The following is a 72,089-nucleotide window of genomic DNA, read 5'->3' on the forward strand; positions in this document are numbered from 1 at the left end:
CTTCCAACTGCCTTATTCCTGAGTCATTACTATTTCGCTTGCATTAAATGCTGCCACTTACGGAATTACCGATATTTACGTACGTATGTCACTATGGTAGTAAGGTTGTTTGAAATTGCTACCGAATACGAAACACTGTACTCACTCAAGTCTAGTGCGACAGTGATTATATATTCAAATATACCTCACGACGATTGGAATAACACTTGGAAATGACACAGCGTCGAAATCAATTGATCATGTGACATAAATGACAGTTGTTGTATAACAGCCAGGATGGAAAATACTCAAATAACGAAGCAGTTTTAAATGTGCTTGAGTCAATGACCAATCTAATGAAAACTGACACAGTTTTCATATTATTGACATGATTGTTGAAAATATGTTTTCCATTAATGTTCATGAGAGAATGACAAAGATTCTGCGAGCGGATGCTGAGTTAAATGAGCATACATCACCATTAATGCTGTTTAATTGCAGGTGGATCTGCAGATCAGATAACGATAATAACAAAGATCAAAATTTTTCAGATATTTGTACTGGAAGAATATAATTTTATGTGTATTCGATGTCACATGCCTATATTTTAAATTTTTCCTACCGTTTCACTGACTGGCGTTGAAATTATGGAACAGCTGGTATACTTTGATTTACTGCCATCTATCTGCATTCGCAATCTCGTGTATGGTACTTGCAAATTAGTGGAAGGGTGATTCAGCGATGATGCAGAAATTGGGAAGCAATGTGCTGTGTCATTGACTAGCGTTGAAATTACGGAGAAACTGGTAAAATTGATAAAATTGATCGCGCTGTCAACTGTGGTGCGTATTACAGTACAGCGTCCCATATCAATGGTGTCTTTGCCATCCCGTCCGTCCACTAGCACGCTGTCGATTCCCACACAATGATTGAGCGACACCACTAGGTTGTGATGGAGGAAGCCTTGACGGAACTCTAGATATCTGACTTGTCACTGTTAGGCATGGGGTTAAATGTGGACGTCATCAACTTCAGATAGTTGCTTGGAAGCGTTCCTCAATGATGCACACTTGTCCTATTTCCATATGCTGTGACGCCCTCCGCATCTTTTTTTAATTTTTTTCACCAATAAAATAACAGTAATTAATTGATCAAACTGTGGGAATCGACAGCCTACTAGTGGACGGACGGGATGGGAAAGACACCATTGATATGGGACGCTGTACTGTAATACGCACCACAGTGGACAGCGCGATCAATTTTAGCAATTTTACCAGTTTCTCTGTAATTTCAACGCCAGTCAATGACACAGCACATTGCTTCCCAATTTCTGCATCATCGCTGAATCACCCCTCCACTAATTTGCAAGTACCATACACGAGATTGCGAATGCAGATAGATGGCAGTAAATCAAAGTATACCAGTTGTTCCATAATTTCAACGCCAGTCAGTGACACGGTAGAGTGCTTCCTAATTCCTGCATCATCGGTAAATCACCCCCCCCCCCTCCACTACCTTGAAAGTACCATATAATAGATTGCGAATGCAGATAGATGAGTGTGCAGTATGATCTTTCGTCCACATACATCAAAGTGTACTAGTTGTTCCGGAATTTGCGCGCAAGCCAATGACAGCAGAATGCTTACCAATTTCTGTAACATCGCTAAATAACCCTTCCACTGCTTTGCATGTATCATATACTAGGACGTCAGATACATGACCATGTAGTACGTCCATCCGGTCATATACATCAAAGTATATCAGTTGTTCCGCAATTTCAAAGCCAGACAGTGACAAAGAACGATGCTTCCCAATTTCTGTATCATCGCTAAATCACCCCTCCACTACTTTGCAGGTACCATATAGTAGATTGCGAATGCAGATAGATGACTATTCAGTACGTCCATTCGGCCATATACGCCAAAGTATACCATACAGCGTCCTATATCCATGACATTAGATTATGCACATATTGCCACACATCGATCATAGTGCAAAATTTACGATTACGACTCGCCGTCTTTCCCTGCATGGATGGGCTTCCCGGAGCATTCTCACACTCGTAGTATAAAGCCGGAGACTGACAGTTCCCTCCAACATTCTCCTTGATCAATCCTCTACGCAACATCAATCTTACCCACGGTACCCAACCAGTTGCACAAGATCTCTCCAGACGCGTGCATGTTGAGGTGGGTAGCACCTCTTATCGGTGTATAGTAGACATGAGATTGCTTCAGTGATATAACAGAGGCTTAAGGTGTGCCTTATACATGATGGAGCTCCAGACGGATGGTGTTTGAAGCATTTCAGTTAATCAACCATGCTATCACTTCTGAAGCATTTTCCCCTGTCTGGAGCTAGTACCAGGATGCTACCGGAGTCGACTACACAGTTCTACACCTAAAAGTGCTATATTGTTAAAGCCATATGATGTTCGATCTATTAGTCGTGCGGAATGCAACGCCCGTAATACTCTAATGCAGGATATATTTGCCCATCATCAGACATACAACCACCCCATAACAGTCCTACCCCAATCGATTTCAAAATGATAAAAGTACTTCCTTCTACACTATTCTGGTGTCCTAGGAAGGCGCCGTCAGTGCATATCCGCCGCTCGAGCTGCTTATAAATCAACTAGAATGAAGTCAGGAGACTACTTTCTTGTCTCTTAGCAAACTAATGGTTTTTATACGTCCTTCTAAGTCGGAAACGTACGTACCCTCAGTCATACTTCCAGTGTCAGTCGTACTTATCATTAGTAGTAATAATATTGGTTTTGACAGAAGCGGCTATGTCTCACTAGGAAATAGAGCGAGAAAAACCGAGATGAATATTTTCGATAGCTGATACGCTGAGGTACCACCCACGCTCCGCTGCACGAAAATGCACACGAAGAAGCAGGAACTTCTTACGAGGGAATAAGCAACACGATCAGCAGCCAAAGGAGATGTAACAGTCTTATTGCTGTTTACAGTAGCATCACCACAGCTCTGGTAGCATTCCTCTTGCATAAAGAAGTCCTGGTCTGCTATTAGGTACTTTTGCTCGTGTGTATGATAATACAGCAATTTAGTCCTAACACCACGTCTCTCGAGTACACCCTCCAGATTCTCCTAAAGGTGATACTTGTGGCATCGGTCCACTCTCCTACAGAACACTCTATGGAATGGCTTAAGTCTGATAATCCTTAATACTTAAGGAATAACAATATTTATGAGAACCAAGCATAATTCGGTAATATCTATATTCGACTGCACTTGTGAGAACACAGTTCTGTTTTAAGATACATATGTTTTGCCTGCTTTAATACGGCGCCTCTGGGTAGCGAAGCTCGTCTGGTAAGCAGAAAGGACACATATTTATGGGAAAAAATATCGGAGTAGCAGCGGTTATCAACTCCGTGCACAAGTCAGCTCCCTATAGTGGATTTCTACATGGTAAAGTTGAAGTGAAGCAGTGAAGCATTTCCCATTAATTGCGGTAACTGTATTGACTTTGATTACATGGTCGAAAATACGTCTGTGGCGAGCTCTGTCGTCAAACAGCGGTACAGCTTCAGCTATATGCTTACAGGTAATACACTTACTAAACTCGTCTCTGTACCACACCAGCATCTCGTCAGTTGAACATCTTTCTTCCAAAAAAAAATAAAAATATTAGGCTACCTCCCACTCCACCCTTTTTCCCACCAGCTTGCAGATGGTAGGTAGAGTTTGAGTAGGTCTGCCACTAATTTCGAGTGGTATTGTGAAATTTTTTCCCGGCAGGACAGCACCAGTTCTATGACATCGTCAATTTTTGAGCCGTATTGCGATTTTAGGCACTCCTAGTGTAGCGCTATGCATATAGTTGTGTTATGAGGTCCGATCTTTATGATTAATTACGTGATCTTTACTTCAATTCTCCAACAAAAATAAATAAAGTACGCTAACCTAACCTACCTATCCTGCATCTGGACAGTTTCCATGTTTTGGGGGGTGCACTTGGGCTTTCCGTCCAGAAGGACCAGGATTCGAGTCCCAGAAAGGGCACCACCATTTTTGATTTACCAGCAATTCCCGAGTGAGCGGCGGGGGGGGGGGGGGAGGGGGGAGGACGTCAGCACATCCCTGGGACAAAGAAATTCCCGTCAAAATTAGAAATTCCAACCAGAACTGGACGGGGGAGGAGGCGTGAGGTGTGGGAGGGGGCGGGAACCCCCGTGCACACTGAGGGAAACACATGACGTCATCGGTGGGTGGGAGTGGGGGTACAGGTGGCCGTGGGTGGGGGTAATTTGTTGTTCAATTTTTTAATTTTCATCTCAATTTGACGTCAAAACAGTCCTCATGTCTCCATCTGCCTATTACTAGCAATGGCGAATTCTCTGAGTTGGAGGTATACTTCAGAAGCGCCTGTGGACTTGGGGAGATACTAGGTGGATTCCATCATGGTGAGACAGAGATTTCTACATTAGATACTGGAATGTAAGATGCATCCAGGAGCAGATATAGTCACAGATCACTATTTAATAATGATGAACGGTAGGTTGAAGTTCAAGAGAATCGGCCGGCCGGAGTGGCCGAGCGATTCTAGGCGCTACAATCTGGAACCGCGCGACCGCTACGGTCGCAGGTTCGAATCCTATCTCGGGCATGGATGTGTGTGATGTCCTTAGGTTAGTTAGGTTTAAGTAGTTCTAAGTTCTAGGGGACTGACGACCACAGCAGTTAAGTCCCATAGTGCTCAGAGCCATTTGAACCATTTTTTAAGAGAATTGCCAGGAAGTACAAACGTGAATAGAGGTAGGGTACTGAAGTAATGAAGAATGATGATGTGCGATTAAAGTTCTCTTAGGCTGCAGGTACTGCATAATGAGTAACGCAACAGGTACTTCATTTGAAGAGGATGGGATGTCTCTAAAAGGGGCAATCACAAAAGTACAAAAAAGCACAATAAAATACAAAAAAACAGCTGTTTAAATGGTACTGGGGTAGCGTCTCTGATTCATAATCAAAAAGTTTTCGGTCCCGGGTTCGAACCCCGCTGCTGCTTAAATTTTGATTAGTAATCATCCTCATTCTGCCAGTGGCCTTGTCAAAGAGGGCGTAGGAGCCCACAGAGGTTCAGGGCACTCTCTTGCCCTAGAGGTGGGAAACTACCTCTGAAGGCGGAAAAATCAACAAAGATCAACGGCATGAGGATGCAGAAGGCAATGGATACCACTGCATTAAAGATACGTAACGTATATCCACATCACATGTGGCCTGTAATTGAAATAGTGTCATGATGATCTCTCCTTTAGCAAAAGATTCCGGAATAGTCCCCCATTCGGACCTCTGGGAGGAGACTGCCAAGGGAGAGGTTACCATGAGAAAAAGACTGAATAATCAACGAAATAATAACATTCTACGAGTCGGGGCGTGGAATGTCAGAAGCTTGAACGTGGTAGGGAAACTAGAAAATCTGAAAAGGGAAATGTAAAGGCTCAATCTACATGTAGTACTGGTCAGTGAAGTGAAGTGGAAAGAACACGAGGATTTCTAGTCTGATGAGTGTAGTACAGCAGCAGAAAATGGTGTAAAGGAGTAGGATTCGTTATGAATAGGAAGGTAGGGCAAAGAGTGTGTTACCGTAAACAGTTCAGTGATAGGATTATTCTTATTAGAATCGACAGCAAACCTACACCGACAACGATAGTTCAGGTATACACACAAGATGGAGATGAAGAGATAGAGAAAGTGTATGAGGATATTGAAAGGGTAATGCAGTATGTAAAGGGGGACGAAAATCTAATAGTCATGGGCGACTGGAATGCAGTTGTAGGGGAAGGAGTAGAAGAAAAGGTTACAGGAGAATATGGGCTTGGGACAAGGAATGAAAGAGGAGAAAGACTAATTGAGTTCTGTAACAAGTTTCAGCTAGTCATAGCGAATACCCTGTTCAAGAATCACAGGAGGAGGAGGTGTACTTGGAAAAGGCCGGGAGATACGGGAAGATTTCAATTAGATTACATCATGGTCAGACAGAGATTCCGAAATCAGATAGTGGATTGTAAGGCGTACCCAGGAGCAGATATAGACTCAGATCACAATATAGTAGTGATGAAGAGTAGGCTGAAGTTCAAGACATTAGTCAGGAAGAATCAATACGCAAAGAAGTGGGATACGGAAGTACTAAGAAATGACGAGATACGCTTGAGGCTATAGATACAGCAATAAGGAATAGCTCAGTAGGCAGTACAGTTGAAGCGGACTGGACATCTCTAAAAAGGGCCATCGCAGAAGTTGGGAAGGAAAACATAGGTACAAAGAAGGTAACTTCGAAGAAACCATGGGTAAGAGAAGAAATACTTTAGTAGATCGATGAAAGGAGGAAGTACAAAAATGTTTATGGAGACTCAGGAATACAGAAATACAAGTCGGTGAGGAATGAAATAAATAAGAAATGCAGGGAATCTAAAACGAAATGTCTGCATGAAAAATGCGAAGAAATAGAAAATGAAATGATTATCGGTAGGACTGACTCAGCATACAGGAAAGTCAAAACAACCTTCGGTGACACTAAAAGCAAGGCTGATAACATTAAGAGTGCAACGGGAATTCCACTGTTAAAAGCAGACGAGAGAGCGGATAGGTGGAAAGAATACACTGAAAGCCTCTGTGAGGGGTAAGATTTGTCTGATGTGATAGAAGAAGAGACAGGAGTCGATATTTAGAAGAGATAGGGGACTCGGTATTAGAATTTAAAAGAGCTTTGGATGACTTACGGTCAAATAAGGCAGAAGGGATAGATAACATTCCATCAGAATTTCTAAAATCGCTGGGGGAAGTGTCAAAAAACGACTATTTACGTTAGTGTGTAGAATGTATGAGTCTGGCGACACACCATCTGACTTTCGGGAAAACATCATCCACACAATTCCGAAGACGGCAAGAGCTGACAAGTACGAGAATTATCGCACAATCAGCTTAACAGCTCATGCATCCAAGTTGCTGACAAGAATAATAACGGAAGAATGGAAAAGAAAATTGATGACGCGCTAGATGACGATCAGGTTGGTTAGAAAAGGTAAAGGCACGAGAGAGGCAATTCTGACATTGCGGTTGATAATGGAAGCAAGACTAAAGAAAAATCAAGACACGTTCAAAGGTTTGTCGAACTGGAAAAAGCGTTCGACAATGTAAAATGGTGCAAGATGTTCGAAATTCCGAGAAAAATAGGGGTAAGCTATAGGGAGATACGGGTCATATAAAATATGTATAACAGCCAAGAGGGAATAATAAGAGTGGACGATCAAGAACGAAGTGCTCGGATTAAAAAGGGTGTAAGACAAGGATGTAGTCTTTCGCCCGTAGCATTCAATCTGTACATCGGGAAGCAATGATGGAAATAAAAGAAAGGTTCAGGAGTGGAATTAAAATTCAAGGTGAAAGGACATCAATGATACAACTCGCTGATGACATTGCTATCCGGAGTGAAAGTGAAGAAGAATTACATGATCTGCTGAATGGAATGAACAGTCCAATGAGTACAGAGTATGGACTGAGAGTAAAAATGGAAAAGGACGAAGGTAATGAGAAGTAGTAGAAATGAGAATTGCGAGAAACCTAATATCAGGATCGATGGTCACGAAGTAGATGAAGTTAAGGAATTCTGCTACCAAATGGTTCAAATGGCTCTGAGCACCATGGGACTCACCTGCTGTGGTCATCAGTCCCCTAGAACTTAGAACTACTTAAACCTAACTAACCTAAGGACATCACACACATCCATGCCCGAGGCAGGATTCGAACCTGCGACCGTAGCGGTCGCGCGGTTCCAGGCTGTAGCGCCTAGAACCGCTCGGCCACTCCGGCCGGCAATTCTGCTACCTAGGCAGTAAAATAACGAGTGACGGACGAAGCAAGAAGGACATCAAAAGCAGACTAAAAGTGGCAAAAAGGGCATTCCTGGACATGAGAAGTCTACTAATATGAAAAATCGGCCTTAATTTAAGGAAGAAATTTCTGAGAATGTACATCTGAAGTACAGCATTGTATGGTAGTGAAACATGGACTGTGGGAAAACCGAAACAGAATCAAATCGAAGCATTTGAGATGTGGTGCCACAGACTAATGTTGAAAATTAGGTGGACTGGTAAGGTAAGGAATGAGGAGGTTCTGTGGAGAATCGGAGAGGAAAGCAATATGTGGAAAACGCTTATAAGGAGGAGGGACAGGATGGTAGACATGAGGGAATGATTTCCATGGTACTAGAGGGAGCTGTAGAAGGCAAAAACTGTAGAGGAAGACAGAGATTGGAATACGTCCAGCAAGTAATAGAGGACGTAGGTTGCAAGTGATACTCTGACATGAAGAGGTTAGCACGGGAGAGGAATTCGAGCCGGCCGAAGTGGCCGAGCGGTTCTAGGCGCTACAGTCTGAAACCGCGCAACCGCTACGGTCGCAGGTTCGAATCCTGCCTCGGGCATGGATGTGCGTGATGTCCTTAGGTTAGTTAGGCTTAAGTAGTGGGACTGATGACCTCAGACGTTAAGTCCCATAGTGCTGAGAGCCATTTGAAGCCAAGAGGGATTCGTTGCGGACCGCATCAAACCAGTCAGAAGACTGATGACCGAAAAACAAGGCCCTTCGGAATGAAAGAAATGGGAAATGCAGAGAAGTTAACTGGCTGAGGGAATAAGATGAGGAAATCGAAAAACAAATGGTGGCTGGAGGAATATATTCAGCAGATAGAAAGTCAGAACAACCTTCGATGAAATCAAAAGCAATGCTGTGACATGAAGAGTGCTAGAGGAGTTCCACTGTTCAACGTAGAGGAAAGGGGGAATAGGAGGAGAGAATACACAAAACATGTCTACGAGGGGGAGGATTTGACTCATGACGTGGTAGAAGTAGAAATGAAAGTCATAGTTTGGCAGACCTTTGGAAGACTTGCGATAAAATAAGACAGAAAGGACATGTAAGATTCCTTCGGAATTTCTCAATCTGTTGAGGAAAGTGACATTCAAACAACTATTCAATTTTGTGTGTGAGATCTATGAGACTGGAGGCAAACCATCACATTTCCGGAAAAATATCATCATCCATTCCCGAAGATATGTGCGGAAACTACAGGATAATCAGGCTATGCATCAAAAGTTGCTAACAAAAATAATATACAGAGGAATGGAAAAGAAAACTGAAGATCTGTTGGATGATGATCGGTTAACGATTAATTTGGAAGGGTAAGGGCACCAGAGACGCACTTGTGGGGTTGCGCCTTGCAATGGAAGCAAAGAAAATCCGATAAACACACATAGGATTTGTCGACATCGAAAAAACGTTCGACAATGTGAAATGGAGTAAGAGAAGGAAGTGGTGTGAGAGACGTAGTCTTCCCCCACCACCCCTGCACCCCCCCCCCCCCCAATCACAACCTCCGCCAACTTTTCGATCTGCACATCGAAACAGCAGTAACTGAAATAAAAAGATAGGCTCAGGAGTGGAATTAAAATTCACTGTGAAGGAATATCAATGACATGTTTCGCTGATGACGCTGCTATCCCTAATGAAAGTGAGGAAGAACTGGGAGATCTGTTGAATGTAACAAATAATCTAATGAGTACAGAATATGGACTGAGAGTAAATCAAAGATAAATGAAGGTAATGAGAAGTAGAAGAAATAAATTATTGAGGACTTACCATCAAAACTTAGGACCGCGAAATTGACGAAAAGAAGGAATCCTGCTACCTTGGAAGAAAAATAACTTACAACGGGCGAACCACATCAAACGAACACAAAAAGCAGCCTAGCAAAGGCGGAATTCGGACTGTGGGAAAACCGAAATAGGAGAGGAACGAAGCTGCCATCCTCGGATCTGCAAAGGATGGGGCCGAAACTGATGGGATACATCAACTAACATAACAGCACACGTAATTACATCCAAAAATTTGCAATACATGGACTAATAACCTACCTATGTTTACATCATTACATAATCTCCTCCCTCAATACAGTAAGTGCCGCTGTACAATGAATATTCAATATGGTAGCGTAAGCTACTGTAGAAGTTGGCACGTCAGTTTTAAATTAACAGCTATGTACAGGCATATTATTGCACCGATTACAAGTGCTCACATTCAGCACCATTTTGCAACTGACAGACCCCTGCGTAAAAATTCTTAATGAAACGTAAGTACGTCACATGGCGCACTGGTAGTACAAATCGATACCATCATCTCACATTATATCAACGCATGGATCTACTATTTCATACGACAAGCTATAAGCACTCAAAAGCTCTCTATGTATAGCTAGTGTTATCATATGTAGACTGATTTTAGTACATCCAGGAATAGTTCGAAATCTACAGGCACAGATATGGTGTGAACACCAAGAAAAAATTTAAGATATGTGTACCAACAATGGAGCTATTTAATGTTTGTGCTTTTCTTATCAATTACGATGTTTACACGAGCTTATCCAAGACAACACGTAACTCGAGGTCTAGGTTTAGGTGGAATCTCGTCACCTGAGGCCTGTGTGTAATCTGATCACGTGATCTCTAGGTGAACAGTCTTCCAGCGTTTAATATGACCAACGTACAATTATTACACATTGTGGGATTGATATAATTATGTGTTTTGTATCCTAGGGTTTTCTGTCCCATCTTTTGCAATTCCGAAAATGGCAACAGAGAATTGCCAAAAGAGGTCATCCATGTGAATAAGTGATTTTAGTGATCTTGGCAACTGAAAATTTATTCAATGTTCACAATACTACAAATCGCCCCCGAGCTGACGATGTCAGAAGTGTATAATGCTTTCTTTGTCTTATAATAGCGCAAAAAATTTTAGCAAGAAGATTTGCTGGGATATCTTCGAATTCCACGTCCTCGTTATATCCAGATTTACAGCTACATGTATAGGTCATCTTACGATGTGTGGCGACGGGTACTTTGAAGAGCACTGTACCCTCCACGCTGTCCTGTATTGTTGTCGAATGGTGCACAGGGACAACCACTGTCAGAATCTCTTTCATTTTAACTTCGGTATCTTTTCGTGAGCTTCATGTACGTGTAAGGAATACGTTGACTGAGTTTTCTAGAAACCGAAATGGTTCCCTCCTTGCGGCGTGTTCACTTTCACTCACTGCTGTCGTTATCTGGATTTCGTTGTTGACCGTTTGAAAACTCTGAAAAACCGAAGTTCCTGCTGCACTATAGAGTTGATTGTAGTGAACAACGTGTTGCAAGCGCTCTGTTCAAGTCTCCACTGCACAGTGCCGCTGATTATGATAAGCAACGTTTTGTAACTGTCCTTTAAATTTTGTATACTACGGACAAGAACCGGAGAGCCTCAGCATTGGATGTTAGTGAATATGCCAAAAGACGACATTCATTCAGAAGAACACAGGAGGTAACAGCACCTGCCAATACAGAAAACTATTACGTTAAGATGTATGTGTATTCATGTTAAATATTTCTAATTTGCCTGTTGAGGAGGATCTATTTCGAAACATATTGCAATATGAAATAATTTAAACAAGTTAACTACAAACTGGAAAACCTGTTTATAAATCTGTAGTAATCTATAGAAGGCAAACCACGACACTAATATCATGCACTGAGGGGGATTCTGCGTAAAAAAAGAATAAGAACACTGTGTAAGTGCGTATTTCAGTAAGTTCGTGGGATGATTCGTAACTCGATGTGCATATATAACGGCAAAATTTCCTCGCCCTCTTAAAAGAAAAAAGGCGCTGTTTGTGACATGTAGCTAATCAGTTGATCTTGCAGACCTTGCCTGCCGCGTGAAGCCTTATCTGACATTACGTGTTTGCCTTATGCGGACGTCACGGATAACGCAGCAGTCACGCACCGGCGACATGACCTGGTGCAAGGCGCTGCGGCGCGCGTCCTGTGTTGGGAGTGGCTGGCTGGAAGCTTCTGCGCCACCTCGGCAACCCCCGCCGTGTGGGCGTGTCTGCAGCGCCAGCGCCGATCCTCAGGGGACGTCCTTCGAGCCGCGCGGCGATGGAAACTTCCACCGACCCGCGGTGTCGCCGGCGCGGTGGCCAGCTGGTGGAGCTCACGCCTGAGCGCAGCTCCGCTGTGTGTAAATCTCCCGCGTTTCATTCCGAGCGAATCTAACAGTCTCTGAAATTGCATCCTAGTTCGAGAATCGTGTCCTGGCAGTCCAAGTATATGTACGTGCAACGCGTACAGCAAGTCCAGAGTTTAGTAAAAAGAATTTGGTTAATATTTCACCTGTTTACTTCTTGTTCACCCAGCAGATTATAAGCACTCTTACAATACTTTAGATTCACTTGTCTTAACCAAAGCAGAAATTACATCTGTCTGAGGGCGTTACTGTTGAAACGTCCCCTTAGAAAAATTTATGAATGATTGTGCTGATAAACCCCTTACGTTATTTGATTTTCAAGCAGCTGAGCAAAACTTAAAGTACTCAGACATTTCTCTCTTTACTTATCCTGATCATCACTAAACTGACACACAATATTTTTAGCGCAACGCAGTCCGACTTTAAATAATCCCTACAAAAGAATGGCCCTGACTAACAATAACCTACACCTTTCATGAATCACCTACCTCACAAAAATCTTCATTACTCGAACTACTGCAATACAGCGAGCGCCAATACTGCCAGCTAAATTAAAGATACTAACTACTGCAGGCAATAACTACTGATTGGCATAGATAGCAAATGAAAGATTTTGATAAAGAACAAACAATGTATTTACCTTAATAGTATTCAAAAGAATCAGTTGATGACATCCAGTCTTACAAATTTACTGTCTCTGATGGACAGACGTTCAGATCATCCGCTCTCAAAACTCCGCCGTCTCTCTCCCCACATCCACCACTGCTGGCGGCTCACCTCCAACTGCGCAACGCTACGCACTGTTCACATCCAACTGCCCAACACTACAATAGCGACTATTCCAACAATGAGTCCAACCAGCCACAGACTGCACACAGCACAGTCAGTGATTTTCGTACAGACCGCTAAGTGGCGTTACCAACATAAAAACCTAAACAGCCTACTTACACTGTGTTACTCTAAGATGAACACCTTATGGTCATCTCTTTGCCAATATAATTTCTTCAGTACTGGCAAACTGAATGCACATCGTTAAAACAGAGTTCTCCTTTCAGAATGAAATTTTCACTCTGCAGCGGAGTGTGCGCTGATACGAAACTTACTGGCAGATTAAAACTGTGTCCCGGACCGACACTCGAACCCGGCACATTTTGTGGGCAACTTCTTGGGTAGCACTAACGGTAGAGCACTTGCCCGCGAAAGGCAAAGGTCCCGAGTCGCGGTCCGGTACACAGTTTTAATCTTCCAGGAAGTTTCGTATCAGCGCACACTCCGCTGCTGAGTGGAAACATCACCCACGCTGTGGCAAAGCCATGTCTCTGCAATATCCTTTCTTCCAGGAGTGCTACTTCTGCAAGTTTGGCAGGAGAGCTGTTGTGAAGTTTGGAAAGTAGGAGACAAGGTACTGGCAGAAGTAAGGCTGTGAGGAAGGCTCGTGAGTCGTGCTTGAGTAGCTCGGATGATAGAGCGCTTGCCCACGAAAGACAAAGGTCTCGAGTTCGAGCCGCGGTCCGGCACACAGTTTTAATCTGTCAGGAAGTTTTAGGGTTCTGCTTTGTCGTACTGTTTCTCAGGCTGGTGGAAGGAGACTTATCGAGCAGTTGTACCCGCATGCTGGATGCTGGTAATGTTTCATAATAATATGTGTATATTGTACATTCATATCCAGTAAAAAGTGACTAAATGGAAACCACAATGGAAGCTGCTGCATGGATATTAATTAAAACAATTTCCACATTGTCGCAAGCCAGCATCCAGCGTTGCACTGTGAAATAGTTACGTAACCTCCTATGCACCATCCGAAGATCAGACAGAAAAGGTTAGAAAACCGGTTTACTAAATAAAAAAGTATTTCAAAAATGTGACTGGTCAAAGTTTTCTGTATTTCTGTTGAATAAACAGTCACGAGTTCTTAAACATCAGCAATGAATAAGGTAAATACAGGGTGTGCCAGGAAGAAATGTACAGGCTTTGAAGGGAGGTGGTATCAGTGATTCTCCACAAAAACGTTATATGTCCTGTTCTTGACAGCCTCCAAGGAAACTAATGATAACGGTGGGAAACAGAACAAATGCACGCGATAGTAAATGATGTTTTGTTTAATTGCGTACATTTCCTCACAGAAGGTGCTTAAAACGTCCAGCGTCAACTGCAATGCATTATGCACCTCTTGTAGACAGCCGCTGTGTTGCTGACCTGATCTCATTCGTACGGTCCTTTACTTGAACACATGCATGTAAAACACGAGCGAGAAGTTCCTCCTTTGTGTCCACTCTGCGCTTGTAGACTTTGCTCTTAAGCCAACCCCACAAACAGTAATCTAATGGAGTAAGATCGGGTGACCTCGGTGGCCAAGAAATGACTCCGTGGCAACACATTGAACGCCCAGAATGCGATTCAGTGAGGTACTGTATCACTGGCCGTACGGAATGGTCAGGAGCTTCGTCGTGCTGCAAGTACATGCGGTGCCGTATGTTGCCAAAGGAATATCCTCCAAGTATTCTGGCAACACATTTTGAAGGAAATCAAGATACCGAACTGACGCTCGTGATTTTCAAACAGATATATGTTGTATATGGTTCAACTGAAGTTTTTGTTCAGAATCACCAATACTATGACCCCTCAAAGCATGTACCTTTCCTCCACATTTGATTAATGTGGTTTAATGACACCGGAGAAAAAAATTTCTTCATGTTAGTTCATTTAATACGTGAAACACATAAAGTACAGCATACAGATGTTACTCACTTAAATTTAAAAAATGGTTCAAATGGCTCTGAGCACTATGGGACTTAGGATCTGTGGTCATCAGTCCCCTAGAACTTATAACTACTTAAACCTAACTAACCTAAGGACATCACACACAACCATGCCCGAGGCAGGATTCGAACCTGCGACCGTAGCAGTCGCGCGGTTCCGGACTGCGCGCCTAGAACCGCTAGACCACCGCGGCCGGCTACTTAAATTTAAACGTAATGCACATGACTACATAACGAAGTATTACTTACGTTATCGTCAAGTAAATCATTTAACTTTTTTTTTTTTTTTTTTTTTTTTGCGTTCGCACCACAAAAGTGTGTCACGGTATTTATCAACAGTCAACCGTTAAGTCCAATTCCTACCTATAACTTGCAAGCACTGTATCACATGCGCGTGTATCTACAAGTTACTTTTCCACTATTATTATCGTGAACTGACATCGAAGCTCTTTATAACGCTACGACGACTCTCACATGTAAGAGCTACTATCAGCTGAGCCATGATTATCCTAGTCCAAGTAAACACTTTCTGTTGGATGATGCTGACACGTCATGATGTTTGGTTTGTGGGACGCTCAACTGCGCCGTCATCAGTGCCCGTACAAAGCCGCAAATTTTTTCCATGTTTCAATTTTTACACAGTCCAATCGAGCCACTGTCATGAATGATGATGATGAAATGTTGAGGACAACACAAACACCCGTCCCCGGGCAGAGAAATTGCTGACACGTGCAGAGACTTTCCACGCCAAGGCTGGCCTGAAGAGTATCAGTGAGACTGCCGAGGATAGAAGGCATTTTGTGGAATTACGTTTCTCTTACAGAGAGCTCGTATTTAGAGTATGGTTGTACAAGTACGTTGACTGGAAACTCGACTATCGGTCTTCAACTAATACTGTGAATAAAGACAAAACATTACTTAATTGATTGTGTGCTCGTCTAAAATATTGGTTATGAAGCACATCTATTTATAAATCGTCCATTCTGACAAGTTATCGCAACTTTCACACCTTTTGATGGAACAATGCAGAATTGGTCGTAGTTTATCACATATCAGCATCCACAAGGGTTAGACAGTTCGTTCGATTCACAGGCGCTAGAACCCTGCATGTGTTACGTCACTGAAAAGCCTTTGTATGTGTTCAGAATGTAATATTTATTGCTCGCTACGTGCGAAGCCAGAATAAGTGTGCTATCTCAGACGCTGTTGGTGCGTAAGTTTTATGTTGCCGAAGTTCTTGATCTGCGATGTGAAAAAAATGAAACACGCTGCTCCCGCATCTGACAGTAGGTAATGTAAGTGCCTCTGATAAATGGAATTATTGTGAAGAATCGCACTCGTATAAATAAATGGTGATTATTGGTTTCAGTTAACCTTATTCTTCTAGTTAGAGGTCCTGACATTATTGATCGTTAGTGAGCATATTATGTGAAGTGATCTTTTTTGTTGAACGGGTGATGTTTGGCGGCTAGACTGTTGTGCGCATTAGGGCCTGCAACTTCAGTGCACTATTAATCACAGCCTAATTGAATAAATAAATAACAGTGCTAACCGTTAGCTTGTTAGACTGTATCATGCATTGGACGTCACGTGCATCCTTCGCCAACTACGCAGCAGAAGGTAGAAAAGGAAAACTTTTCAAACAAAAAAAATTAAAATTAAAATATAGTATTGCTACATACAAAAACATTCCAAATAACATTACACTGCGAAGAACTGGAATCGGCTGTTGTTAGCAACGGACCCAGGTAATGTGTCACATGACATACACCTGCTTGGGGTACGTAGTTGACGGTTGATCTTGGTACTTAGAGTGGCGCGGCACGCGGTCAGCTGTTCTGGTGTGCTGGTGTGGAGTTCTGGCCTCGCAGCACGACGATCTGTGACATATCAGCCCTACGTGCAACCTACATAACCTGCCTCCAGGAGAAAGCGCATGAAAACGGCTCAGCAACGTTGTCGCACTGGCGTATCCTCACTAGAGTTGTAAAACTACTGTAGGCTGTCGCAGACTACGATAAGTAAGCGTAGACTACTGTAGTTTACCTAGTAGGTTTTAGTCAGTTGAGATCGTACCTGCATTACCTGTACGTTGGAAGTGTTACATATCAATCGTAAGTTACAGCATAATGACCGCTTTCTTTACTTATGCGACAGTGTCTTAATAGATTCCCCTAAAAACCGGAACTGATGCACCATACAGAGACAGAGTGAGGGTATATACAGAGCCAGGTAACCTAGGGAACATTATTGTACTAAATAGTTATCTCCCCGTCTGCTACTTAAGAAGAAACAGAATTCGTCAATGTTTAATTCACATTTTATTCGAAAATTGTTGATTTCTAATGTGAAACAGAGAGATGTTGTAGTAAAAATAAAGAAATCAATACAGATTTATCATATAGTGCTGGAAAACGCAAAAAAAAAATAAAATTTAAAAGAACGCAAAACATCATTTCAATAATTCGTCGAACTTATATAAAGCATGTTCCTGTTATTCATAAACAACTTCCGTATTTATCAATAATAAAAGGTAACTCTTCCCTTTGATCGTGATGAAGAACATTCTATTGAATACAAAATAACAACACATATATATTGTGCATATAAGCCATACTTGCATCAAAAGTAATTACTTTTAAAATGCACTTTCTATTCTGCAACGATATAAAGCTCATACAGGGTGTTTCAAAAATGACCGGTATATTTGAAACGGCAATAAAAGCGAAACGAGCAGCGATAGAAATACACCGTTTCTTGCAATATGCTTGGGACAACAGTACATTTTCAGGCGGACAAACTTTCGAAATTACAGTAGTTACAATTTTCAACAACAGACGGCGCTGCAAGTGATGTGAAAGATATAGAAGACAACGCAGTCTGTGGGTGCGCCATTCTGTACGTCGTCTTTCTGCTGTAAGCGTGTGCTGTTCACAACGTGCAAGTGTGCTGTAGACAACATGGTTTATTCCTTAGAACAGAGGATTTTTCCGGTGTTGGAATTCCACCGCCTAGAACACAGTGTTGTTGCAACAAGACGAAGTTTTCAACGGGGGTTTAATGTAATCAAAGGACCGAAAAGCGATACAATAAAGGATCTGTTTGAAAAATTTCAACGGACTGGGAACGTGACGGATGAACGTGCTGGAAAGGTAGGGCGACCGCGTACGGCAACCACAGAGGGCAACGTGCAGCTAGTGCAGCAGGTGATCCAACAGCGGCCTCGGGTTTCCGTTCGCCGTGTTGCAGCTGCGGTCCAAATGACGCCAACGTCCACGTATCGTCTCATACGCCAGAGTTTACGCCTCTATCCATACAAAATTCAAACGCGGCAACCCCTCAGCGCCGCTACCATTGCTGCACGTGAGACATTCGCTAACGATATAGTGCACAGGATTGATGACGGCGATATGCATGTGGGCAGCATTTGGTTTACTGACGAAGCTTATTTTTACCTGGACGGCTTCGTCAATAAACAAAACTGGCGCATATGGGAAACCGAAAAGCCCCATGTTGCAGTCCCATTGTCCCTGCATCCTCAAAAAGTACTGGTCTGGGCCGCCATTTCTTCCAAAGGAATCATTGGCCCATTTTTCAGATCCGAAACGATTACTGCATCACGCTATCTGGACATTCTTCGTGAATTTGTGGCGGTACAAACTGCCTTAGACGACACTGCGAACACCTCGTGGTTTATGCAAGATGGTGCCCGGCCACATCGCACGGCCGACGTCTTTAATTTCCTGAATGAATATTTCGATGATCGTGTGATTGCTTTGGGCTATCCGAAACATACAGGAGGCGGCGTGGATTGGCCTCCCTATTCGCCAGACATGAACCCCTGTGACTACTTTCTGTGGGGACACTTGAAAGACCAGGTGTACCACCAGAATCCAGAAACAATTGAACAGCTGAAGCAGTACATCTCATGTGCATGTGAAGCCATTCCGCCAGACACGTTGTCAAAGGTTTCGGGTAATTTCATTCAGAGACTACGCCATATTATTGCTACGCATGGTGGATATGTGGAAAATATCGTACTATAGAGTTTCCCAGACCGCAGCGCCATCTGTTGTTGAAAATTGTAACTACTGTAATTTAGAAAGTTTGTCTGCCTGAAAATGTACTGTTGTCCCAAGCATATTGCAACAAACGGTGTATTTCTATCGCTGCTCGTTTAGTTTTTATTGCCGTTTCAAATATACCGGTCATTTTTGAAACACCCTGTAATAGACTCACACTGAATGCTGTGCGATAATTATTTGGAAAAAATTAGAGAGAAGTCGTCGGTTCCCATTGTATGTCTTACACTTTCATTTGCGTTTCTTGGCCTACCAACACAACCGTTAATCCAGCCATTCACTACTTCATATATGCATCATACCAAAGCTTCAGAATCGTAGTCTTGGTAGAGCGCAACTCCAAGCCTGACAACTCTGAAACCTCTTTCCACTTGTCACTGGCAGCAACAGTGTGCTGCAGTTTCATCAATCGCAATAGTTATATGATTATTTTTTTAAAAAAGTTGCATGATTCACTTCTCCCTAGGACGGAGATTCCAGGCCACTTAGTGCTCAGTTGCTCTAAATTCAGTGTGGTCCGCAGATAGTGGTCTAGTGTTTGGCGTTGCTACATCTGGACCCTAGGTTCCCAGGTTCCTTTCCCAGCCCAGTCGGAGACATTCTTCGCTCAGACACTCGATGCTGTGTCGTCATCATGATCGACACCCAAGTCGTCGAAGTGACATCAAAAAGAAATACTTGTACTAGGTGGCTGAACTACAGCAGGTGCGGCCTGCCAGCCAATATGTCACACAGTTATTGCATTTTCATTTCAGGATAATTAGGCATCTTATCTCTGAAGAAGACTTATATCTATTAGAAATAACGCGGCTTGTATCTCTGTGGCCACTACGTCAACGGTGAGATAATTATCTACACCACTGCAGACCCATCCGCAACAAAGTCGACGTGCTGACTCTTTTTTTAGATTAGATTAGATTTTCTTTCATTCCAATTGATCCGTAGTGAGGAGGTCCTCCAGGATGTAGAACATGTCAGAAAAACAATAATATATGACAAATATTTACAACTCAAACAAATAAGCTAATGTACCATTCCACAGGTCCCAAGTGGAATGATCGTCATTTTTTTAATGTACACTATTTGAAAGAAGCATTTTACAAACACTAATGCACTGAATTAAAAATATTTTTTTTATTTATAAGGTAGTAAACATGTAATAGAACTACTTTAATACTTATTTACAATGAACACATTACTGCACTGAAAATGTGCAGAAGTTATACACACACGCAGACACACACACACACACATACACACACACAAATCAGTTGGTTCTACTGACAAATTCATCAATGGAGTAGAAGGAGTTAACCACCAATAAATCCTTTAGGCTTCTCTTAAACTGAATTTCATTGGTTGTTAAGCTTTTTATGGCTGCTGGCAACTTATTGAAAATGTGTGTTCCTGAATAACGCACTCCTTTTTGTACAAGAGTAAGTGACTTTATATATTTGTAAAGATTATTCTTATTTCTGGTATTGATTCCATTAACTGAGCTGTTGGTTTGAAAATGTAATATATTTTTAACGACAAATTTCAGTAAGGAATAAATATATTGGGAAGCAGTAGTCAGTATCCCTAGTTCTCTAAACAGTCTTCTGCAGGATGTTCTTGAGTTCACACCACATATAACTCTTACTGCACGTTTTTGTGCATGGATAACTTTAGCTTGGCTAAATGAATTACCCCAAAAAATAATCCCATATGACATTATGGAATGAAAGTAAGCATAGTAAGCCAACTTTTTCATTTTTGTATCCCCTATGTCTGACACAATTCGCATTGCAAATAGAGATTTGTTAAGACGCTTCAGCATTTCTGTGGTGTGCTCCTCCCAGTTGAATTTATTATCAAGCTATAATCCCAAGAATTTAATACTGTCCACTTCTTCTATCTGCTTGTCATTGTATGTTAGGCATATACTCGTGGGACACCCCTTACAAGTTCTGAACTGCATGTAGTGTGTTTTTTCTAAGTTTAGTGGCAAACAATTGGCTAGGAACCAGTGATTAATGTCCACAAACTTTTATTAGCCGATCATTCCAAGACTACACTTGATTTGCTCTTTATTGCAATGTTTGTATCATCGGCAAACAAAACAAACTTTGCGTATGGTAATGTTACACAGGAGATGTTTTCTGCAGAAAACATGCTGTAAGGAACACAGCACATCATATGATCGTCGGGACCGTTATCACTCACGATGTAATTGTAGTAAAAGGCAAAGCGGTAAACAGTTCCAAGTACCTGAGACTGGCTGCAGGGGATTCAGTTGTCTTCTGAAAGATGACGTCGTAAGGTAACTGCTGAAAGTGGCTAATTTGTTTTTGTTGTATTGTAATGTATTGCTACATTTATTGGTACTTTGTCTGTGTGGTAACGTACAGTTGAACTCTTCATTACAGAAACAGTTAAGCTCCTATTTAAGTTTTTAAGTAATCTCGTAATTCTTGGAAAGTGATCAGCAGTGCAAAAGTTAATCAGAAATTCAACATTAAACTGTGTACTGCAACGCTCGTGCCGAGAGTACAGTCTGTTCTGTTAAATTTAAGAAAACTGTCCAGTTAGCAATAGTAAAAACGATCTGACTGTGATAAAAATATTAAATACAAATAACTACCAAAAATGGCATGTCTGAAAAGTATGTCACTGTTGAAACGTTAATTGTATCACATGTAAATTATAAATGGCGTACCTATTTTCACAATGAATAAATGCTGTGCTGCTATCTCAAAACCACAGTGGCTACTGCTGCTATGCTAGTTAAACATTAAAAATACCCAGTCTGAAAAGTATGTCACTGTTGAAATGTTGATTGTATCACAAGTAAATTATAAATGGTCTACCTATTTGCGCAATGAAAAAATGCTGTGCTGCTGCCATCTCCAAACTACTGTGGTACTGTTGCTATGCTAGATAAAAAATAAAAATCCAAACTACTAGCAATTCAATGTACAATGTGTGCTTTAAGCTACAGAGACAGCCACAAAACTTCTATGCTAATAAATTTCATTACTGCCGTGATCATTATCAAATAAAGTTCTGTTACTGAGAAATTCGGGAAAGCAAAATTATATATATGAAACCTGAAATAAAGAGACGAATGCTGATTGATGGAAAAACAATAAAGTAACTGTATAAACAAATCTTTATACACTAAGACAATTTTTTCAACATGAAATATTAAAAATTCATATTACATTAATAGCGAAAAAATCTGGACAAATTCTCTTTACTTTCTTCCAAATACCTATGGTATCCATCTTTGAAGAAAAATCAGTAAATCACAAATTGTTACATTATCATAAAAATCTCCTATTGTAAATCCCTGACCAAATTAATTACTATACTTGGATGTCTCGGCAAATGCGCTGTTACAGTACCTTTTGAAGTCTTCTGAATTAATTTGCAAAATATTTCTTCAGAAATGAAAAATAATATAAGAAAATTACTTCTGGCACACAGCGCATCCTAAACACATCTTACTCCATCACAAGATACAACTAGATTCCTCCTCTCTCTCTCTCTCTCTCTCTCTCTCTCTCTCTCTCCTTCCAAGACTACACTCCATGAGCAAGCTTACGTTCTACTAACAGTCTCTCACTGCAACCTCTTTTGCAGGGATGTTCTCCACTATTATTCAGATGCTATTGAAGCTTTTATTTTCCACATGACATCCAAAATATTATCAGAATTACAATTTTCTGTATAAAAGTATTCTTACATTACACCTCGGCATCTCTGTCCAGAATTTTGCAGGATGATTTCTGTAGATTTCATAAATTAGATTGCACTAGTCATAAAATAGAAAAAAATTCGAGAACATATAATCACATTTACAAGAGAAAACTATAAAAGTAAAGTTACTGGTTTGTACCACATACGTATTTGAAGATGTAATCCACTGATGCAGAAAGCTATTTAAGTAGTTACATATGAAGCGAGTACTTAAAACCTTTGAGTTAACTATTACTCAGTCCTTTGGTAACATATATTACTTCAATTACTCAGTGTTTATACAAGAAAAATCTTGCTGACAGACCAGGTCAATCATCACTGTAGAACGTCGTTTGAAAATCGTTGAATACAAAAGCAAAAGTTCTTGATGACAAACTGTTGAATAATACATGAACTGCAGTATATTTTGATGAAATCAAATGCCATCAAATACTTCCATAAAGGAAAGCCTGCTTCCCATTGGCATTCTTTCATACGAAATAAATAATTGAAGATATTGAGGGCAGACTCAGAAGAAGGAGCCTATGGTTTTGTCCATGTTATCACAACCTCAACTGACAACCACTCAATAACGTTTCACTGTAATGTTGGCAAATAGTACCATCCAAATTTGTCATGTATGTCGTCACTCGAAGCGTACTTTATTCCAAACACACAAAGCAAAAAAAAAGATATATATGGCTCGATAAAAAGGTCATTATCACATATATCACTTCCTATTCACTATATTCCTCAGCCATGGGAAGTTCATTAATGACACAAATATTGACTGCATCTCAGTGTTGCTATTCACAATACCAGGAGTCCAAGTAATATCTGGATATCAGTGCAAAAATGAACATGTGAAATAACCACTATGAGAAATCATCCACAGTTACATTGAGAAAAATTGTGCCATACAAAGTGGCACATATTGAGTTGGATTCAATGGTCATTGTCAGAAAATCCACAAGAAATAAAACCTTGATTCTAGACAAATGTGAGAAAGAAATGTTGTTTTAAGTGTTCGCCTATCGCAAAATATTTTTATAGTAATTCATGAAAAATGATTTGGTAATATAACTTTGCTATAATCATCATACAACTACATGACACATAGAAAATTTGTAGTAATATACAAAATATGTCTTGACACAAAAATACATAAACGTTTACTATAATACAAGAAGTGGAACTGCTTACTAAAATAAGTAATGGAGAATAAATATTGGCCAAATGAGTAAAAAAACTGAATTGCATTAGGGAAGGAAGAAAAGGTTTGCATTATTGTGGTGTTAATCTTCGAGTAAATGTGTGTGTTGTGTCATGTGTAAGAGTAAGGCCTTGCTGATGAGTATAATGCATAAAAAATCATGGGTCTCTATCCATTCAAACTTTGAAAAATGTCATTCTCGTGTTTCTTCATTTAGTTCACCTCAGCCTACCAAAGTCTGTAATCCCTAATAGCATGAGCTGTCATACGAAAGTTCTTTCCACGCATAACTGTAGTTCATTAATCTCTGTAGTCTTTACTCTCATATGTTCAGCATTGCATGTCTTATTTTTTTTATTTTTCTTAAAACTGCAGTAAACTAGTGGAGCTCGTATGTACTAACTTAGTCCTAATTAATTTACCCCGAAGGAAAAGGAATAAGTAAAATTCAGGTCATACATGGCAGAAAAAAAGGTAAAGTATCTCAGCAAATGGTATGTAGTCATAAGCAAGAAGAAAATACATCTCAGCAACCATTAAGGAAGAATTTGACACAAAGAAAGTGGCGGTGGCAAATGCAGCATATGTAAGGTAACACATAATGAAGTGTAGCAAAGTGCATCTTAACTAATGATCCTCATTCATCAGTGCAGCATAGTTCCATAACAGCTCTTCCCTAAGAAAAAAATAAGTGTACACAACATAACTAACATATGTAGGGCCTACATCATTAATAAGGATACAGAAAATTATCATAAAAGTCTGCCATCAGTTAAAACACTATAGCATATAAAATGAATGTAGTATGTGTAGAAAAATGAAAGAAACTTATCAGAGAAAGTAACATGTCAGACACACACACAGATAAATGTAAAGAAAAAATATTCAGCTGCAACTGAAAAAAGCACATTATCAGGAAAAAAATCACTTAGACAACCATACATAACTCAATAAGATTGCAGAGGTGGAATCATATTTGCTTCAAAGAAGGCTTAAATGAATCAAAACATGAATCAAGTTTCAAAATCATCAGACATGTGTACTAAAAACAAAGAAAATTTATACATCACTCACAAATAAAGAAAAATCTCATTCTTCAAAACACTATGCAAATAGCCTCTCCTTCCTCAAAAATCTACCCCTGTTCTTTCTCTACCTCAGATTGATCCACTAAACCAAAATAGCTCCACACACATCTTATAAGCAAAAGAATCACAAGTCCCTACAAAATCCCTAACAGTTAACGTACTTACTCAAAAAGCCCCCAAAATAATCCATGAAATACTCATGAACATCATGACTTCAACCTCATAATATAATCCAAACACAATAATCATTTCAAAATATTCGTATCATCATCATTATGAGCGTCATCATCGTTGTGGGCATCATCATCTCAAAAACCAGTATAATCATTCACTTATCTCTTATGTACTAAATGTTGTTGTTGTTGTTGTGGTCTTCAGTCCTGAGACTGGTTTGATGCAGCTCTCCCTGCTACTCTATCCTGTGCAAGCTTCTTCATCTCCCAGTACCTACTGCAGCCTACATCCTTCTGAATCTGCTTAGTGTATTCATCTCTTGGTCTCCCTCTACGATTTTTTCCCTCCATGCTGCCCTCCAATACTAAATTGGTGATCCCTCGATGTCTCAGAACATGTCCTACCAACCAATCCCTTCTTCTAGTCAAGTTGTGCCACAAACTCCTCTTCTCCCCAATTCTATTCAATGCCTTCTCATTAGTTATGTGATCTACCCATCTAATCTTCAGCATTCTTATGTAGCACCACATTTCGAAAGCTTCTATTCTCTTCTTGTCTAAACTATTTATCGTCCACGTTTCACTTCCATACATGGCTACACTCCATACAAATACTTTCAGAAACGACTTCCTGACATTTAAATCTATACTCGATGTTAACAAATTTCTCTTCTTCAGAAACGCTTTCCTTGCCATTGCCAGCCTACATTTTATATCCTCTCTACTTCGACCATCATCAGTTATTTTGCTCCCCAAATAGCAAAACTCCTTTACTACTTTAAGTGTCTCATTTCCTAATCTAATTCCCTCAACATCACCCGACTTCATTCGACTACATTCCATTATCCTCGTTTTGCTTTTGTTGATGTTCATCTTATACCCTCCTTTCAAGACACTGTCCATTCCGTTCAACTGCTCTTCCAAGTCCTTTGCTGGTTCTGTACTAAATACTGAAAGAAAAATAGTTTTTGTGATCATCTCCAAATAATCGTACATCGTCATCCTAGTTCAATTAATTATGTGAAATTAGACACTTTTACACAATTTCCATTATAATCAACATAAAATGGACTAAAATCCACTGTACATCATCATCAGTGTAATGAAAAGCATGCCTGCAGTAAATCCTTTCTACCTTGTGGTGCACAAAGATGGTGCAAACTACTCATTTCCTTATGTATTTATGTATGGCTCTTATGTGTTAATTCTGTATTAAAGTCCTGTATAGGAAATACTAAATCAATGGCTTATTATAAATGTATGTTAATCTGCAACAGTACAGTTTTATCATGTGAGTGCAATAAATAGTATAATATACACATATTTGGCCTTATTGTTCAAAACATACTTAAAAATGACATATTGCGTAATAAACTTATAGCTAATATATCAACATTGGCACATGAGAGAAAAATATTGAAAAAGACCTAAGAAATTCGCTAATAAAAGTGTGTAACCTAGACAAGTGGTAAACCTTTTAAGCTAAACATGACAAGAAAGAGACACAAAAAAAAAACACCCAATGAAATGCTTTATCTTTGTGATATGGTGTAACCCACTGGATTTCTTTGTGCGTACAGTTTCTGTTTCAACCACACTAGAATGTGCAATACGTACCTATGGTTTTCATTGTCAGGTGGCTACTTGTCTTTTAGTGCATAGTGTGGTGAAAGCAACGTGGAATCATTCGGTAAGGAATTTGTGATGTCCTGAAAAATGTGGATATATCTGACCCATTCAGTGTGTTTGCCGTGGCAATACAGTCTGCATAATTTCCTACTTCTTTCATGATCCGTTCTGCCAGATTTGAAGCTGCATGCTGGCTTGAGATAAAGAATAGGTTTGACTTTTCTACTACGTAACATGCGAATCCAAAGGCCGGAGTCAAACTGGGGGCTGTTATCCGAAATTACTTTTTCTGCATGACCTGCTCCTTTGAGAACGTTTTGGACAAAAGCTGCTGAAACTGTTCTGTCAGGAGCGTTGCGAAGATGTGTAAAATAGACAAATTTTGAAGTGAGCTCAACAGCGACAAAAAAAACCATGTCTTGTAATTGTTAAGTGTCTGCATAAATCGTCCACATACGACCGATATGTTTTTCGATGTTGAAAAAAATGTATGTACCTATTTTTGCACAGTCTGTCCAACTAAATGAAGGCAGTTTGTTTGTTGCCATACGCATTTCGCTTCGTTTATTTGGGAAGCATCATCAGTGGCCTGAAATAAGGACATTTTGACGACATAATTTGTATGGTAGATGAACCAACAGAGAAAATTGATAAACTTCATACAGATATAAACAACATAATTAAAAATATTCAATTTATCACTGAAAAAGAAACACAAAAACAAATACTTTTCTTGGGTATAACGATAAAGAGAGAGAACAATAAACACATATTTGACATCTTCAGAAAGCCAACAGCCACCACATAATTATACTTGTTTCATTCAACCACCCACAAAATCAAAAATTAGCGGCACTACGACACATGTTACACAGGCTAAATAACATCCCACTCAGCAAAGAAAATTATGAAAAAGAGTTACAAACAATACAACTCATAGCCACTAACAATGGTCACAGCGTTCATATAGTACAAAAACTCAATCAAAAAATTAAAACACAACTAAAGAAAAATCAAAACAAGCAGAGAGCACAGAGCCCCACAGACACTACAGAACACACGGAAACACAAAACAATAACACTCATGACATGAATAACAGAAAAAAATGGTACACTCTTGCATACAAACACAAAGCAACACACAAGACAGCAAATATACTACAGAAACAGGGATTACAAATAGCTTACAGAACAAGAAACACACTCCAATCACATTTTCAAACAACAGAAAAACCAGATAAATACCAAGGAGTGGGTATGTACCGGCTAGAGTGCCAAGAATGTATATCAGGATACCTGTGGTAACAAGCAGGAACTTTAAAACTAGATGTAAAGAACAGATAAGAAGTTGGAAATATGAGAACAGTCACTCTACTTTCGCCGAACACCTGATAAAACATGGATATGAACCATCCAACGTGGAATGTGACATGATAGTTATCAGAGTGAATAATCACAACAAAAAGCTCCTGACATTGCAAGAAAACATTCACATACAAAGAGCCATTGCAATGGAAAAGAAGGTACTCAATGGCCAAATTCATATAAATAATGACTCCCTGATCTAGCTAGCCACCAAAACAATTACAAACCGAAATGTAACCAGGATAAATAATATAATCAATCTCCTTCTCCTCTTCTCTCTCTCTCTTTCTCTCTCTCTCTCTCTCCTCGCTCTCTCCCCCCCCCCCGCCCCCCCCCTCACACACACTTAGATGCATGAACTCATATTAATACAAAAAAAAACTATTTGCACACAGCAAAATACTCACACAAACTCATATTTATTTTAAAACAATAATAATACACACACACACACACACACATGAACTCATATTTATTAAAAAATACATTTGCACACATCAAACTACACACACACACACACACACACACACACACACACACACACAAGCTCATATTTATTATAAAATAATAATAATAATACATTTTCACACAGCAAATTACACACACACACACACGCACGCATAAATTCATATTTATTTTAAAAAAGTAGAATACACACATGCGCGCGCGCGTGTACAAACAAACACACACACACACACACAACAAATGACAAACATCAAACAAAACAGAAACAAAAGACAGATAAACACAAACAATAATTGGGAACACTACACTCCGAAACACACATATGTTGATCACGAGATAGAAGCGAAAGTGCCCGCATCTCGTGGTCGTGCGGTAGCGTTCTCGCTTCCCACGCCCGGGTTCCCGGGTTCGATTCCCGGCGGAGTCAGGGATTTTCTCTGCCTCGTGTTGGCTGGGTGTTGTGTGATGTCCTTAGGTTAGTTAGGTTTAAGTAGTTCTAAGTTCTAGGGGACTGATGACCATAGATGTTACGTCCCATAGTGCTCAGAGCCATTTTTGAAGAAGCGAAAGTGAAACAAGCGATGTGACATATGTGTACAAACAACGCCGGAAATCGGCCAGCTGGAGTATGAAGAACAACAAATACATCTCCAGGAACATATACAAGTGTTAACAGCGCTTTAAATCGTAACTCCGAACGATACATTCACAATACGGAACTTGTGCTACAAAAGTTGCATCTAACCTAAAAGCAAGAGGAAAACACGACAAAATGTAATACAGCAGCATATTATTTCTATCACGTAATACGTTTATTATACGTATAAAAAGAAACATGTATTTCAGGCCACTGCTGATGCTTCCCAAATAAATGAAGCGAAACGCGTACGCCAACAAACAAACAGCCTTCATTTAGTTGCATAGACGGTACATACCTTCATGAACACTAAAGAGTGCTGTTTTAGGTAACTTTAAATGAAGAATTCGTCAGGCAAGAGATATATAGGGGCTCCTGATACAAGACTGTCAGATTTCTTCAACTTTGTCTTCACTTGTTCTCAGCTGGCCTGGTGATCTCTTTCAACTTGAATGTTTGAACCATGGACGAATAGCTTTTTCATCGGGTGCATTTAGTCCAGAGAGCAACACTGCGTACTAAAAACTGATTTAAATTCTGTGTGTCAAACAATTCACTGTGCCTTATACCGCATCAACAACAGTGTATTGACAGACGAGTGAACGTGGTGCTACGCCTGTGTGCAACTCTTGCGCATGTCAAGTTCAACGTTTGGCTCCATACGGCGTGGTAACCAAAACTTATTTTATCATTTTCATCATCAATGACACTCAAGACTCATCTTTCACAGAGCTTCCAGGAACACAGAGAAATGCAAAGTACACTGATAGAGAAACTTCCTGGCAGATCAAAACTGTGTGCCGGACCCAGACTCGAACTCGGGAGCTTTGCCTTTCGCGGGCAAGTGCTCTACCATCTGAGCTATCCAAGCACGATTCATACCCCGTCGTCACAGCTTTACTTCTACCAGTACCTCGTCTCCTACCTTCCAAACTTAACAGACGCTCTCCTGCGAACCTTGTTGAACTAGCACTCCTGAAAGAAAGCATATTGCGGAGACATGGCTTAGCCACAGCCTGGGGGATGTTTCCAGAATGAGATGTTCACTCTACAGCGGAGTGTGCGCTGATATGAAACTTCCTGGCAGATTAAAACTGTGTGCTGCGTGCTGCGCGCGTGGGTAGCTCAGATGGTAGAGCACTTGCCCGCGAATGACAGAGGTCCCGAGTTCGAGTCTTGGTCCGACACACAGTTTTAATCTTCCAGGAAGTTTCATATCAGTGCACACTCCGCTGCAGAGTGAACATCTTATTCTGGAAACATCCTCCAGGCTGTGGCTAAGCCATGTCTCCGCAATATCCTTTCTTTCGGGAGTGCTAGTTCTGCGAGGTTCGCAGGAGAGCTTCTGTAAAGTTTGGAAGGTAGGAGACGAGATACTGGCAGAAGTAAAGCTGTGAGGACGGGGCGTGAGTCGTACTTGGGTAGCTCAGATGGAAGACCACTTGCCTGCGAAAGGCAAAGCTCCCGAGTTCAAGTCTCGGTCCGGCACACAGTTTTGATCTGCCAGGAAGTTTCATATCAGCGCACACTCCGCTGCAGAGTGAAAATCGCATTCTGGATTTTAACGAGAGATTAATGTTATCTATACAAAATTTCCGAAGTTGTTTACGCAAAACCAGCACTAGTACCGTGCCTGGAAAAGAAGGCATAAGTAGGATGCGATCGAGGTAACAAAGGGTGTAGTAGCTGCGATTTCCTAGCACGTGACTGGTCCTATCGACAATCACGCATGGTGAATAAAAACGGTGATTTCTTCTAATTACGACGTTCTGCTTAAAGTAATGAAAAGGCAAACCATGACTAACTGCGAAGAGGCACGGACCAAGAGCAAAGTGCTTTCGCATGGCCGTCGTCTCGCGGCAGTCGTTGGTCTGGATGCAAGCAAACTGAGTGGCCTGGTGGCAGCTGAGCTCCGAGTTTTTATAGCCACGAAGTCACCGCACTTCAGTGAGCTTCCAACGCCAAAAAATAGTGTCGCTTCCAACTACGTCGTGGAACGGTCTACCTGCTGCGGCGTCGGGAACTGCCCACCTCTCCATAGCAAGGTAGGCAGGGGGAAAACCGACCGCTTAAAACCGACAGCGGTACTCTAGTTCTGAACAAGCGATATTCTAGGAAATTTATTTGGTTTCCGCTACAACAGGTATTTTTATTTTTTTCCATATTTTTGCAGTCCATAAGAAAGACTTTCGTGGTCGTCGATTTGCTTCGGACGAAGAGGTGCACGTCTAGGAACAAACACGTTTCCGTATGCAACTGAAGATATTTTTCTGTGACTGCATTGATCCTTTTGTCTTACAGTGGCATAAATTATTAACTGTTATTGCGGACTACACTACTGGCCATTAAAATTGCTAAACCAAGAAGAAAGGCAGATGATAAAGGGATATTCATTGCACAAATATATTATACTAGAACTGACATGTGATCACATTTTCACGCAATTTGGGTGCATAGCCCCTGAGAAATCAGTACCCAGAACAACCACCTCTGACCGTAATAACGGCCTTGATACGCCTGGGCATTGAGTCAAACAGAGCTTGGATGGCGCGTACAGGTACAGCTGCCCATGTAGCTTCAACACGATACCACAGTTCATCAAGAGTAGTTACTGGCGTATTGTGACGAGCCAGTTGCTCGGCCACCATCTGGAGAATGTGCTGGCCAGGGCAGTAGTCGAACATTTTCTGTGTCCAGAAAGGCCCGTACAGGACCTGCAACATGCGGGAGTGCATTATCCTGATGAAATGTAGGGTTTCACAGGGATCGAATGAAGGGTAGAGCCACGGGTCGTAACACATCTGAAATGTAACGTCCACTGTTCAAAGTGCCGTCAATGCAGAGAAGAGATGACCGAGACGTGTAACCAGTGGCACCCCATACCATCACGCCGGGTGATAGGTCACTATGGCGATGACGAATACACGCTTCCAATGTGCGTTCACCGCGATGTCGCCAAACACGGATGCGACCATCATGATGCTGTAAACAGAACCTGGATTCATCCGAAAAAATGACGTTTTGCCATTCGTGCACCCAGGTTCGTTGCTGAGTACACCATCGCAGGCGCTCCTGTCTGTGATGCAGCGTCAAGGGTAACCGCAGCCATGGTCTCTGAGCTGAAAGTTCATGATGCTGCAAACGTCGTCGAACTGTTCGTGCAGATGGTTGTTGTTTTGGAAACGTCCCCATCTGTTGTCTCAGCGATCGAGACGTGGCTGCACGATCCGAAATGGTTCAAATGGCTCTAAGCACTATGGGACTTAACATCTGAGGTCATCAGTCCCCTAGACCTAGAACTACACTCCAGGAAATGGAAAAAAGAACACATTGACACCGGTGCGTCAGACCCACCATACTTGCTCCGGACACTGCGAGAGGGCTGTACAAGCAATGATCACACGCACGGCACAGCGGACACACCAGGAACCGCGGTGTTGGCCGTCGAATGGCGCTAGCTGCGCAGCATTTGTGCACCGCCGCCGTCAGTGTCAGCCAGTTTGCGTGGCATACGGAGCTCCATCGCAGTCTTTAACACTGGTAGCATGCCGCGACAGCGTGGACGTGAACCGTATGTGCAGCTGACGGACTTTGAGCGAGGGCGTTAAGTGGGCATGCGGGAGGCCGGGTGGACGTACCGCCGAATTGCTCAACACGTGGGGCGTGAGGTCTCCACAGTACATCGATGTTGTCGCCAGTGGTCGGCGGAAGGTGCACGTGCCCGTCGACCTGGGACCGGACCGCAGCGACGCACGGATGCACGCCAAGACCGTAGGATCCTACGCAGTGCCGTAGGGGACCGCACCGCCACTTCCCAACAAATTAGGGACACTGTTGCTCCTGGGGTATCGGCGAGGACCATTCGCAACCGTCTCCATGAAGCTGGGCTACGGTCCCGCACACCGTTAGGCCGTCTTCCGCTCACGCCCCAACATCGTGCAGCCCGCCTCCAGTGGTGTCGCGACAGGCGTGAATGGAGGGACGAATGGAGACGTGTCGTCTTCAGCGATGAGAGTCGCTTCTGCCTTGGTGCCAATGATGGTCGTATGCGTGTTTGGCGCCGTGCAGGTGAGCGCCACAATCAGGACTGCATACGACCGAGGCACACAGGGCCAACACCCGGCATCATGGTGTGGGGAGCGATCTCTTACACTGGCCGTACACCACTGGTGATCGTCGAGGGGACACTGAATAGTGCACGGTACATCCAAACCGTCATCGAACCCATCGTTCTACCATTCCTAGACCGGCAAGGGAACTTGCTGTTCCAACAGGACAATGCACGTCCGCATGTATCCCGTGCCACCCAACGTGCTCTAGAAGGTGTAAGTCAGCTACCCTGGCCAGCAAGATCTCCGGATCTGTCCCCCATTGAGCATGTTTGGGACTGTATGAAGCGTCGTCTCACGCGGTCTGCACGTCCAGCACGAACGCTGGTCCAACTGAGGCGCCAGGTGGAAATGGCATGGCAAGCCGTTCCACAGGACTACATCCAGCATCTCTACGATCGTCTCCATGGGAGAATAGCAGCCTGCATTGCTGCGAAAGGTGGATATACACTGTACTAGTGCCGACATTGTGCATGCTCTGTTGCCTGTGTCTATGTGCCTGTGGTTCTGTCAGTGTGATCATGTGATGTATCTGACCCCAGGAATGTGTCAATAAAGTTTCCCCTTCCTGGGACAATGAATTCACGGTGTTCTTATTTCAATTTCCAGGAGTGTACTTAAACCTAACTAACCTAAGGACATCACACACATCCATGCCCGAGGCAGGAATCGAACCTGCGACGGTAGCAGCAGCGCGGTTCCGGACTGAAGCGCCTAGAACCGGTCGGCCACAACGACCGGCTGCACGATCCGTTACACTCATGCGGATAAGATGCCTGTCATCTCGACTGCTACTGATACGAGGCGGTTGGGATCCAGCACGGCGTTCCGTATTACCCCCCTGAATCCACCGATTCCATATTCTGCTAACAGTTATTGGATCTCGACTAACGCTAGCAGCAATGTCGCGATACAGTAAACCGCAATCGCGATAGGCTACAATCCGACCTTTATCAAAGTCGGAAACGTAATGGTACGCATTTCTCGTCCTTACACGAGGCATCACAACAACGTTTCACCAGCCAACGCCGGTCAACTGCTGTTTGAGTATGAGAAATCGGTTGGAAACTTTCCTCATGTCAGTACGTTGTAGGTGTCGCCACCGGCGCCAACCTTGTGTGAATGCTCTGAAAAGCTAATCATTTACATATCACAGCATCGTCTTCCTGTCGGTTAAATTTCGCGTCTGTAGCACGTCATCTTCGTGGTGTAGCAATTTTAATGGCCAGTAGTGTACCTTTGAAATAATAATATACAATTTAGTTACCTTTTTCCATCTGTCTCACTTTCATTTGTCTTTCCCTGTAATGTGTATTACAGTCAAAGTCAAAGTTGTTTTGCGCTGTAGTATCACATCCGCTGAAGAGGACCACTTGGAATAGTAGCCGAAATGTTGGTTCAGCATTTTGTAAAATATAAACCAGAATTTCCGATTGAGGATTTGCGTCGGCGTCCTCCCGAATCAGTGCAGTGTGTTACCATTACGCCACGTCTGTGGTATTGCAATGGAATTTCACCTTGTGGAAACCGGCTGGTGCTGATTCTGAGACTGAAACAATTCTGTTACGTTCTTCTGCGTATCTCATCACAAAAAAATGAAATGCGTCTCTTATGTAAGACCAATCAATGACGTAGGTGAAAATTTGTTCGACGCTTGTGTTTTTCTAACCGGGTCACATGAGAATATGAAAGAAGTAGCAGTCAAGACGTGTTGTAGTTTCTATTGCAGTTGGTTTGTAATATCAGTACCAGATCGTACCAACAAATTCACAGAATGTAGCTTCAAATGAGGAAACACTGCGGTAGTTAAGGAGCTGTTACTCCCGTGATGGAATGCCGTAGAAAATGTTTTCCGTTTAAGGGATTTGTGTTAAATAATCAATTTTCTTCTTGATCTGAACGTTCAAATTAGAGAGAGCACGATGAGAACCGTGTTTTCTAGTAAAGCCTCTTCATGTAGGTTCATGTGATACGCCGCAAACTGCAGCACACTTTTTCCCACAAATATTGCAGATTGTGAGGGCGAATCATAGTTTATGAAGCACGACAGGAGTAATAGCGCCGCAAATCCGTAGCAGGCCCTGAGAGGCATCTCCGTCTTCTGTCATTAAACACTTTTAACGTGCTATCATGGTAGTGTAAGTTTATTACAATTCGTACTACTACCAGATACACTCTCTGAAGAAATATGCGATATAGAGCCACGTGTTCCACGCTCTGCATCCCACAGGATGCACCAATGCAAACTGGCGTCTAAGGTATCATCTGCGTGCTTCATCGAAACGACTTTATTCGTTACCCTCTCTTTTTATGTGCCCTGCTGGACTGCAGGAAGTTCACTGCCAGTCATTTACCTTGGATCTTGCAGGTACAATAAACAGCACACTGAATCGTTAAGCGACTACGTAGAGGGCTCAACAGCACTGCCAGTTAAATTAATCTTTTTTTTTTTTTCGTGGTTTACGGGCAGTTTCTGTTAGCGTCTAATTTCATGGAATGCTAAGACACGGAAGTTGTATTAAAGGAAATGTAGATCGTTTTTGCTTAAAAGTTATATGAGAAAGGAGTTTCCCCACCAATCATTCTGTGGCTTAACTCCTGACGGTACATTTACAGTCGGGGAAAAGCATCCACAAAGATTGAGTAATTAATTAAGCAAAGTGCTGCTTTCAAGATGTCGGTATCACGACGGTACGGTCTCTAATGATGTATTACAAGGATGTAACGTCCTGGAAATGACTCGCGAAGAAGTTTTGTGCTGCTGGTAAACACTACGACCGGTAGTAATAAAGCTTTAATAATCACCTCGAAAAATAAAGTTACGCAATTAATTTTCTTCTTTGTTTGCAGACGCGTCTCTGGAGTCCTGTTATACAGTAAAATCCTTGCGGCACAGTACCGCTGCAAGTTGGTAAAACAGGTAAAACAAAATGTTGCAGCCCACTAACATAGCGGAGTATCGTGCGGCAATTTTTTTTCTTTTTTAAGGGAAACAGCGCTTCAACAATCCATACTGAATTGATGCAAGTATATGGCAACAATGCAGCATCATATGACAAATTGAGTAGTTGGCATAGATGCTTCCAGTGCGGTGGAACAAGTCTAAATGACGAAGAACAAAGTAGCAGGCCATCTCTCTGAGTAGAAACGACAATCAGAAGAAAAGTGAAGATCCTGGTTGTTCGAAGACTGGTGTATCGCAATCAAAACGATAGTGCAAAAAGTAAATAGCAGTTTTCAGGAACTGGCACAACATTTAAACACGACAAAGATCGCATCCGGGTGGTTTCGCGACATTCAGAAAGCTTGAGAACGGAAGCAACTACGGAATTGTTGCAGCTGTGTCACGCCAAACTAAATGGCTTCTTTAGCCGGCTTGTCACCATGCACGATTGCTGGCCCCTATCACTGCGACCTCCACACAAAGGAACAAAGCAAGTACTGCCAATGTGTGGGTTCACCACCGCCGAATCGTCAAAGACCCAACGATCATCGTGCAAGGTGATGCTGCGTCTCTTTTGGGACTGCAATCGCGTGATGCCAACAGATAGTTCTCATATGTGGGAAACCGTTACTAGGGAATACTGCCGACATCTTGTGGTGACAATGTCAAGGTGAAATGTCGCTGGATGGACAGGGAATACTTTTTTCCCACGACAGCGCTCAAATTCATTTTGCATCGCAGACTGTTGCTTCTGGCTTTCTAAAGTTTTCCCCCATTTCTCTGTATTCTCCTGATGTGACACACAGCGACTGCGTTTTCTTTGCTCGGATGAAGAAACCATTATTGAGCAAAGCAGATATGCTCAATAACGTTCATGTCTGGGGAGTTTGGTGGCCAGCTGAAGTGTTTAAAATCAGGAGAGTGTTCTTGGAGCCACTATGTAGCAATTCTGGACGTGTGGGGTGTCGCATTGTCTGTTGGAATTGCCCAAGTCCGTCGGAATGCACAATGGACATGAATGGATGCAGGTGACCAGACAGGATGCTTACATACGTGTCACCTGTCAAGTCGTATCTAGACATATCAGGGGTCCCACATCACCCCAACTGCAAACGCCCCACACCATTACAGAGCCTCCACCGGCTTGAACAGTCCCATGCTGACATGTAGGGTCCATGGATTCATGAGGTTGTCTCCATACCCCCACACACCCGTCCGCTCGATACAATTTGAAACGAGAGTCGTCCGACGAGGCAAAATGTTTCCTGTCATCAACACTCTAAGTCGACAACATGAGTGGGCCTTAGGATCCGGAAGCCCATATCGAAGATGTTTCGCTGAATGGTTCGCACGCTGACACTTGCTGATGGCCCAGCATTGAAACCTGCAGCAATTTGCGGAAGGGTTCGCACTTCTGTCACGTTGAACGATTCTCTTCAGTCGTCGTTGGTCCCGTTCTTGCAGGTTCTTTTTTCCCGCCGCAGCGATGTCAGAGATTTGATATTTTACCGGATTCCTAATATTCACGGTACACTCGTGAAATGGCCGTACGGGAATGTGGTGTCACCGCCAGACACCACACTTGCTAGGTGGTAGCTTTAAATCGGCCGCGGTCCATTAGTACGTGTCGGACCCGCGTGTCGCCACTGTCAGTGATCGCAGACCGAGCGCCACCACACGGCAGGTCTCGAGAGACTTACTAGCACTCGCCCCAGTTGTATGGACGACTTAGCTAGCGATGCACACTGACGAAGCCTCGCTCATTTGCAGAGCCGATAGTTAGAATAGCCTTCAGCTAAGTCAATGGCTACGACCTAGCAAGGCGCCATTAGCATTACATAGTTTGTATCTAAAGAGTCTCACTTGTATCGTCAAGAGCGATGTACCACAAGGATGGATTAAAGTTAAGTATTCCAGGAGCTACGTACTTTTCTTTATAGCATTCATTACGTATCCTGTTTCAGACCTATCTCTAGCCTGCGTGAGTTAGCGCGTGCCTTTCGGCTACTTCCGAGTGGCGTGGCTGTCTTGTTACGCCACAACAGGGAAAATGCCCACTTCATCGCTATCACGAAGATGCTGTGTCCCATGGCGTCGTGCGCTGACTATAACACGACGTTCAAACTCACTTAAATCTTGATAACTTGCTATTTTAGCAGCAGTAACCGATCTAACAACTGCACCAGACACTTGTTTTATACAGGCGTTGCCGATCGCAGTGCCTTATTTTGTTTACATGTCTCTGTATTTTAATATGCATTCCTATACCAGTTTCTTTGGCGCTTTGGTGTATTTCCATCATTGCTTCTTCGATGTACAGGTTGAGCTCTTCGTTCTTGCTTGTCCTCTCTTATTATCCCCTCCTGGCTCTTGTACGTATTGTATATTACCCGTCTCTTCCTATAGCTTACCTTACGTTTGTCAGAACTTCGAACACGTTGGCCGCGCGGGGTAGCCGTGCGGTCTGGGCGCCTTTTCGAGTCCTCCCATGGGTATGGGTGGGTGTGTTGTCCTTGGTGTAAATTAGTTTAAGTTCGATTAAGTGAAAGTGTTTGTTTTTGGATGTCACCTCCTGAAATATCTATCCATCTGTTTCCTTTCTGTACTATTGTTAACATCTCACTGCGATCAGTAGCGACACAAGTTTATCACACATGTCGAGCAAGTAATCCATAATACTCCGTATTCATATAAAAAAATTCTTACATGCACCGAAGATTGCCATGTTTATTGTCCTGGACACATTGCCCAACATGTACCTTAAATAATTCCACACATCTGCTCCGGGTTTCTGACTTCAGTTCTCGAAGTTTTCCCTTAGTGGTAAGGGAAATGCTGGTATCCATATTAGCAATTACTCAGTCGTTCCACCAGCTTGACTGATATTTTGGTAAAAATACTCCGGTTTTCCTATACGTCCCAACTAGAATAGTCCGCTCTACCTCCAGGGCTTTCGGCCTGCAAAATTACCGCGAAAACGGGAAGTTTTAGTAGACCTCACAAGTAGTAATACGTAGAATTTCCTGCGTCCTCCTCGCTGTGCTGAGAGAAGCTGACCACTTAGCTACGGAGGCGGACTTGCATTTCTGGTAATAACGTAATATTTTAAAATGTTAAAGCACTTTTTCGTGCTGCACGTAAATAAAATGTACATCTTTGATCACTTTCCACATTCGAGAGACTCCTCTCCACGGAATCCATGGAGTACGACTAATGTAGTAATGTACCAAAAGTGAAAAATGCATTTCGAAATATCTCGACGAAGCAGTTGCAACACTGGTGCCTACGGTCACTGAAAGACCTACGTGCCTTCTGCGCCATCATTTCACACAGAACCGTCACGTCTGAATGCTTCTGTAGCGCTTTAGTAGCTGAGAACAGTGAAAATGACTGACCAGCAGATCCTAGCTCGTGTATTATGGTGTCCTGCAGGTGTAGAATTTCAAGCGAGTGGAGGCGTGCAAAGTTGCCAGACACGCTCAACGTTCAACCTTAAGTAATCTCTAGTCGCTGGAAGACATTTCCGTCGATTCGAAATACCTGTCGGGGCCGCTTTGTAGATCAGCTGCTTCCGGCTACTTTCACTGATGACTAGTGGATTCCTGTGGGCTGTTACAGAACTTCAAACCAGCTATGCGCAGACATTGCAGGCTCTGTTAAGCACCGATCTGCAATCATATTTCGCAACGTATTCAGTAATGTGAAAATCAAATTGTACAAATTAAATGGTTCAAACTTAGAACTGCTAAAACTTAACTAACCTAAGGACATCACACACATCCATGCCCGGGGCAGGATTGGAACCCGCGACCGTAGCAGTCGCGAGGTTCCGGACTGAAGCGCCTAGAACCGCTCGGCCAGCGCGGCCGGCTGTACAAGTAGACTAATAGAACCAGTTGATGAGATTTACAGCAGTTGAAGACAACGACTCGAGAGACATAAAAAAATGAACAGTGTTTTGAAAATCATCTAAATTTCTTTTCGTAAACTAAATAGAGTTCTCAAGACTAAGCTACGTGTCTCAGGCGGAAAGTATACAGTCAATGTGGGTTACGTATTTTATCGCACTGTAGTCCTAGTTTTGTTTATAGTAATATGCCTTTTACTCTGTTTCGAACAACGTTCAAAAGTTGAAGGTTGCTGGACGAAGGGCGTACTAGGAATTACCAGTAGAGACCGGAGAACAAACAAACAACAGAAAAGACTCGACTAAAAGGTAATTACGGCTGATATTAAAATGAAAGGAAAGGCAGGACATGTAGCCGGGCGAATGGTTTTTAGATGAACCACCGAAATTCTTTGCTAAATTGTAAAACACCGAGACTACAAAGTAATGGAAGATGAATGGACGGCGTCAAGAAACATACGGGAGCAACATGGATGTTTACGGCTGGAGACATGTAATGTGTGAGAACTCCGGATGAAGTAATCTTTACCTTCCAGTGGTGTGAAATGGTTGACGAATCTTTTGCTTACGTACGGATTTTTACACTATCTGATTAAAAGTGTCCGGACCCCCCCCCCCCCTGTAATGCGGAATTGACCAATAGATGTTACGAGAGGATGGCCCGCCGGTATGGTAGGGGGCGATGAGTGTTGTGAAGTCAATGGAGAAGTGGTACGGTAACAAAAAAAGGGTCAATTTGGATAGCTCAGCGACTTCGAATGTGGGCTAGTCGTTTGTTGTCACGTCAGTAACAAACCTATCAAGATCGTTTCACATTTCGGCCCAAGTCGGCTGTGGGTGATGTGATCGTGAAGCAGAGAAACTACGGCTAAACCACGGCTAGGCGGAGTTCATGTACTGGCGGACACGGCCGACGAGCACAGCAGAAGGTGGTTGCGAAAAGTCGCATGAAATCAGCGGAAAGAAACATTAATGAGTTCCAAAGTCCTACCAGGACTTTGACGTACGCAGTTAAAAAGGATGAGGTACAATTATCGAGCAGGTCCTCATAAGCCACACATTGCTGCAGTCATTGCCAAACGATGTCTGAGGTGATGTAAAGATTGTCGCCATTGGACAGTGGATGGTTGGAAAAGTGTTTGGGAATATCCTGTGGCAAACTGATGGAAAGGTTTGGGTTTTTGCGAATGCCTCATGTGTAGCGCAACCAGTGAATTTCGGAAAATTGGCGTTGTGGTATAGTGGTGTTTCTCATGGTTACGGTGTGATTCTCTTACTGCGCTAAAAAGCGCTAAGCGCGGAAGGATACGAACAAATTTTACGGTATTGTCCATTGCGCATAGAAGAAGAACAGTTCGGAGACGCTGATTGTTTGTATCAGCATGACAGTACACCCTGTCATAAAACACTATATGTGAGGCAGTGGTTTGTGGACAATAACTTTCGTGAAATTCACTGTCCTGCCCCGAGTCACGGCCTGAACTGATTGTAAAACCGCTTGGAAAGAGCTAGATCGTCGATTTCGCTCGACACCTCAGCGTCCAACGTGACTCAGGCTTTGGCTTCTGAGAAAGAACTGGCTGGCAGTCCTCAACAGACATCCAGACATCTCATTGAAAGTGTCCTCAACAGAGTTCAAGTCATCATGATGTCGAAGGGTACACACGTCTTACATTAATGTCCCAAACAGGTATCTGAATAATTTTGATCTTTTTATAACACCCTGGTTAGACTGCCACTCAGAGTGAAAAAAAATTGGCATGTAAATAACTGTATTTCAGTGCTGGTGGAAACAGTTCACTAGAGTAGTCCTCTACAAAAGCTACTGTGTCATTATGAACAATGTGTAATACTGTTTCTCAACAAATTCTAGTGAAGCTGGGAGTAATCATAAAACAGGTAGCTGCGAGTGTAGTTACGATTAATAAGCTGAAACCCATCTAAGTAGTTATAGATAAGGTTTTAGACACAAAATGAATTAGAAGATTAAAGTAAATTACCTCTTGTATTTGGAAACACAAGTTACGTAACTACAAGATTTACTTGTGACAGGTTGCAATCTTAGGTTTGATGAATTATAAACATTGTACATACAATCGATCTGGACGTGTGATGCTCGCTGAATACGAGCAGTTATGTCATGCATTCATTAAGTCTAGGAGAATAAAACTGATTTTACTTCTATGCCGGATGAATTAGCAGAAACACCTAACAAAAAATATTTATTATGTTTCTGGCGTAATACTCTGCTGGACCCGAAGTGGCCGTGCAGTTAAAGGCGCTGCAGTCTGGAACCGCAAGACCGCTACGGTCGCAGGTTCGAATCCTGCCTCGGGCATGGATGTTTGTGATGTCCTTAGGTTAGTTAGGTTTAACTAGTTCTAAGTTCTAGGGGACTAATGACCTCAGCAGTTGAGTCCCATAGTGCTCAGAGCCATTTGAACCATTTTTGAACTCTGCTGGACAATAAAACTGCAGTACCAGAGAATAACGAAATTTTACTTACCTTTCGTATACAGTATGCTAGCAACAATAAATGATTAAGTTTTAGGTGGTTTTGGAGTATATAGGATACGAAAGTTACTATCCAGACATGAGGAGATAAGTCGCCTCACGCTGCTTCAGCTCTTCGTCGGAGCTCATCAGTCGTAGAAGCTGGGGGTGTGGTGGGGTGCCAGAGTTTCGGCAACTCGTGACCGGTTGTTTCCAGTGAGTGAACGGCCTGGACAGCGTCGAGGGCAACTTCTTTGTGTTACGTAAGGACCAGACAGCATGGGCATGAAGTGTGCGTTATCTTGTTGAAAAATGACGTCTCGGAGATGTGGAAGATAATGCGCTGCCAACGGCCTTAAACCGTGGCATATGTAACACTTGATGTCCTAAGTACTGACCGCGCCGCCGGCCGGTGTGGCCTAGCGGTTCTAGGCGCTTCAGTTCGGTACCCCGCGACTGCTACAGTCGCAGGCTCGAATCCTCCTCGGGCATGGATGTGTGTGATGTCCTTAGGTTAGTTAGGTTTAAGTAGTTCTAACGTCTAGGCGACTGATGACCTCAGAAGTTAAGTCCCATAGTGCTCAGAGCCATTTGAACCGTTTTGAACTGGCCGCGCCACTTGGCAACGTTCAGTGACTTCACACATGGATATTTCCATTGTGACTGTACACAAAACCAGAATTCGTCTGAAAAAGACTACGTAGTGTCAATGCTGTGTCCAGTTTTGTTGTTGGGTTAACTATTGTTACCGCATCCCTCTCTGCTACCGCGTCAAGAGCAAGCTCAACAATGTCACACTCAGTGACGCTCCAAACATCGTCACATTGTCCATGTGCCTGCTTGTCCTGCAACAGGTATGTCCATTACCTAGCGCAAGATATGTGTGTGGGGGAGGGGGGGGGGGGCAATGCAAGGCCGAGCAGAGTTTCTGTCCTTGCGGATACTGGTCCGGTGGAGCCGTTGAGATTTTGGATGGCGTTGAATATGGCTCCCCTGAAGCCGTCGATTTCACGTTCGCGTGACAACCATGGGATCCCGAACAACGGGAGCAATAACATCGCGGAATGATAAACCGCAACTTCGATAGGTCATGACCCTGCTATTGTCGAATTCCGACACACGTTTATAGACGTCTCTACTTCTTACACAAGGCATAACACGATATTCTCACGAACAAACAACATTCAAATGCGATTTCCGAATGAGAAACCGTAAGTGTAATTTTTCCTCATACGAGGTGCATTCAAGTTCTAAGGCCTCCGATTTTTTTTCTAATTAACTACTCACCCGAAATCGATGAAACTGGCGTTACTTCTCGACGTAATCGCCCTGCAGACGTACACATTTTTCGCAACGCTGACGCCATGATTCCATGGCAGCGGCGAAGGCTTCTTTAGGAGTCTGTTTTGACCACTGGAAAATCGCTGAGGCAATAGCAGCACGGCTGGTGAATGTGCGGCCACGGCGAGTGTCTTTCATTGTTGGAAAAAGCCAAAAGTCACTAGGAGCCAGGTCAGGTAAGTAGGGAGCATGAGGAATCACTTCAAAGTTGTTATCACGAAGAAACTGTTGCGTAACGTTAGCTCGATGCGCCGGTGCGTTGTCTTGGTGAAACAGCACACGCGCAGCCCTTCCCGAACGTTTTTGTTGCAGTGCAGGAAGGAATTTGTTCTTCAAAACATTTTCGTAGGATGCACCTGTTACCGTAGTGCCCTTTGGAACGCAATGGGTAAGGATTACGCCCTCGCTGTCCCAGAACATGGACACCATCATTTCTTCAGCATTGCCGGTTACCCGAAATTTTTTTGGTGGCGGTGAATCTGTGTGCTGCCACTGAGCTGACTGGCGCTTTGTTTCTGGATTGAAAAATGGCAACCACGTCTCATCCATTGTCACAACTGACGAAAAGAAAGTCCCATTCATGCTGTCGTTGCGCGTCAACATTGCTTGGCAACATGCCACACGGGCAGCCATGTGGTCGTCCGTCAGCATTCGTGGCACCCACCTGGATGACACTTTTCGCATTTTCAGGTCGTCATGCAGGATTGCTTGCACAGAACCCACAGAAATTCCAACTCTGGACACGATCTGTTCAACAGTTATTCGGCGATCCCCCAAAACAATTCTCTCCACTTTCTCGATCATGTCGTCAGACCGGCTTGTGCGAGCCCGAGGTTGTTTCGGTTTGTTGTCACACGATGTTCTGCCTTCATTAAACTGTCGCACCCACGAACGCACTTTCGACACATCCATAACTCCATCACCACATGTCTCCTTCAACTGTCGATGAATTTCAATTGGTTTCACACCACGCAAATTCAGAAAACGAATGATTGCATGCTGTTCAAGTAAGGAAAACGTCGCCATTTTAAGTATTTAAAACAGTTCTCATTCTCGCCGCTGGCGATAAAATTCCATCTGCTGTACGGTGCTGCCATCTCTGGGACGTATTGACAATGAACGCGGCCTCATTTTAAAACAATGCGCATGTTTCTATCTCTTTCCAGTTTGGAGAAAAAAAATCGGACGCCTTAGAACTTGAATGCACCTCGTATAATGAATACAGATGAGTTGTTTCTACCTACACTGTGCAGTTCTGCATGCCAATCTGAATGCTGTATTCATGCTGTTGTACGTTTAATGGGGAGCAATGTAGAACCAAATTGCGTTTTCCACTTATGAGAAGTTAGCCGAAAGGAGAGCCTGTAGATTAAAACACTCTGTTCCTTTCCCGGGCGGTATTAGTCATATGGCTGATGACAATGGGAAGAACAGCAAAGGACGTCCACAAACGTTTGGCTCCTGACACGATTCACAAAATTCAGTCCCCCGAGTAGAACAAGTTCGTCTTTCAGTGGCGGGCTGTCTCTTTGCAGTAACATACGAAGGCCACAGTTTCTGAAAACATTACAGATGAGAATGGAATGTAAGGTTTTCAAAGGAGTTAGTAGACTGTCACATATTTGATGGGCAAAGACAGATCATACAAGCTGACCGCGTTTCTGCACTAAGGCGACAAAATTCATAGGATAGTGGTATGCGCATATACAGATGGCAGAGGTATCGCAAAAAAACTTAGTGCTCTGCCTTACGGCAGGTCTTGTCACGGGGAAGCCTCGTTAGAGTGGTCCACCGCATGAGCGTCTAGGGAAGTGATTCCAGTGGTGGTTTCCCGTGTATCGCATACACAAGGTATAAAAAGGCTGTTCATTGGCAGAGCTGTTATTTGAACTCAGGTGATACATGGGAAAAGCTTTCTGACGTGATTATGCCACGCGATTGGAACTAACAGACTTCGAATGCGGGATGGTAGTTGGAACTAGAGGCATAGGATATTCCATTTTGGAAATCGTTAGGGAATTCAATGCTCCGAGATCCACAGTGTCAAGAGTGTGCCGAGAATACCATACCATACCTCTCACTACGGACGAGGCAATGGCTGACGGCCTTCACTTAACGAGCGAGAGCATCAGCGTTTGCGTAGAGTTGTCAGTGCTAAAAGACAAGCAACACTGCCTGAAATAACCGCAGAAATCAATCTGGGACATACAACGAACGTATCGGTTAGGGTTGTGCGGCGACCGATGTGAGTGCATTTGCTAACAGCACGAGATCGCCAGCAGCGCCTCTACTGGGTTCGTGACCATGTCGGTTGGATTGTAAGACCGTCACCTGGTCAGATGAACTCCACTTTCAGTTTGAAAGAGCTGATGGCAGGGTTCGTGTGGGGTGCAGACCCCAAGAAGCCATCAACTCAAGTTTTCACCAAGGCCCTGTGCAAGCTGGTGGTAGCTCCATAATGGTGTGGGCTCTGTTTACATACACTCCTGGAAATGGAAAAAAGAACACATTGACACCGGTGTGTCAGACCCACCATACTTGCTCCGGACACTGCGAGAGGGCTGTACAAGCAATGATCATACGCACGGCACAGCGAACACACCAGGAACCGCGGTGTTGGCCGTCGAATGGCGCTAGCTGCGCAGCATTTGTGCACCGCCGCCGCCAGTGTCAGCCAGTTTGCCGTGGCATACGGAGCTCCATCGCAGTCTTTAACACTGGTAGCATGCCGCGACAGCGTGGACGTGAACCGTATGTGCAGTTGACGGACTTTGAGCGAGGGCGTATAGTGGGCATGCGGGAGGCCGGGTGGACGTACCGCCGAATTGCTCAACACGTGGGGCGTGAGGTCTCCACAGTACATCGATGTTGTCGCCAGTGGTCGGCGGAAGGTGCACGTGCCCGTCGACCTGGGACCGGACCGCAGCGACGCACGGATGCACGCCAAGACCGTAGGATCCTACGCAGTGCCGTAGGGGACCGCACCGCCACTTCCCAGCAAATTAGGGACACTGTTGCTCCTGGGGTATCGGCGAGGACCATTCGCAACCGTCTCCATGAAGCTGGGCTACGGTCCCGCACACCGTTAGGCCGTCTTCCGCTCACGCCCCAACATCGTGCAGCCCGCCTCCAGTGGTGTCGCGACAGGCGTGAATGGAGGGACGAATGGAGACGTGTCGTCTTCAGCGATGAGAGTCGCTTCTGCCTTGGTGCCAATGATGGTCGTATGCGTGTTTGGCGCCGTGCAGGTGAGCGCCACAATCAGGACTGCATACGACCGAGGCACACAGGGCCAACACCCGGCATCATGGTGTGGGGAGCGATCTCCTACACTGGCCGTACACCACTGGTGATCGTCGAGGGGACACTGAATAGTGCACGGTACATCCAAACCGTCATCGAACCCATCGTTCTACCATTCCTAGACCGGCAAGGGAACTTGCTGTTCCAACAGGACAATGCACGTCCGCATGTATCCCGTGCCACCCAACGTGCTCTAGAAGGTGTGAGTCAACTACCCTGGCCAGCAAGATCTCCGGATCTGTCCCCCATTGAGCATGTTTGGGACTGGATGAAGCGTCGTCTCACGCGGTCTGCACGTCCAGCACGAACGCTGGTCCAACTGAGGCGCCAGGTGGAAATGGCATGGCAAGCCGTTCCACAGGACTACATCCAGCATCTCTACGATCGTCTCCATGGGAGAATAGCAGCCTGCATTGCTGCGAAAGGTGGATATACACTGTACTAGTGCCGACATTGTGCATGCTCTGTTGCCTGTGTCTATGTGCCTGTGGTTCTGTCAGTGTGATCATGTGATGTATCTGACCCCAGGAATGTGTCAATAAAGTTTGCCCTTCCTGGGACAATGAATTCACGGTGTTCTTATTTCAATTTCCAGGAGTGTAGAATGGAATAGGTCCTCTGGTCCAAATTAACCGATCATTGACTCGAAATGGTTGTGTTCGGCTACTTTGAGACCAGTTGCAGCCATTATGGACTTCATGTTCCCAATCGCGGTACGATTCGTGGGTCACAGATAACAGTTTTAGGTGTTCTCACACGTCCGTACTTCATTACTTAGGTTTACGCAGAACATCGGTGCACAATCTTGTAAGAGGAACCAAACACTGCCATCGATTCTGGCCTTGTAAGACAAGTCTCGGTGACGTAAACTTTAAGCTTGTGTAACTATTCGTTACACACGAGGCAGTACGGTGCTTCTGAAAGCATTCTCTCAAGAGCTCATTTACAGCTGAGAATCACAGAGAAATTGTATCTTTGTCATATTGCATTATCGTACGCCATACGTAGCTACACGCTTAAATATGATAAGTTTTTGTGCAAGGAATAACTGACATAGTTAGTGGCTAGTGGAGATATCTGACAACACGTTTTACTGCCAAGGCGGCGGACTGTGAGGTCGTAAAAACGCAGTCGTCGAGATTAAAAGGAAGATGAGAGTGCTTCAGAATGGCTGCAGTCAGCCCTAGCACCTACGCACTCTGTCGATTACGATAAGAAAATATTGCTGTTGAGACCGGTAGACGTAAGAAATGGCAGAAGCCCAAAATTAGTGTCGCCGATTCATGAATATAAATTAAGTCCTTCGAATTTCAATTGGCTGTGTTGTTAGATACAGCGCCGATTTAGTTGACGGTCACACTCATTCTATAGTTATTTAAGAGACCAGGGTCCGATAAAACTAGTGAAGTAGTGTCTTTACGGCAGAACTGGATCAGCCAATGCTACACATTATAGCCTTAAAATTCCCTCGAGCATTTTCAGCGAATCACCTGCGAATTTTTTTTTTTCCGGTGATACTGTTGGACTATTCTTCTATTCTCAAGACCTGAGGTATAATTAGAGTTAAAGTGACCTAATCATAAAATGAATCACGAATGTGACGAAGTGGAAGACAACAGAAAAGAAATATAAGACGAAAATACAAGCCATAAACTTTATCTATTTTCGTGTGTTTGAGAGCGTTAAATTATTTTACAAGTATTCGTGCGTTAGTTTTAGGATACATCACTATGTCAGGTGTTCCAGAATCAGAACTGCGGTAGTTTGCAAACCAGGTATTCCAAATTTTCTAACGTCAAACAACATTTTTACGAAACAATTTCAAAAATTTCAACAAGAAGAATTTACGGACTCATGGGACAAAAGTATGAAGAGTCTTATACATGCCACATAATATACAAAAAGTATCATACATGCTAAGTTTTGAAATCGGCTTCTCTTGAACAGCTTTTCAGTAGTGAACTCCGTGTCCTCCTGCAGATAAACCAACAACAGGTTTCCAGTACTGACTTGTCACAAATGTTTTTTACGTGCCGCTTACGTACCAATGACTATAACCGCAATAATTGTCCTAAAGATTCCGATAGTCAATGTTATACCAAAGCCGAAATAAAATGTCATTTGTAACAGTTAACATGGCAATATTAAAACTGTGATGTCAGACACCATAAAACCCATCCCATGCAACTAAATTTATAAGTGCAACACAGAAAGTAGTGGGACTGACAGTACTCATACATATTACGAAATAATTAAATGTGATTCATTTGTTCAGTGTTACGTTCCGTCAGGTAGTAAAATAATTACATTGCCAATAATGAAACTATCAAAGTTTCAACGTTTTATGTGGTGGCAGTGACTACAAAACTGATTTAACTTTGCAAGTCGAACTGAAGATGATGCAGTGTAATAGACCGAGTGTCTCCGTACATCGACATTTATACTAAGACTAAAGCGACTAATATCCTATTACATATACATGTTGTGTATCATACCTATGAGCATTTGTGAGGGTCATATATTAAAAACTTACGATCTGTAAACAACAGCATGTTATAATTATTGCAATATTAAGGCCTAACTAATGTTGTTCTAATACACATAATATGCAAAGAAGTTATATATAGTTAATACTTTTAAAATTATTTACCAGTGTACGACCATAGACAGTTATCTGATGTGTGGAGCTTCTAGAAGGTGGTCATTTTCTGAGGACTCTCCGGTAACAAGTAGCCTGTAATGCAGTGTTAAATCTTCGAAGTAGAAAGACAAACAGTTACGTGTTTGGCGAGTTATTTGATAATTGCCTGAAGAGACAGCCTGACAAACGTACTCTACTATTGCTTGCAAAGTTGTGTTTAAACACTAAAATTCCGACAGGTCTCAACTTTCGGTATGTTGTTCCCTGTCACATTACTTGATTAAAGACTTGCACGTTCGATTGCGCTGTTTAATTAATCAATAGACTGCTGTACGACTGCACCACAAGCAGAAGCAAGTGAAAATAATTGTGTTTCGAAAGATGGTTATGTGTAGCGTGTGCAGTTTGATTAATCCTTGTGCGTTATTTTAACTTCTTCATTTGCAAGATGTAATGGCGTTGGAAATGGAGAGCGGGTGAAATATTGTAGTGTTTTACGAATAAAGAAATTTAAACCTATTCTACACTGCTGGAAATTGAAATAAGAACACCGTGAATTCATTGTCCCAGGAAGGGGAAACTTTATTGACACATTCCTGGGGTCAGATACATCACATGATCACACTGACAGAACCACAGGCACATAGACACAGGCAACAGAGCATGCACAATGTCGGCACTAGTACAGTGTATATCCACCTTTCGCAGCAATGCAGGCTGCCATTCTCCCATGGAGACGATCGTAGAGATGCTGGATGTAGTCCTGTGGAACGGCTTGCCATGCCATTTCCACCTGGCGCCTCAGTTGGACCAGCGTTCGTGCTGGACGTGCAGACCGCGTGAGACGACGCTTCATCCAGTCCCAAACATGCTCAATGGGGGACAGATCCGGAGATCTTTCTGGCCAGGGTAGTTGACTTACACCTTCTAGAGCACGTTGGGTGGCACGGGATACATGCGGACGTGCATTGTCCTGTTGGAACAGCAAGTTCCCTTGCCGGTCTAGGAATGGTAGAACGATGGGTTCGATGACGGTTTGGATGTACCGCGCACTATTCAGTGTCCCCTCGACGATCACCAGTGGTGTACGGCCAGTGTAGGAGATCGCTCCCCACACCATGATGCCGGGTGTTGGCCCTGTGTGCCACGGTCGTATGCAGTCCTGATTGTGGCGCTCACCTGCACGGCGCCAAACACGCATACGACCATCATTGGCACCAAGGCAGAAGCGACTCTCATCGCTGAAGACGACACGTCTCCATTCGTCCCTCCATTCACGCCTGTCGCGACACCACTGGAGGCGGGCTGCACGATGTTGGGGCGTGAGCGGAAGACGGCCTAACGGTGTGCGGGACCGTAGCCCAGCTTCATGGAGACGGTTGCGAATGGTCCTTGCCGATACCCCAGGAGCAACAGTGTCCCTAATTTGCTGGGAAGTGGCGGTGCGGTCCCCTACGACACTGCGTAGGATCCTACGGTCTTGGCGTGCATCCGTGCGTCGCTGCGGTCCGGTCCCAGGTCGACGGGCACGTGCACCTTCCGCCGACCACCGGCGACAACATCGATGTACTGTGGAGACCTCACGCCCCACGTGTTGAGCAATTCGGCGGTACGTCCACCCGGCCTCCCGCATGCCCACTATACGCCCTCGCTCAAAGTCCGTCAACTGCACATACGGTTCACGTCCACGCTGTCGCGGCATGCTACCAGTGTTAAAGACTGCGATGGAGCTCCGTATGCCACGGCAAACTGGCTGACACTGACGGCGGCGGTGCACAAATGCTGCGCAGCTAGCGCCATTCGACGGCCAACACCGCGGTTCCTGGTGTGTCCGCTGTGCCGTGCGTGTGATCATTGCTTGTACAGCCCTCTCGCAGTGTCCGGAGCAAGTATGGTGGTTCTGACACACCGGTGTCAATGTGTTCTTTTTTCCATTTCCAGGAGTGTATATTGTAGACATGGATTTACAGAAAAAAGGAAAGAAGGAGGGAAGGAGAAGAGGAAAGAAAGGTTAGCTTCCCGCAGATGACGACGTTGCTAGAGATGAAGCATAAGTGTGGTATGTCAGTGATACCAGCTTCGCCGTACTGTTCGGCAAATCTTAGTTTTTTAAGGCCAAGTAGTCGTCTGTTCCAAAAACCGCGTTCTTCTCTGCGGAAATGAGACTGCGAAATACTGTCACAGTCAGCAATGGCACACCAACATCATGAAATTCGAAGCCATTCCAAAAAGAACTTACAATACGAGCAACGATGAAAAATAAACGAAAAAGCTTGCCTTTCACGCCATTCTGTGTCTTATTAGTATGTAAGATAAAGCAACTTTGAAACAGACACAGCCTAATCCGCTTATAGATTACCGTGGAGAAACTGTGAATTCTTGTCTCGAAGGGATAAAGCTGGTAGAAAAATTATAGAAGTAGTCAAAAGGCGGTGGGAGCAGACTGCGAGCTTAACAGAGTAACAGCAAAAGAAAGGCGAAGAGATCTTTGCACTGCTTTTAAAATTCAGATGTGACACAAAAAGCACAAGAAAAGGACATCGAATTACATGTTTCTCTGTTATCAAAGGCGAAAACTTTTATTATTTGCTTTTCTTTTCTGAGGTAGCAGTGTCAAAGCGATAGTTCAAACTTACATATGACGTGAGGATGAGGTGCAGTTGAGGAATGGAGTGGCGTCGATCACAGTAAAGGTGTTTAACAAGTCAGACGGGTAGAGACCATGACGTCACGAACTACCGTTCGAACAGGGACGGCGGCACCAGCACACGGCAGTCATATTGCCTGACAATACCAAAGGCGAAACAGATCGGAATCTTTCGGACATTTCATCCATTTATTTCCTGTAACTTCACTACCCTTTTTAATGTTGTACAACATTTGTCGACGTGTGAAATACATATAGACGATTTAAAAGTAAACATATAAAAATATTTAGCTATACAGTACGAGACGCTCTCTTTTTAGAAGAAGAAATTAAGACGCGAACAAAGTAATAAATTTAACAACAGGCAATAATGAGATGCGACTACACAAGAAAATATGAGTACTAAGTATAAATAATTTTAAACGTGTTGAAGACATGGACATAATCTTCAATATGTAACCGGAAAAACATTTCCACACTCATAAAAAAATCTTAATCACAACCAAAATCGTCGAAATGGAGCTTTGCAGCTCTCAAATGTAGTTTAGCTATTTGCATAATCTGAAATGAGTCAGTTTTACAATTACAGCACTCTCTCTCAATGAAACTTATGGCAACGTGCTCACCATTTACATGGTCGTCTTCTCTCTTTCTCTCTCTCTCTCTTTCTCAAACAAATGCACACACTCATACACGCAGTGCAAGAAGTTGATTTCAGCGTTTCTCTTTGATTTTACTGTCTATGAAATTCTTCATATTACTGGGCAGGTAGATGAAGTCGCACATCACAAATGTAGGCTCTTGACTAAATGCTGTGGCAAAGAGCCCTCAGGAAAAGTTGAGACACAATGTCATACCGCATACAGTACTTTCTAAATTCCACAAAGTCCTGTTGGTAATACCTGTACACCAAGTCATTTTCACACACACATTTTTTTTATTTGATATGAGATATACCTGTGCTTTGTCACAACGTTTTCTAACGCAATTCGCAGCGAAAACGACATGAAGTCAGTTCACATGGGAAAGCAGTAACACTGAATTGCTGCCTAAGGCGAGAATGTGTCCTTCTACACCGAGTAGGATTTCGATATGAACTTCCTTAACAAACTGTATGTTTGGGTGAAATATATTTCTTATTAAATGCATTACAACTTCTCTCGTCTATCAGCGATGGAATAATCAGCTAGCACTCGCCCCGAGTTGTACAGCCGACTTTGCTAGCGATGGTCACTGCCTACATACGCTCTCATTTGCAGAGACGATAGTTTAGCATAGCCTTCAGCTACGTCACTTGATACGACCTAGCAAGGCGCCATATTCAGTAATTAGAATGAATTCTGAACAGACAATATTGTGAATCATGTACCGTCAAGAGCGACGTTCATCATTAATGGATTAAAGTTAAGTATCAAACTAATTACGTCCGCTTTCTGAATTCTAATTCCTTGTCATGTTCCAGACCTCACGTCAGTGTAGTCCTTCCCTCCTCACGCCAGCCTGCGTGAGCTAAAATGCGTGCATTTCGGCCTCCATTCGTAACACTGTGTTGGCTCTTCTGCCAACACAACAAGAAATATCCAACAGCAAATATTTCACAAATTACCGTACAACATCGAAATGGAGGAAAAGAAATAAGAAATTTTCTCCGATGAACAGCCTAAAGCATACCGCGCTGCGTCGCTTGTTTAGTAGTATTTCACAGCACGAATACAGATGCAAGGAGAATTCTAGCAACGTAGGAGAAGTAAAATGCACAAACAAGAGATACTTGGATGTTGCTGACCGAATGTCCGTCGAAAATGAGACTACCGTGTTAGACCTACAAAGTCCGGAGAGTGTGGAGCCGTCACACGCGCCGGCAGTCACGTCAGCGCGCAAGCCGATACGGACGGACACGTCACGGGGGAGGCAGAAGGCAGGAGGCAGAAGGCAGAAGGTAGGTCGCGAAACATTCCACGGCCAGCTCTCTCCTCTCTCCGGCCGCGACACGTGTCGGAGCGGCCACCACCTGAACCCCCCCTCCGCCACACACCTCGGCGGTCACTGCCCCCGCGGCTTGCGCCAGCCTATTCCGGCGCGGCCAATGGAAAAACTCTGCCCGTCGGGTCTGCTCTGTAGCAGCCAGGTGCACAGTTCAGCAACAGCCGTGATAACAGCACTCCCTCTCTCCCCTCTTTAGCTTTATCTCTTCTGGCAACACAGTTTTAAAACTAAAACAAGTGTCACAAGAGTAAAAACCATAAAAACTAACTTGACACACTGTAAAGATCTGTTCTAAAGTTTCGCGATTTTCACTACATCGCGTAAGTACATTTATGGCAACTACACTACTGGCCATTAAAATTGCTGTATAAAGAAGAAATGCAGATGATAAACGGGTATTCATTGGACAAATATATTATACTAGAACTGATATGTGATTACATTTTCACGCAATTTGGGTGCATAGATCCTCAGAAATCAGTACCCAGAACAACCACCTCTGGCCGTAATAACGGCCTTGATACGCCGGGGCATTGAGTCAAACAGAGCTTGGATGGTGTGAACAGGTACAGCTGCCCATGCAGCTTCAACACGATACCACAGTTCATCAAGAGTAGTGACTGGCGTGTTGTGGCGAGCCAGTTGCTCGGCCACCATTGTTCAGACGTTTTCAATTGGTGAGAGATCTGAAGAATGTGCTGGCCAGGGCAGCAGTCGAACATTTTCTGTATCCAGAGAGGCCCGTACAGGACCTGCAACGTGCGGTCGTGCATTATCCTGCTGATATAGGGTTTCGCAGGGATCAAATGAAGGGTAGAGCCACGGGTCGTAACACGTCTGAAATATAACGACCAGTGATCAAAGTGCCGTCAATGCGAACAAGAGGTGACCGAGATGTGTAACCAATGGCATCCCATACAATCACGCGGGTGATACGCCAGTATGGCGATGACGAAGACACACTTCCAATGTGCGTTCACCGCGATGTCGCCAAACACGGATGTGACCATCATGATGCTGTAAACAGAACCTGGATTCATTTGTGCACCCAGGTTCGTCGATGAGTACACCATCGCAGGCGCTCCTGTCTGTGATGCAGCGTCAAGGGTAACCGCAGCCATGGGCTCAGAGCTGATAGTCCATGCTGCTGCAAACGTCGTCGAACTGTTCGTGGAGATGGTTGTTGTCTTGCAAACGTCCCCATCTGCTGACTCAAGGATCGAGACGTCGCTGCACGATCCGTTACAGCCACGCGGATAAGATGCCTGTCATCTCGACTGCTAGTGATACGAGGCCGTTGGGATCCAGCATGGCGTTCCGTATTACCCTCCTGAACCCACCGATTCCATATTCTACTAACAGTCATTGGATCTCGACCAACGCGAGCAGCGATGTCACGATACGATAAATCTCAATCGCGATAGGCTACAATCCGACCTTTATCGAAGTCGGAAACGTGATGGTACGCATTTCTCCTCCTTACACGAGGCATCACAACAACGTTTCACCAGGCAACGCCGGTCAACTGCTGTTTGCGTATGAGAAATCGGTTGGAAACTTTCCTCATGTCAGCCCGTTGTAGGTGTCGTCACCGGTGCCAACCTTGTGTGAATGCTCTGAAAAGCTAATCATTTGCGTTTCACAGCATCTTCTTCCTGTCGGTTAAATTTCGCGTCTGTAACACGTCATCTTCGTGGTGTAGCAATTTTAATGGCCAGTAGAGTGTTTATGCACTTAAAAATAATTCATAATCAGTGCTTAATGGGAAAGATACCAAGTGTAGAAGTATGGAAACAGAATTTCCCAATAGATGGTGCTAGCCGTCAGTGAAGGGCGTCACACAACGTCTGCAGCGCCATTTGCTTCCTGTAACGACTGTCGACGAATGTCAACACACAGTAACCCAAGTTCCATACATCGACATATGTTTCAAACCTGTGAACATGTCCAGTTTTATGCCTACGAACTACGATTTGTGGACAGCATTGGGTTTCCGTCATCATTTGATGAAAACTGCTGCAGAATGGCATCGAATGCCTGTCTAACCTTTTGGCGAAGGGAAAACACAGTTTTCGAGTGGTGATTTTGACGTGAGGAACGACGAGAGCTGGAAACAACTGAAAAAATTCGAAGACAGCGAATTGCAAGCCTTATCGGATGAAGATGATACTCAAACGCAACAGGAACTTGCGGAAAGCCGTTTCTCTAATGTTGAAAGTCCGCAGCTCGTGGTCGTGCGGTAGCGTTCTCGCTTCCCACGCCCGGGTTCCCGGGTTCGATTCCCGGCGGGGTCAGGGATTTTCTCTGCCTCGTGATGACTGGGTGTTGTGTGATGTCCTTAGGTTAGTTAGGTTTAAGTAGTTCTAAGTTCTAGGGGACTGATGACCATAGATGTTAAGTCCCATCGTGCTCAGAGCCATTTGAACGATTTTATGTTGAAAGCTATGGTAAAGGTGCAGAAAGTGGGAAAATGGGTTCCGCATGAACTGAATGAAAGACGGCAAACAACTCGAAAGACCACTTGTGAAATGCTGCTCGCCAGATACAAAAGAAAGTCGTTTCACCATCGAATAGTGATGAAAAATGGATATATTTTGAGAATCCTATGCGTCGTAAATCATGAGTGAATCCAGGAAAACCATCGACATTCACTGCAAGACCAAATCGCTTTCGAAAGAAGACAATGCTCTGTATTTCGTGGGATCGGAAGGGTGTCATCTATTATGTTGTTGTTGTTGTGTTGTTGTGGTCCTCAGTCCTGAGACTGGTTTGATGCAGTTCTCCATGCTACTCTATCCTGTGCAAGCTTCTTCATCTCCCAGTACCTACTGCAACCTACATCCTTCTGAATCTGCTTAGTGTATTCATCTCTTGGTCTCCCTCTACGACTTTTACCCTCCACGCTGCCCTCCAATGCTAAATTTGTGATCCCTTGATGCCTCAAAACATGTCCTACCAACCGATCCCTTCTGCTAGTCAAGTTGTGCCACAAACTTCTCTTCTCCCCAACCCTATTCAATACCTCCTCATTAGTTACGTGATCTACCCACCATATCTTCAGCATTCTTCTGTAGCACCACATTTCGAAAGCTTCTATTCTCTTCTTGTCCAAACTGGTTATCGTCCATGTTTCACTTCCATACATGGCTACACTCCATACAAATACTTTCAGAAACGACCTCCTGACACTTAAATCTATACTCGATGTTAACAAATTTCTCTTCTTCAGAAACGATTTCCTTGCCATTGCCAGTCTACATTTTATATCTTCTCTACTTCGACCATCATCAGTTATTTTACTCCCTAAATAGCAAAACTCCTTTACTACTTTAAGTGTCTCATTTCCTAATCTAATCCCCTCAGCATCACCCGATTTAATTCGACTACATTCCATTATCCTCGTTTTGCTTTTGTTGATGTTCATCTTATATCCTCCTTTCAAGACACTGTCCATTCCGTTCAACTGCTCTTCCAAGTCCTTTGCTGTCTCTGACAGAATTACAATGTCATCGGCGAACCTCAAAGTTTTTACTTCTTCTCCATGAATTTTAATACCTACTCCGAATTTTTCTTTTGTTTCCTTTACTGCTTGCTCAATATACAGATTGAATAACATCGGGGAGAGGCTACAACCCTGTCTTACTCCCTTCCCAACCGCTGCTTCCCTTTCATGTCCCTCGACTCTTATAACTGCCATCTGGTTTCTGTACAAATTGTAAATAGCCTTTCGCTCCCTGTATTTTACCCCTGCCACCTTTAGAATTTGAAAGAGAGTATTCCAGTTAACGTTGTCAAAAGCTTTCTCTAAGTCTACAAATGCTAGAAACGTAGGTTTGCCTTTTCTTAATCTTTCTTCTAAGATAAGTCGTAAGGTTAGTATTGCCTCACGTGTTCCAACATTTCTACGGAATCCAAACTGATCTTCCCCGAGGTCCGCTTCTACCAGTTTTTCCATTCGTCTGTAAAGAATTCGCGTTAGTATTTTGCAGCTGTGACTTATTAAACTGATAGTTCGGTAATTTTCACATCTGTCAACACCTGCTTTCTTTGGGATTGGAATTATTATATTCTTCTTGAAGTCTGTGGGTATTTCGCCTGTTTCATACATCATGCTCACCAGATGGTAGAGTTTTGTCATGACTGGCTCTCCCAAGGCCATCAGTAGTTCTAATGGAATGTTGTCTACTCCCGGGGCCTTGTTTCGACTCAGGTCTTTCAGTGCTCTGTCAAACTCTTCACGCAGTATCTTATCTCCCATTTCATCTTCATCTACATCCTCTTCCATTTCCATAATACTGTCCTCAAGTACATCGCCCTTGTATAAACCCTCTATATACTCCTTCCACCTTTCTGCCTTGCCTTCTTTGCTTAGAACTGGGTTGCCATCTGAGCTCTTGATATTCATACAAGTGGTTCTCTTCTCTCCAAAGGTCTCTTTAATTTTCCTGTAGGCAGTATCTATCTTACCCCTAGTGAGACAAGCCTCTACATCCTTACATTTGTCCTCTAGCCATCCCTGCTTAGCCATTTTGCACTTTCTGTCGATCTCATTTTTGAGACGTTTGTATTCCCTTTTCCCTGCTTCATTTACTGCATTTTTATATTTCCTCCTTTCATCAATTAAATTCAATATTTCTTCTGTTACCCAAGGATTTCTATTAGCCCTCGTCTTTTTACCTACTTGATCCTCTGCTGCCTTTACTACTTCATCCCTCAGAGCTACCCATTCTTCTTCTACTGTATTTCTTTCCCCCATTCCTGTCAATTGTTCCCTTATGCCCTCCCTGAAACTCTCTACAACCTCTGGTTCTTTCAGTTTATCCAGGTCCCATCTCCTTAAATTCCCACCTTTTTGCAGTTTCTTCAGTTTCAATCTGCAGTTTATAACCAATAGATTGTGGTCAGAATCCACATCTGCCCCTGGAAATGTCTTACAATTTAAAACCTGGTTCCTAAATCTCTGTCTTACCATTATATAATCTATCTGATACCTATTAGTATCCCCAGGATTCTTCCATGTATACAACCTTCTTTTATGATTCTTGAACCAAGTGTTAGCTATGATTAAGTTATGCTCTGTGCAAAATTCTACCAGGCGGCTTCCTCTTTCATTTCTTCCCCCCAATCCATATTCACCTACTATGTTTCCTTCTCTCCCTTTTCCTACTGACGAATTCCAGTCACCCATGACTATTAAATTTTCGTCTCCCTTCACTACCTGAATAATTTCTTTTATCTCGTCATACATTTCATCAATTTCTTCATCATCTGCAGAGCTAGTTGGCATATAAACTTGTACTACTGTAGTAGGCATGGGCTTTGTGTCTATCTTGGCCACAATAATGCGTTCACTATGCTGTTTGTAGTAGCTAACCCGCACTCCTACTTTTTTATTCATTATTAAACCTACTCCTGCGTTACCCCTATTTGATTTTGTATTTATAACCCTGTAATCACCTGACCAAAAGTCTTGTTCCTCCTGCCACCGAACTTCACTAATTCCCACTATATCTAACTTTAACCTATCCATTTCCCTTTTTAAATTTTCTAACCTACCTGCCCGATTAAGGGATCTGACATTCCACGCTCCGATCCGTAGAACGCCAGTTTTCTTTCTCCTGATAACGACATCCTCTTGAGTAGTCCCCGCCCGGAGATCCGAATGGGGGACTATTTTACCTCCGGAATATTTTACCCAAGAGGACGCCATCATCATTTAATCATACAGTAAAGCTGCATGTCCTCGGGAAAAATTACGGCTGTAGTTTCCCCTTGCTTTCAGCCGTTCGCAGTACCAGCACAGCAAGGCTGTTTTGGTTAATGTTACAAGGCCAGATCAGTCAAACATCCAGACTGTTGCCCCTGCAACTACTGAAAAGGCTGCTGCCCCTCTTCAGGAACCACATGTTTGTCTGGCCTCTCAACAGATACCCCTCCGCTGTGGTTGCACCTACGGTACGGCCATCTGTATCGCTGAGGCACGCAAGCCTCCCCACCAACGGCAAGGTCCATGGCTCATGGGGGAAGGTCATCTATTATGAGCTGCTAAAACCTGGTGAAACCGTCAACTCTGATCGCTACCAACAGCGAGCGATCGATTTAAATCGAGCATTAGTGAAAAACGACCGGAATTTGGAAAAAGGCAACACAAAGTCGTGTTGCTGCATGATAACTCCACATCACACACAGGAAAACGGGTCAGGAAAACGATCGAGGCGTTCAGTTGGGAAATACCAGGGCATGCGACTTATTCTCCAGACTTGGCTCCGTCCGATTATCATCCATTTGCATCAGTGGGACTCGCTCTCGCTGATCAACGCTTCACTTCGTATGTAAATGTACAAAAATGACTCCCTGACTGGTTCGCTTCAAACGAAGAACTGTTTCTTTGGCGTGGCATTCATAGCCTGCCGGAGAGGTTGGAAAAATGTGCAAATAGCAATGGAGATTATTTTGAATAAAATATTGTTTATCCGTTTCAAATAAAGACGTGTAATTATTGCAACCGCTTCCGGTTTCATTCTTCTCCACCACATAGATGCTGTCTTCAGAAAAGAGACCTTCGGCGGAAAGAGAAGCAAATGTATCAACATCAAGACCTAAGATGGCAAGCCAGTACTGACGCAAAGAAGCGAAAGCCGAAATGTTGAAGCAATGTATGGAACAGCTATATAAGGGAAATGAACGAAATATAACAAAAAGAAAAGAAGAAGTACTTGAAGATGAGTTGGGGGATCAGACGCTAAGAGGAGAATTCGACAGAGCACTGAAAGATGTAAGTCGAAACAAGGCCCCTGGAACAAATGACTTTCCCTAACAATTACTGTCCGTTGGGAGAGCCAGCCATGACAAACTCTGGTGTGCAGTACACATGAAATGGATAAATACCCTCATACTTTTCCCCACGCCCGGGTTCCCGGGTTCGATTCCCGGCGGGGTCAGGGATTTTCTCTGCCTCGTGATGGCTGGGTGTTGTGTGCTGTCCTTAGGTTAGTTAGGTTTAAGTAGTTCTAAGTTCTAGGGGACTTATGACCACAGCAGTTGAGTCCCATAGTGCTCAGAGCCATTTGAACCAACCCTCATACTTTCAGAAGAAAGTATTAATTCCTACTCAAAGGAGGCTGGTTCTGACACGTGTGGATATTACCGAACTATCAGTTTAACAAGTCATGGTAGGAAAATATTAACATGAATACTTTAGAGAAAAATGGAACAACAGATAGAAGCCAACTTAGCGGAAGATCAGTTTAGGGATGAGAAGAAATACTGGCCCTACGACGCATATGAGAAGATAGCTTAAAGAAAGGCAAAAACAAACTTATAGCATTAATGCATTTAGAAACAACTTTTTACAGCGTTCTCTGAAATTTTCCCTCTTTGAAATTCTGGAGATAGCAGAGATAAAACATACAGAGAAATTTGATATTTACAACTTGTACAGAAACCATGGTGCACTAATAAGAGCCGAAGAACATTAAAGAGAAGCTGTTGTTGAGAAGGTAGTCGCACAGGATTGTAGCCTATTTCGTATGTCATTCAATCTGTACATTGAGCAAGTAGGAAAGAGAACAAAGGAGAAATTTACAAACGGGGATTAAAGTTCAGGGAGAGGAAATACAAATTTGGATGTTCGCCGATGACATTATAATTCTGTCAGAGACGGCAAAGCACTTGGAAGAGCAGTTTAACGGAAAGGATACTGTATTAAAACAGGTTATAAGATCATCAACAAAAGTAAAATAAGCGTAACAGAGTGTAGTCGAATTAAAACAGATGATGCTGAAGAAATTAGATTCGGAAATGAGACAATAAAATAGTAGACGAGTTTTTCTATTTGGACACTAAAATAACAAGTGATGGCTGAAGTACAGAGGATATAAAATGCAGACTGACTGTAGTACTGAAAGCATTTCTGAAAATGAGGAATCTGTTAATATCCAGTATTAGTCTGTGTGTTAGGAAGCCTTTTTGAAGAAATCTATATTGAACGTAGCCATATACGGAAACGAAACGTGGACGTGCTCCAAAAGAATACTGAAGATTAGATAGGTAGACCGAGCAACTAGTGAGGAGATATTGTATCAGACTAGGGCAGTTGATAGGGCACATTTTGAAACATGAAGGAACCGTCAATTTAGTAATGGAGTGAAGTGTGGAGGGTAAAAATTGTGGAGGAAGATAAGACATGAACACAGTAAACATGTTCATATGAATGTAGGGTGCAGTAGTTGTTCGGAGACGAAGAAGCTTGCTTAGAATAAAGTAGCTTGGACAGCTGCATCAAACAAGTCTTCGGACAGAAGATAACAGAACACACAACGATTACTCAAATCAAATGGCTCTGAGCACTATGGGACTCAACTGCTGAGGTCATTAGTCCCCTAGAACTGAGAACTAGTTAAACCTAACTAACCTAAGGACATCACAAACATCCATGCCCGAGCACAACGATTACTGAAATGGAACAGGACATAGACAACTTACATTTACCAAGAAATAATTACCATAAAGCTCAAATTAGCATTTTCTGCCAAGGAGTGAAACTGTACAACAAATTGTTTACGGGTGTTAATGAGATTACTAAAACAAATGTATTTCGAACGGCAGCCAGAAAGTCCAGAAAGTACTTGTTGAGCAATTTCTATAAAGGATTTCCTAGACGGCGCTGAGTAGAGGTTTGCTAAAAAATGGAACACAAGTAAATAATAATAAACCAGCTCTTGTCATTTCACAACACGCTTCCGCCTTATGTTGCGGATTTTTATTTTTTATTTTTTTAAACCTTACACCAAAGCTCTGTCATAGATAATACTAAAGTCTTATACTCTTTCTGAGTTCAATACCACCCTAATTATGTTGACTCAGTTTTTCAGGCTAGCAAATCGAAGTTGCGTTCAGTAAATGGAAATAAGAAAAATGGTTCAAATGTCTCTGAGCACTATGGGACGTAACATCTGAGGTCATCAGTCCCCTAGAACTTAGAACTACTTAAACCTAACTAACCTAAGGACATGACACACATCCATGCCCGAGGCAGGATTCGAACCTACGACCGTAGCGGTCGCGCGGTTCCAGACTGTTGCGCCTAGAACCGCTCGGCGACTCCGGCCCGCTGGAAATGAGAGATCGTCGTCATGGTCCTGGTTGGTTGGTTGATTCGGGGGAGGGGACCAAACAGTGAGGTCGTCGGTCCCACCGGATTGGGGAAGTATGGACAAGGAAGTCGGCTGTGCCCTTTCACAGGAACCATCCCGGTATTTGCCCAAAGCGATTTAGGGAAATCACGGAAAACCGAAATCAAGACGGCCGGACGCGGGTTTGAACCGTTGTTCTCCCGAATGCGAGTCCAGTGTGCAAACCACTGCCCCACCTCGCTAGGTCATGCTCCTGATGTCTGCTGCTGCTCTGTTCTCGATTAAGGTGACAGATGAAAAGTGACACGCCCTGCTTTCGTAAATAAAGTCGGTCCCACCGGATTGGGGAAGTATGGACAAGGAAGTCGGCTGTGCCCTTTCACAGGAACCATCCCGGTATTTGCCCAAAGCGATTTAGGGAAATCACGGAAAACCGAAATCAAGACGGCCGGACGCGGGTTTGAACCGTTGTTCTCCCGAATGCGAGTCCAGTGTGCAAACCACTGCCCCACCTCGCTAGGTCATGCTCCTGATGTCTGCTGCTGCTCTGTTCTCGATTAAGGTGACAGATGAAAAGTGACACGCCCTGCTTTCGTAAATAAAGCGTGCTACTACAAGCAGACAACAGCATATTGGTAGGTTTAGGACACTATAAAGTACAGTTGTAACTGAATAACATTGCAATGTACGGATATGTGACTAATGCTGTGTAGTGTTACATATGAAATACTGTGTGTATATGTGATGGGGTCGTTGGCATTGAGAAATGAATGAACAGGGTACTTTTTAACGATAACAAATAAATTATTTGCAATAAAGCAAAACAAACCAGTATTGTACGCTAGCAAAAAAGCGGAAGACCTTCACTATTTTAAGAGACTGGCCTTCAGTTCGGGAGGAGCCTCCATCTTTACGTTCTTGGGTTTTCCAGGATAGTATCTGCTGTAACGCGATGGTCTACTATCTGTCCCATCGAGTCATACTAGACCAGCAAATATGTAAATGGCTCCATGTAGTGATTACGTTTTTGTTTTAGATTTACCACATCGTGTACAGTATCCGTGTAAAAATGATCCAAGGATAATCTTACTACTAGTACTGCTACTAACTAATAATATACCGTTAGCTCCAGTCAGTACACGTTGAACGGCAATCTTATGGCATACCTTACAGAACGGTGTTCAGTGCCTTAAACGCACATATTATAGTGCTATCCAGAAACACTGTAAGCTATTACGCTGTTTCTTATATTTAGAACTGAGACTGCTCTTTTCTAGATTAAGGTGATAGACGAGGCCCACGAGAAAGACAGGCCGCGGCGCGTACGTCACGAAGGTAGTCCTGAAATCGCTCGCTCGCTCAGCTCAGCAGACAATATGCGTTTCTAAACCTTTTAACTCGCAGCTGGGCGTGTAATTACTAACGAGAATTGCATCTTCCACTGGAATCTGCTGTTATGAAGTCTTACTGTTTAACAGTACTACAGCTAAATTTAATTAACTATGAATACTCGATATAAATGGTATGGCGGCTTGTTTGTAGCATTTAGTCTCTTCTGCTTAACAGTAATCATTACATACTGGAAGTGGTGCCTTATGCAACTGATAATCATTTTAGCATGATTTCATTTTATTGTACGCCAGTGCAGCCGTAACAAATTATAAGCTGGCCCATTGCAGGAACCCTGTGTAATTAGTAGACAGCTGGTCTTTAATGTGTTCTTAATTGCAGTGTGTTTCACACTGGAAAACAAAGCTCAAATAAAGTAATGCTGTACTATGCCTTGTAACTAGTAATCGTGGAACGGATTAAGTTTGTCCTGACCAGAACTACTGATGGCCTTGGGTGAGCCAGTCATGACAAAACTCTACCATCTGGTGAGCAAGATGTATGAGACAGGCAAAATACCCTCAGACTTCAAGAAGAATATAATAATTCCAATCCCAAAGAAAGCAGGTGTTGACAGATGTGAAAATTACCGAACTATCAGTTTAATAAGTCACAGCTGCAAAATACTAACGCGAATTCTTTATAGACGAATGGAAAAACTGGTAGAAGCCGACCTCGGGGAAGATCAGTTTGGATTCCGTAGAAATGTTGTAACACGTGAGGCAATACTAACCTTACGACTTATCTTAGAAGAAAGATTAAGAAAAGGCAAACCTACGTTTCTAGCATTTGTAGACTTAGAGAAAGCTTTTGACAATGTTAACTGGAATACTCTCTTTCAAATTCTGAAGGTGGCAGGGGTAAAATACAGGGAGCGAAAGGCGATTTACAATTTGTACAGAAACCAGATGGCAGTTATAAGAGTCGAGGGGCATGAAAGGAAAGCAGTGGTTGGGAAAGGAGTGAGACAGGGTTGTAGCCTCTCCCCGATGTTATTCAATCTGTATATTGACCAAGCAGTAAAGGAAACAAAAGAAAAAGTCGGAGTAGGTATTAAAATTCATGGAGAAGAAGTAAAAACTTTGAGGTTCGCCGATGACATTGTAATTCTGTCAGAGACAGCAAAGGACTTGGAAGAGCAGTTGAACGGAATGGACAGTGTCTTGAAAGGAGGATATAAGATGAACATCAACAAAAGCAAAACGAGGATAATTGAATGTAGTCAAATTAAATCGGGTGATGCTGAGGGAATTAGATTAGGAAATGAGACACTTAATGTAGTAAAGGAGTTTTGCTATTTAGGGAGTAAAATAACTGATGATGGTCGAATTAGAGAGGATATAAAATGTAGACTGGCAATGGCAAGGAAATCGTTTCTGAAGAAGAGAAATTTGTTAACATCGGGTATAGATTTAAGTGTCAGGAAGTCGTTTCTGAAAGTATTTGTATGGAGTGTAGCCATGTATGGAAGTGAAACATGGACGATAACTAGTTTGGACAAGAAGAGAATAGAAGCTTTCGAAATGTGGTGCTACAGAAGAATGCTGAAGATAAGGTGGGTAGATCACGTAACTAATGAGGAGGTATTGAATAGGATTGGGGAGAAGAGAAGTTTGTGGCACAACTTGACTAGAAGAAGTGATCGGTTGGCAGGACATGTTCTGAGGCATCAAGGGATCACAAATTTAGCATTGGAGGGCAGTGTGGAGGGTAAAAATCGTAGAGGGAGACCAAGAGATGAATACACTAAGCACATTCAGAAGGATGTAGGTTGCAGTAGGTACTGGGAGATGAAGAAGCTTGCACAGGATAGGGTAGCATGGAGAGCTGCATCAAACCAGTCTCAGGACTGATGACCACAACAACAACGACCACGTGGTTCCCAAAACTTCCACATATTCTACTGGGAATCAGCTTCTACTAACTCTCTGGGAATAATAGCTTAGTATTCAGTCAAGAGGTCTATTCTAATAAAAATAAATCGCAGTTGCGGACACAGTTGCATGTGAGGAACAAGTCCTAAAAATATATATGAAGGTAGTATCTCTTCCTGAAAGAACATATACCATTGATGACCGTGAAGCTTCTCCGGAATGAAATGATAATTAAATCGACACCCTAGCTGCAAACAGGCGTTGATATACATCATCAGGATCCTGTTGATAATGTGTGCCGTGACCGGGAGTCGAACCCAGGACCTTCTGCTTACATGGCAGACGCCCTATCTATCTGAGCCACCGAGGGCACAGAGGATAGTGCGCCTGCGGCGACTTATCCCTTGCACTCTCCCCGTAAGACCCACATTCCCAACATGATCACACCAGTACTTGAGTGACAGAGACCGCCGACAGTTGAAGAGGGTCGTAATGTGTAATAAGCAGACATGTATCCAGACCATCGCACAGGAATTCCAAACTGCATCAGGATCCACTGCGAGTTGTAAGACAGTTAGGGGGGAGTTGAGAAAACTTGGATTTCATGGTCGAGGGGCTGCTCATAAGCCACACATCACGCCGGGAAATGCCAAACTACGCCTCGTTTGGTGTAAGGAGCGTAAACATTGGACGTTTGAACAGTGGAAAAACGTTGTGTGGAGTGACGAATCACGTTGCACAATTGGAGAGGGTGTGGGTATGGCGAATGCACGGAGAACGTAAAATTCGGAGGCGGTGGTGTTATGGCGTGGTCGTGTTTTTCATGGAGGGGGCTTGCACCCGTTGTTGTTTTGCGTGACACTATCACAGCACAGGCCTACATTGCTGTTTTAAGCACCTTCTTGCTTCGCACTGTTGAAGAGCAATTCGGGGATGGCGATTGCATCTTTCAACACGATCGAGCACCTGTTCATAATGCACGGCCTGTGGCGGCGTGGTTACACGACAATAAGATCGCTGTAATGGACTGATCTGCACAGAGTCCTGGCCTGAATCATATAGAACACCTATGGGATGTCTTGGAAGCCCGACTTCGTGCCAGGCCTCACCGACCGACATCGATACTCTCCTCAGTGCAGCACTCCGTGAAGAACGGGCTGCCATTCCCCAAGAAACCTTCCAGCACCTGCGAGAGTGGAAGCTGTCATCAAGGCTGAGGGTGGACGAACACCATACTGAATTACAGCATTACCGATGGAGGGCGCCACGAACTCGTAAGTCGTTTTCAGCCAGGTGACCGGATACTTTTGATCACATAGTGTATATCCGACTTCAATGAAAAAAGATACCAGTGTCGAAATATCGCATAAAAATAATTATTTGCTGTTACTTAGCCTCATATAGGAGGGAAAAAAAATTGTGTGAAAACTTGGTTCAAATGGCTCTGAGCACTATGGGACTTAACATCTTAGGTCATCAGTCTCCCAGAACTTAGAACTACTTAAACCTAGCTAACCTAAGGACATCACACACATCCATGCCCGACGCAGGATTCGAACCTGCGACCGCAGCAGTCCCGCGGTTCCGGACTGAAGCGCCTAGAACCGCACGGCCACCGCGGCCGGCGGGACTTAACTGCTAAGGTCATCAGACCCTAAGCTTACACACTACTTAACCTAAAATATCCTAAGGACAAACACACACACCCATGCCCGAGGGAGGACTCTAACCTCCGCCGGGACCAGCCGCACAGTCCATGACTGCAGCGCCCAAGACCGCTCGGCTAATCCCGCGCGGCTCATATAGGAGGGACCTTCCAATATAAACTGCATACAAACGTAGTTTCCGCCTTTCAGAGTCCACTTAATGGTGTATGTCCCTCTGTCGCCGGCTGGGTATATCAGTGTAAAATCTCGGGTGAAGGCATCCAACAGTTGATAACTGCTTTACTAAAAGTAATCGAACAGGTCATTTTATTATATAACTGAACTGTTCCACGAAAATTGTAAACAGGGTGGCTAGATGGAGATCCAAACCTCGTTTCTAGAGTGCTAACTCAAAGCCTCTGCCACTGCGCCATCGCACTCACCAATAGACGGACGTGTAGGCTGAATCGACATTTAAGGCAGTAGGCTGCTACGATACAGAGCGGGAGTGGAAAAACCCGGAGTTGCTGGATGGAGTGCTCGAAAGAAATAAATGTTTATGATGGGTGTATCTGCAAAATCTTACCTAAATACCATTTCAGAATATCGTCTCACTCTGTAGGACGCCTGCCGAGATGAAATGTCGTTGTGCAGACCGCGTTTGTAAAAAATCTAATTAGTTAATTTTTGAATGACAATTCTGGATGTGCGACGTTCTTCATGGTTCATATACTTTACAAATTATATTTTTGGCTAGCAAACACTTTTAAGCTGCGTATAAAATATTTAATCTTCAGTTGGTGTTTAGGAACTGGCCCATAGTCAGGAAGTTTACAGCGGCGTTAATCACAAGCTAGTAGGCAATGAGTACACTGTTTAATACTTTCAAATTTACGTTTGTCGAACTAGAAAAATGATCATATGAATAAATAATGACTGCTTATACGGCACCTACCGTAGATAACAGCGCTGCGCTGAGTGGCCGCGTGGTTTAGGACACCATGTCACGGATTGCGCAGCCCCTCCCACCGGAGGTTCGAGTTCTCCTTCAGGCATGGGTGTTTGTGTTGTCCTTAGCATAATTAGTTTAAGTGGTGCGTAAATCTAGTGATCGATGACCTCAGAGGTTTGGTCCCTTAGAAATTCACATACATTTGAACATAATTGAGCAAACAGCGAAAACTGAAGCGCGCAAAATACGCTATCTGATCAAAGGTGTCCGGATATTTCTGTGTAGTGCGGAAGTGACCACTAGGTGTCACGAGAGGCGGATTTGCTAGTAAAAAGAAGGCTGGGAGTCGCCAAAGAAGCCGGCCGCGGTGGCTGACCGTTTCTAGGCACTTCAGTCCGGAACCGCGCGACTACGCGACTGCTACGGTCGCAGGTTCTAATCCTGCCTCGGGCGTGGATGTGTGTGATGTCCTTAGGTTAGTTAGGTTTAAGTAGTTCTAAGTTCTAGGGGACTGATGACCTCAGATGTTAAGTCCCATAGTGCTCAGAGCCATTTGAACCATTTCGCCAAAGAAGCAGCAACAGGAGAATGACCGGGTCAAGGGAGCTCAGTGACGTTTAGTCATTGGAACTGTCTTGGGTAACAAATCCTTCCGACACATCTGAACCCTTCTAAAGCTGGCCCAGTCCGCTGTTGATGATGAGACTGAGAGGAGGAAACGTGTAGGAACTACCTCAGCTGAACCAAGACGAGACAGACCTCATGAACTGACGGACAGGGCCTGTCGAGCACTGTGGAGGCTGGTTATGAGAAACCGCATGGAATCATCGGAAGGAATCACTCGTGTGTTCCAAAGTGTTACTCGCAGTCCAGCTAGCACAGTGACTGAGCATAGAAACTTAAAAACAACGGAGTACTATAGCCGAGCAGCTCCTCATATGCCACACGTTTCTGTAGCGAGTGGTATGCGACGCTTGAGGTGGTGCAAAGGGAGACGCCAGTGGACAGTGGATGTCTGGAAACGAGTTATTTGCAGTGGTGTATCTCGCTGTATCCTGAGACAATCCTGTGGAAGGATTTGGATTCGGCGAATGTCTGGAGAACCTTATCTACCATCTTCTGCAGTGCCAACAGTAAAGCACGGAGTAGACAGTGTTACGGCATTAGGGTGTTTTCCATGGCTGGGGTCTGCTCCCCTACTACGCCTGAGAAAGTGCTAAATGCGGGAGGATACGAACACATTTTATAGAATTGTGTGTAGAGAAGACATGATGGTTGTTTATATCAGCACGAAAATGCATTGTGCCATAAAGCAGCATTTGCGAGGCAGTAGTCCGTGGACGGTAACAGTCCTGAAATGGACTGACCTGCCCGCAACAGAAGACCTTTCGGAGGAGTGAGAACGTCGACTTCATTTCAGGCCTCAGCGTCCAGCATGTAATGTTACGTGTGCCTCACTGCTTTTTTTTTTCTTTAACTAATTTGTGCCTGATTTTATTCTGAAAAGCTCAGTAATGTATGTAAATACCGTAAATGTAAATGTGATTCAAAAAGTACTTGAAGTGAAGTGAAGAGCAGCTGCACAGCAAGAAACTCTTTAGCGCGCAATCCCCGCAACGATAGTATTAGAGAATTTTTGAGCACGGACTCTAAAAAAAAAAAATAAATAAAAAAATAAAAAAAGACTGTTAATCTGTATCTTGTGGAAAGAGGAGTGTTGCTAGGCCGTCGCTCAGAACGTAATGTTACATTTAATGAAAATTGATATTTTAGTGATACAACCGAGTAAAGTATGTGTAAGAGTTGCCAAACACTTATGTATACAAATTTTCTGGAAGTGAGAAATAGAAATATCTTGTTTTTGGAAAAGGAGGTGAGCTTCATTGTCGTCGCCGTCTTTCAATCGACAGAATTGTAAGTGTACAAAGTTCACTAAAATACAAGAAAAGAAATGCATTCTCTATAGTTTTCACTCAATAAGTAACAACCTCTCATAATTTCTTAATTACAGTAATTGGATTATGTTCTTGTACAATAGTATGGTGCTGAACTCCACTGACCAATTTTGATGTAGCAGGACGTGTAGTTTGAAGGAAGTTTGTGTGCCAAGCGATCTCCTTTTCTCACGAAAAGCAGATTGCTGTTTGATCTTACTTACTTACAACAGTGGTCCCTTAGGTATGAAAAGCTACGAAAACTTGGGCTCAGAGCTATCCGCAATACGCCCAAGTAACTAACAAGAGTCTTATTTTAAACCTTAAAGAACAATAACTTCCTCCAAATTGCCATATGTCAACAACTGGTGCAAAAGCTGATCATTCAAGGAGGCAGCAACCAAAATTCAGGTACCAGTTACGACTTAATGTAAAAATCTCAATCAAAAATCAGTCTCTCTCTCTCTCTCCAAACACATATATAAATACTGATTTTATTATTCAAAAAAAGTCATTTTTATAAGCAACACTACATTCTCTCATTTCGGCTCTTCAGACAGAATGGGCTGCAATTCCTCAATAAACGTTCG

The sequence above is a fragment of the Schistocerca nitens genome, chromosome 1, assembly GCF_023898315.1.
Source record: "Schistocerca nitens isolate TAMUIC-IGC-003100 chromosome 1, iqSchNite1.1, whole genome shotgun sequence".
Taxonomy (NCBI): domain Eukaryota; kingdom Metazoa; phylum Arthropoda; class Insecta; order Orthoptera; family Acrididae; genus Schistocerca; species Schistocerca nitens.